General features: G+C 41.0%; 1 protein-coding gene across 1 annotated transcript; it reads left to right on the top strand.

The window, feature by feature from the left end:
* Positions 1–277: 277 nt before the first annotated feature.
* Positions 278–54,310, top strand: LOC134600985 (ubiquitin carboxyl-terminal hydrolase 38-like). Its single transcript, XM_063445393.1, has 6 exons — positions 278–604; positions 1,769–1,875; positions 2,826–2,926; positions 4,469–4,568; positions 4,865–5,732; positions 53,999–54,310. Exons 1-6 carry the CDS (start codon positions 278–280, stop codon positions 54,308–54,310), a joined length of 1,815 nt encoding a protein of 604 aa, XP_063301463.1.
* Positions 54,311–60,948: the final 6,638 nt, after the last annotated feature.

Raw genomic sequence — 60,948 nt, 5'->3', positions numbered from 1 at the left:
TTTATTTAAACTTTAAGAGCCCACAAGTAATTTTAACTTTGTTTATGCCCTTATCAACATATGAGATTGTGACATGGTTATGATGTCATCATTTCAACAATTGTTTCTCACCAGTGCATGAGGGAACACTCACTCACTACTGAATTGGCTGCATTGCTGTTCAGTGCGCTAGAGTTGTCCTTAGAGTTTTATTACTAATTTTATCAAAAAATCCACACACAGTGTTTCATACGCATTGTAAAATTGTGGTACTGTGAACAAACAGTTGGAAACAAATATGACAGACGAGGCAACAGTCCTTGACATTGAGGAAACAATACCTGAGACCAAAGATTCCAGTTCAAAAAGTAAAACTGGATGGTTTCAAAATCTGATATTATGGATACGTTTATTTTGGACAAAACTATGTGATTTCGTAAGGTGTCTAAGACTGCGGGTTTGCAATTGGTGCTCGTTCGCCTGTTTTGAGAAACCGAACATTACAGGGTTTTTCACAGGCAAAGGAAGAGCCGAAAATCTCACCTGTGAGCAAGACATCATCAACTTCCTCAACAATAACCGCAGCAAAGTAACCGGAGACAAGAGCAAGCCCAAGGAAATCGAGGTACATAGCTTTATTAGGAAGTATTAGGCTTGAGTAGACCCTTAATGCACTTGTAATATATGGTATACATTTCATATATCAGCCATAAAAGTTATATATTGTTACAAAAAAATGGAACAACATAATGACAATAAAATTTAGATTTAAATGTAACTGTTTACATGTTAAAAATAGGAAAATACATATAAACATGAATATATAGTAAGACATGATTAAGGATATCATAGAGATGGTTTAGAGGACTGACAGCTAATTATGACACCCCAGATGTTTCCGAACTACATTCCTATGGCTGGCTGAGCATCATGGGGAATATCGTTGAGAAACAGTGGTTCCAATCTTAGCCATCCTTGGTTTAGAGTAATAACAATAATACAACATCCAAGTCATATACCAATTAATTAATTACTGCTGTACAAGGACTAAGCAGAATCACATGCACTTATGATCCAGTCTTCAAATTAAAATTTAGCCCAGTGACCCATTCTACCATAGTATTGTAGTTTATAACAGAAATGTAGCAATTAAAAAATAGACTCATCCCAAAGTGAAAGGTGGGTTTATTAGGAAGGCAGAGACGATGTAAAAAAGCATTTATTCAGAACAATTGCATGCACCTAATTTGGGATTTAGGAACCACTGCTCTACTATACAGTTCTATATATGTAAGTCCTTGGGAAGTGGTGATCACAGGCAGATTATCTGCAGGATACCTACATAGGGCCTGACAGGTCATGGGAGATCAGGAGTTCAAAAAAATAAATTAACAAGGCATAGGGAAATGGGTGTATTAGGGCATATGGTAGAGAGGCTGGGAGTGAAAATAGACTGGGAAGAGAGAATAGGCCTATAGCAGTGGAGCTGCGTGGGGGATATCCGGCTATGGCAATGGAGTAGGGTAGATGGGACTGGGGTGTGGATTGGGACAATGGGAGTGAGGCTGTGGAGGGGCGAATAACACTGTTGCTGGGTATAGTGGAATGTGTCAATGGCACAACCATTAGCAATATTTACAAAACTCCAACATTTTCCATAGGGAGGTACAGTGACCAAGTCAAAAAGAATGATTTATTTTCACCTTCTTGTGAAAAAAGGGCATTCTGTAACTCCACATATTATGCGGTTTGTTGACTGTGAGTGTGTTTGTTTTTTCTCTTTCTTTAGAACCTGCCACAGTCAGTGACATTAAAAACCAAGAAAATTGGCCTAATCAACTTGGGAAACACATGTTTTATGAACAGTGTATTGCAAGCATTATTCATGGCAGCAGAGTAAGTTATGCTTTATTTCACACCAGGGCTGGACTGAGAAAATAATTCAGCCCAGGTATTTAAACGCAGAGCAGCCCAGTTGAAGGGGGCAGGGACAGAACGTGGGTGTTTCATGTCATCAATGATGACATGCACGCCACCTCAAAGGGAAGAGCACTTGCATGGGACCAATGTCCTGTGTTTATTTAACAAAGCACAGCTCTGCAATCTCTGGTGTCCCTATAATATGGATAACAAAGGACAAAAGTAGGGCATGACCAGTAAAGGGTGTTGTGCATGTGTAGGGGGGCTTTCTGTGGCACTGTATGTGGTTGGAGGCCGATTGTGGGATTGCGTGTGCATAGAGGTGACTGTTTGTGGTGTAGTGTGTATGTGTCGGTGTAAAGGAGTCTGTGGTGTACGATGTGTGGCTAGGCACTGTAGTGTGTATATGTTTCCACTGGATGTAAAGTGTGTGCATCTAGGGGCTGTAGAGATTGTGTGTGTGTGTGTCTGTCTGTCTGTCTTTCTGACTAGCAGTTGTTGAGAGAGAGAGAAAGCATTTGAGTATATTTGTAGTACTTCTAGAGCATGTGTGTATCAGGACTGTTGTGTGCATGTGGGTGTATCTAAGGACTGTAGAGCGTTACAGGAGCAGTGATGTGCCTTTTTATGTATAGGGGCTGTAGTTTGTGTGAACAGGGTAGTTTGTGTTTCAGTGTAGTGTTTATCCATAGACTGTAGTGTGTGAGTCCAGGTGCTATAGAGAGTGTTTGTGTGTCTAGATGGTGTGTGTGCATCTAGGGGCTGTCGTGTGCGTATGTATATATTATGTCTATATTAATATAAGCTGTAGTGTGTGTATGGGGCTACAGCGAGTAAGCATTGGGGCTGCTGTGTGCATTTATTTTGTATCTCGTATAAGTTAGAATGTCCAAGAATAAGATGTAAAACACATGTTTTTATTTCAGTTTTAGGAGGTATGTGTTATCTCTGAATCTGAGTGGGTGGCAATCACTGATGGAGAAATTGAAACATCTTTTCAAGAAGTTATCTCATACAAACAAGGTATGTTTTTAAAGGGACATTTCAAGCACCATAACCACTATAGTACTCTGGCCTCCCCCCTCTCCCCAATTTGTAAGTAGTCAAACCATTGTAGACCAGGTTGACTTCTTACCTAGGATCTGAACGGCGCCGCTCTACACCCACACTACTTCTGACAGACAGCTTTCCACTATTTGAGTTAAGCCTGGCGATACAGGGTTTAGCTCAGAAGGGCAAATGGAAGATCCTGTCTAGGAGTTTCTGACTCTCCAAGTTAAGTAGCGGAGACATGGCATATGCGGACCCCTGGTAAAAAGTGTTGCCTTGGTAAAACGCATTGACTACTAAAAAAAGGGGGTGGGGAAGGGGGAAAACCAGGGACAGGGCCTCTTCTGGCACCAGAAACCACTACAGCACACTGATTCTGAAAGTTCCAATTTGCTTAACATTAAAAAAAACTAACTATAGGGGCGGGGCCTGACACTCAGTGGTCGCGCCTACAGCGTGGAAACAGAGGACGTGGTTCGGAAAGGCATATACATGCCAAGAGTCTGGTCCTGCATCTGATTGCTGCCGTCCTGAACCTCAATCCAAACTGGGTCGTACCCCTGGTAACTGCACTCCACACGGGAGACGATGTCCGGTTAAACAGGCATCAACATCTGTACATGAGGGCACGGAAAGGCGGGTCTGTGGCACAGGATACCCTCGGGATCAAGACTCTAGGAGATCGGCTACTGAGCACAAAGGGGCCATGAGGGGTCGCTTACATAGGCTGCCTTACATTGATAATAGACACAGCAAGAATATTCCAATGGTGCCCAATTTAGGCATAGGCTGACAGTCCCTCCTGTACATAATCCATAGCCCTCACCTTGGGCCTTGAGCTAGGGCTCATTTATTCACCATCCCAGTTGTCCAATGTACCATTCACATTTATTTAGTCTATTTGCTTGGTTTTAATCTTATCCCCCAGCCAAATCAGCATCCTGGAGTATCTGGTCTATGTATTTCAACACCCAGTGGCAATGATAAATTGTTTGAGATGCAGATGTTTGTTTTCTATGTTTTTTTCCTCTTATCGCTCACATCTCTGCTCCATACGCCATCTAGTTTAATTTTAATCCTAAAAATGTGCCATGACAATGTTTCACACTGTTATTGCTTAGTTTGCTAATGCTGTTGTTGCTTCACCAGCTCATGTATTAGCTTTTACACAACAAAAAAAAAGAATATATATAAAAAAAACTAACTATACACTTTTATTATTTAAAATACAGCACACAACTTGTTTAAAACCTATTTTTACACAAATCCTAAGCAATACATATGAATGGGCATGCCCACCTATCAGTTGCAAAAATCTGAAATCTATAATACAGTGTGTGTCATTGAGTCACTTCATTTAAGTTGAATAAAAGATTTTTAAAAAAAAATAACAATAAAGTTAACCTAGCCTTAAAATGGGCATACAAAAACAATGTCTTATGTCAATATCACTGTGCCTTTCTCTTGCCAGTACAAGATTTTAAATTAATGTATTTTTCCATTTCTAACCAGCGAATAGCTTATGCACCTTGTGAATTTTTTATGGCTTCAAGACCACCTGGGTCCAGTCCTAATTCCCAGGAAGACTCTGCCGAGTATCTCAGATTCCTTCTAAACAGGTACATATACTTGGTCTATACTTAGTCTTTTTAACTAGTAATTGTTGACTAGTTGTTGTCGTCATTCATACCTTAAACATTGTGAAGAATAGAAAAATACACAATATTAAACGGTATTATTGAATTTATTTTAACTGATAATTTAGGAGGTATTTCTTTATAAAATAGCTCAAGTTCATTGCTAAAATCTACATGTTCGCTAATTAGTCTTTAAAAGATACACTCTGTGTGCATAAGACAAATGTTGAAGCTTTTAAATTTCAGTTGTTCTTGCCTTATATTTGTTTGTGCATTAGATTGCAAGAAGAGGAGAAATCAACACAGAATTCAACACCTCGGAGCACAGAACTGGGGAAGGAAGAAAAAACTGTGATAGAAAGCATGTTTGGGGGAAAGCTGAAAACAAACACTTGGTGTAAGACCTGCAAAAGCACCTCCCAGAAGAGAGAAGATTTCACTGATATTCCTCTGGCTTTCTCTTCATTTGTCAAACCAGCACCGGTAATGGCATGCTCTACCGAGGAAAAACATAACAATTCTGTTACAATCAATATGACCCCAGTTGCAGAATCACCCACTAGCAACATCTCATGTCAAAAAACTGGAGAGGAAAAGACACAGGAAACACCTACGGTAAAAGACCTGCTAACTAGTTTCCTGGCACCAGAGGTTCTCGATGGAGATAACAAGTATCAGTGTCAAACATGTGCTTCCCTCCAGACTGCAGAAAGGACTAAGATGATCGTGGAAGAGCCACAATATCTAATTTTAACTTTACTGCGATTTGCCTATGATACAATCTGCAATGTGAAGCGTAAGATATTGGATCCTGTGTCCATTCCACTCGTACTGGATTTGCCTGTAGAGAGATCAACATCTCGGGCTGCATCAGCAGATCAGACACTGGAGAATGAGAATAGAAGACCTGAGGTAGAAGACCTGTCACATAAACAACAACAAGTGCCCTATGTTTTAAATTCTGTTGTGGTCCATTCTGGGTTATCATCTGACAGTGGTCACTATTATTCTTATGCGCGGGACATATCTGATAATTCAGGGTGTTCACATTCTGAAAAACACTCTTCGGCCCTCGGCTCTGTGAATGGAAATGAAGAATGGTTTCTGTTTGATGACAGCAGTGTTTCCATGAAAACAACACACTTGGTATTAAACAGACAGCCTTCCCTGGCCACACCATATATACTGATTTATAAAAAATCCAACTGTGGGGAGACGCAAAGTGCTTAGCCTAGCTAAGCAAGAGGTGTCTAAGTCACCGAGGATATTCCACTTCAGAAGGAGCCCAGAAATATAATTAGAAGACATAATAAAGAATATGTAGACATGTAAAAGCAACTTTCATGTATTTTAATAAATAATATATGCTTAATTAAAATGTGTTAAAATAGTGTTCAAATTCCTACACCTTTATGTGCCTCCATTTATCCCCTTACCTACTTCGCCCATTTCATATTATATAACGTAACTATATGGAAATATTACCATTCATATTATTTAATCTCATAATGTCATTGTAATCATCTCCCTATCTCAAAGATATTTGTTTCACCTTTCAAATTATAATAAAAAGTAAAAGGGAGTTGAAAAGGAGCCTAACTGTAATGCCAAGAGTCCAAACAGCTAGTAAACACAACAGATTTTCGAGGGGTTAAACCATTTCATTATAATAGTTTAAATGGTGATATTGAGGCTGGATATATCCACTAACCAAGAAACAACTAGACAAGAATTGGTTCAAACTATAGTAGTATAGTAGTAGTAGTGATATAACCATGCAGAACAGCAGGGCTCAAAATGACAAATTACCAATAAGCATTGTCTAATAGCGAATGGAAATTCTATCCAATCTGATGTGAAACTGATCCTCACTGCTTGGGAGGACCCAAGGTGCAAGGTGACAACATGGATGATGTATGTGATTGACAGTTGTAAATTAAATCACTGCTGACATACCCGAGTAAAGGAATAGTAGTTGAATAATAAATCTCCAATAAAATATTAACACTAAATTCCTGTTTTATAAAAAAAAAAACATTGGGAAAGAAGCTACAGATTTTTGGGAAGACGATAGCTACTACTGACATTTGAAATGAATAGTAATGACACTGAGAAGATAGAGAGCTAGGGATTAAACATAAAGAGTTGTAAATCTAAAACAACATGCTGTTCATTAACATACTGAGATGATAAAAAAAACTTTTAAAGGGGTATGGACATTCTTTAAAATATCTAGTTGTTCACGGGACTAAAATGGTAACCCAATCCACTTGTACGTCATGACAAGCTACTTAGCCAGTATACACATTTTTTTTAATAAGAAATACTGGGGCCCCAACCTAACATCTCTCTCTCTCTCCCTCGGTCCTCCCTCAATTGTGAGCAAGACTTTCTCATCCAACATGGTGTCAGATGTCACAAATTCTCATCCAACATGGTATCAGATGTCACATTTCAAAATCTTGTGAAAAGATACCCAGAAGATTGGAGGCTGTTATTGTCCTAAAGAGAGAGCTAACTCCGTATTAATGTTCATGGTTTTGGAATTGGATATCCATGAAGCTTATATAGGTGTGATGCTCTTTTAGCCATACAGTGTAGCAATAGTGCTGTCAAGGTTTTTACCTGTTTCTTTAAGGAGGCACTGACATATGTAACGTTACGTTATTTAAACGTTGAACGTTAGTGCCTCTGTGCACAATTAATGTGTTTATACTTCAGTGTGGTACAATCTTTTTCCCTATTTAGGTTCCATCTATTTGAGACCAAAAGACTCTCCAGCGCTCCCCTGAATACCTTCCTCCTATTAATCAATTCCTTATTACTGAACCCGGACTGCCTAATAACTGCTCTCTCAGATCTCCCTTATTTTTTCTTATTGAAATCTTGTTGCTGAACCAGGACTGCCCAATAACTGCTCTCCCCGATCTCCCTTATTGTTACTGATAGAAATCTCGTTGCCGACCCTGGACTGTCAACCAACACTTCTCCCGGATCACCCATATTGATACATTTTGATTACTTATTTGGACTATTTCTTCTCTTTCTTTTGAATTACGAATCAAGTCCTCATTTATTTTCGTATATGTTAGATTACATATGGTGCTTTCCTTATCCTGTGAAGTAGAGAAAACGTCTTAAAGGGGTAAGTAGTCTTTATTTGAATATTGCTTGACAATTAAAAAGATTGTTTCATAACAGACTAATTGTGCCTTTTGTCAAACTGTTTAAATGGAGACTGCTACTTTAACACATGCTTTTCAGACATTGCAATCGAGAGTTGAATTGCTCACTCAATCTATACAAGAATTCCATATAAAACGAAATGATTTACAAGTCCAAGTCGATAACATACAAATGCATTCCATATCCTATCAAACTGAACCTACTGTTTATCACCTTACAAAATTAAATGGGGATAGATCTACCTACAGACAGGGCCAGATTAAGAGCCCAGTGGGCCTGGTGCTGACAATTATGATGGGCCTAATTACAGAATCTTATCGACCAAAAACACGAAAACAGTCATACCTCCCAATCGTCATGTATCTGGCGGAAGTGGTGCTGAAGGGAAACTCATAGGATGCAGCTATGAGAACAAAAAACACTCTATGCTAATCTCTCTCTAATTTATGCTTTCATCTTTCAAGTAAATCCATACCCCTAAAAATAGCATCCAGTGAAGCAGGCAGTCAATGGGTGGGGTAAAAGGGTGGGCCACTGACGCAAATTATGTAATCAGAACTACCGAAAGAGGAGAACATGCCTTAAAAGGGGGGCAAGTCTGCCTAAAGAATTGGAAGGCCAACCTGGCATGAATGCATGTCAGGCTGCCTGCTTATCACCCAAGCTGGCGAACTAAGGTCATATGCAGACAGCACCCTAAATGTGGCATAAATGCGTCTAATGATGAGTTCGCTGGTCCATTCCTCTCCTAACCTCCTTACGAGCAGGCAGAAGCTCCTGGTATATAGTCTGGGACAGAGGAAAGCTGTATGTAGTGAGTGTAGAAGAATGAGAATATGCCACAGTGTTAGAGAGACTGAAGCAGCAAGATCATTTGCATTGTGCACAAAGTCAGCTTTACCTTAACTAATTTCATTGTCAGTCAGTCCACACAAGTTTTGTTCCCATACATTCCTTTAAAGTTTCCATACTTAAGCAAGAGTATGTGAAGGATAGTTAGTGTTGCCACCTTTCTTGTAAAAAAAATACCGGCCTTACTAATTTGCATAATTAATTATGTATGCTTGTAAATCACAAGGAGTGACCTGAGAGATAATTCTGTAAAATCACCAAAAAAGACTTACATTTATTCTGCTGAATAAAAGATGGATTGTTCCCAGTGTCGCCCTGCCTCCCAGTGTCTTAGTGTCCCCTAGTCTCCCAGTATCCTCTAGTGTCTGTATCCCCTATGACAGTTTTTCAGTGCCCCATGTGTCCCAGTGTCCCCTCATGTCCCCGTGTCTCAGTGTCTTCTATGTATCACAGTGTCCTTATGTATCACAATGTATCAGTGCCCCATGTGTCTCAGTGCCCCATGTCTTCCAGTGTACCCTCATGTCCCTATGTTGCCCAGTGTCACTTGGACACTAGGGGAAACTTAAGTACCATGGGAACACTGTGAGACATTGGGACACTAGGGGACACTTGGAGACACTGAGACATAGGGACACTGGTAGACATGCGGACACTGAGACACTAGGGACACTGACTGGAAGATATGGAGACACAGAGACTTGGGTACATAGACACTAGGGACACATTGTCTCAGTGTCCCCAGGTCTCCCAGTGTCCCCAAGTGCCTAGGGTCACCCAGTGTCCACTAGTGTCTCCCAGTGTCCCCATGTCTCCCTGCAGCTTTTACCCCCATCCCTCACTTCCCTGAGTTGTAGGCTCTCTGCAGGCTGGGAGCTGCTGTCTGAACTCTCTGTGCTGTGTAGATGCTCCCCCGCGGATCAGTGAGTAGAGAAAGACAGGGATATGCTGTAACTCCCTGCCTCTCTCCACACACAGTGACCTCTACTGGCCAGCGCAGGTATTGCAGAGTAATCTCTGTTTATACATAGAAATATCCCGGCATTTGTATTGCCGGTGTTCTATCAAATTTCCCTACGTGTGAAAATCCCAGGTAAGAATAGAGTGTGAGAGAGGTTAAAATAACTTACCTAACCCTAATTTGAGCCCTCACTTAACCCTAAATGTCCCGTGTGCCTAAGCTTAGTGAATGCACTAACTATAATGAAAGTGTAAAAGTAAAGTGTAAAAGTGTAAAAGTAAGTGTAAAAGTAGTTTTACCTACCTTCCAGGACCTTGCTGTGGAGGCGTAGCAGGAGTGCTAGCATGCATGTGCAGCACAGGATCCAGCTGATTCCCCTCACTGGAAGTGACGAGGGTAGGGGATTTTCACAGGTAGGGAAATTTGATAGAACACCGGCAATACAAATGCCGGGATATTTCTATGTATAAACAGAGATTACTCTGCAATACCTGCGCTGGCCAGTAGAGGTCACTGTGTGTGGAGAGAGGCAGGGAGTTACAGCATATCCCTGTCTTTCTCTACTCACTGATCAAGTGACAAGGGTAGGGGATTTTCACGAGGTAGGGGGATTTGATACTGGCACTGGCCAGGCAGTCTCAAATACCATAAAATACCAGCCAGGTGGCAACCCTAAGAGTAATGTGTAAAAAAAAAAAAAAAAAAATTAAAATGATTTTATTTTTATTTTTTTAAATCAATGGGCCTATTCCATGGGCCTGGGCCTGGGCCTGGAGCTGCAGCTCCATCAGCCCCTATGTTAATCTGGCCCTGATTCGGCCCATCTAGTCTGCCCAATTTTCAAAATACTTTCATTAGTCCCTGGCCTTATGCTATAGTTAGGATAGCCTTATGCCTATCCCACGCATGCTTAAACTCCTTTACTGTGTTAACCTCTACCACTTCCGCTGGAAGGCTATTCCATGCATCCACTACCCTCTCAGTAAAGTAATACTTCCTGATATTATTTTTAAACCTTTGCCCCTCTAATTTAAGACTATGTCCTCTTGTTGTGGTAGTTTTTCTTCTTTTAAATATAGTCTCCTCCTTTACTGTGTTGATTCCCTTTATGTATTTAAATGTTTCTATCATATCCCCCCGTCTCGTCTTTCCTCCAAGCTATACATGTTAAGATCCTTTAACCTTACTCGTTTGCTCAGGTCTGTTTGTTATTCATCTTTTGCAAATTTGTTAATTTTTGGTCAAACATTCGTTGCCATGTAAAGAGCATTTTGTGTGAATTGAGGGATCTGCAGGGAAGAGAAGCAGTAATTGTTCTGAGACTGCCTGTCCGATATTATTGTAGTTATATTGCTATATCGCTCTGAAGATTGATGGTGTATTGACATATAGTAAATGCTGTTACTTTGCCTTCAAGGGCGACTACACTAGGTTCTAATTAGTAACCTGGTCTGGCTTAGAATCTCTAAAATCCCCTGTAGTGCCAATGATTAAAAATAGGTAGAAAGCTGGCTGCTGGAAACCGTTAAGGCTGCTTTTGTGCCCTAAAGTACTTCTGATATATCACAGTAAATTCTTGAGTTACTATCTCCTAAATGGCTGTTAATCTTCAATGAAGATAAGGTATAGTGGCTCGGAATCCTGATGCAAGAAACAGACTGATCCTGATCTGATACTAATGGTCATTCATGCACTCTCTCCCTTAATCCCCAAAAGCCCCTTAGATCCTGTATATCACACTTATAAATTGCAGGCGCACAGATAGATACTGATTAAATAAATGTATCGCACAGATACATACTTGTTAAATAAATGTATCAAGTGTATCCAGAACTCAGGATCCTGGTTGTAGGAACGGTTTGTTCCTTGTCTAATAATAAATTCTTAGATTTAGCTGTCTACCAGGATCACCGAGAGCCCCTGACGCGCGCGTTTCGCCCCCACAGCTCATCAGAGGGGAACCGATGTGCGGGAAATAACTGATATTTAAAAGAAAACGTGAATTTTGATTGTTGGAATTTGAAAATGGTAATTCTTGTCTCTGCCAATCGAAATTGGCAGTGAGGAATGACGTAAATGAAATATTTCAATTGATTCATTGAGCTAAAATACTCATGATTGCCGTGTCTTTATCCATGCACCTTTGCAAATAAGCAATTCCATATTTCAACAATTCTTTCCTTTTAAAATAATTTCTATATATCATTGCTAAATTCCCTTCTCTTTTACATCTATCGTTTAAATTAAACTTTTGCTAAAGAAAATATTTTGCTTATTCTAAGAAAATATTAGTAAATTACTTTCCCCCTACTATCTGCCCCCAGCCCACATATTATGAAGCTTACAGTCGCTCCTGTTGTATTATCATGAACACCTCGTACCACTCCAAAAGCATTTTATAACGTTCCTCTTGTGAACATAGGTTGTTCATAACTTTGTCTGAGATAGAAGGTTTTTGCGTAGCCTACCTTGCTACATGGTATGAAAAGAGACAAACAGGACGAGAAAAATCGTCTTGAAGTGTGTTTATCTCTGACGCCATATATTCTAACCCTAGAACCATATTTATTTTCTCTATTACCTTCCTCTGTGAGACACTTACTTTCATCAGTTGACAAACTGTTTATTACTTCTCAAAACATTGCTGCCGTGATTTAAGAGAAATTTTTTTTTCAGCCATTACCAGATAAAAGTATTGCTTTCTGAGATACAGAAGAAATGTTTTTGTAGATGTTAAAATAAGTCAGATAGTAAACGCCTTGAATGTATTTCTCGTTTGATATCCACTAGTGTTCAATCGACCCAATGAAGTCAATAAAAGGAGTGCCATCAAACTATGATAAGGACGCCTATTAATCAGCCGCCCATTTGGTTAAACCAGAGACTATGCACTTTGCTACATAAATAGCTATTTAATAATATCATTTATTTAGACAGGAACCTGTGTTACATACTGAGTGAATGGACAACCCTAAATGGACTACAAGGGCAATTAAGAGACATAAGCTTGCCGTAAACATACATCAAAAGACTACTACCCTAGAAATCTATCAGCCTTTCTGTTAGTGGATAATACATCTGCATCAATGGTTAATGAGTATAAATGTAAAATTGGCCAACTACAATCAGACAGTGAGGCTCAACCCAGGCCCATCTACCCATCAAAAATACATTTTATGGACAGATTCTAGAAGCATTATCTCCCAGGATCAGTAAAAATTCTTGTTTAAATACTTTTCAGCGACAGACACTCCAATCGATATATCTTTTCACTTTGTATGTTATAAACTCCACGATATAGCTACCAGATTTGCAATCTTTACCAAGATAACATTTGCATAATGTTATATCCAATGGAATTGAGGTCATCCACTAAGAAAACATCTGATATGTGTCCAATGTGACAATCCAAAGAAGGCTGGAAAGTTGTGTGATAAGTGCCATTTTTGGGATTTTGTTTGTACAGTAAATGTCAGATGCATGGAGATTTCATCCGTCGCCTTTTTTTTTTTAACTTCTAACTTTTTTTTTAAAGATTTATTATTATTTTTATTTTTTTTACTGTGTCACACTTTGGATGGATCCAGGGCTGAAAATGATCTTGAGTAAGATGCCTTCAGTACCAACTCAGGCCATGTATAGATTACCTTACTGGTTCTCAAACATGATCGGATCTGGACATCTTCAGATAATATGAATTGATCACCAAGTACTATAAATACTCTGTCACTTGGCTGGATTACAGCTTTAATGTCTCCTCCCATCCTAGTGGCACACCCTACCTTCCTCCATTTTCAACACTTGTTTTTTTTTAATTAATTAAATTCCTCTCTCTGTCCTTCATGAGAAGCATTTAAATGGAACAAGGATGACACGGTTTGACAATAGATGAGCAGTGAAAATGAAGCAAGGAGGCCCTCACCTGCCGCTGGTTATAAAGTAAGTTTTAATTTTTTAAGAAAATAAAATGGGGATGGCCTAGATCCGTAGTGCTGAAAAGGGCATAATAAATAAAAAAAAAAGTAAAAATAAATAAATAACAAAAACGGTTATAGCTTTAATTGCCTACTAACAGATTTTTGTTAATATTTGTTTTCTAGAGCAGAGCGAACAGTAAGTGCAGCCCCAAATATAATTGCACATTGTATTACCATGTTGGATAGACCAACATTCACGTACTGTAACCATCAATACTTACGTCTGGGGAGATAAAGGGAATTTTCCTAAATTTTGATCTTAACATGTATAGCTTGGAGGAAAGACGAGACAGGGGGATATGATAGAAACATTTAAATACATAAAGGGACAGTAAACACAGTAAAGGAGGAGACTATATTTAACCCCTTAAGTCCGGAGGGCGTACTATTACGTCCTTTTAAAAGCGGCTCTAAACGCCGCCGGACGTAATAGTACGCCCTCCGGTTTTTAGTAACTTACCCGGTCGCCGGCGGTCCCACGCCGGCGATCGCGGTTGGGGGGACTCCCAGGGAGCCCCCCCGCGGCACATCTTCCTCCTCCGGTGCCTCCCGGTCATGTGAGAGTGAGGACCTTGCGAGGACCTCACAATCACATGGCCGGGATAGCTGGTGTAACGGATCACCTGGCACCCCGACCGGGTACCTCCGTTAATGGATGCTCCTAGTGCTTCCTGAGGACTCCAAGCACTCTGGCAGACACCACAATCACCGAATCCGAGAAACCTTTAAATTCTCCCAAGCATATGAATGCTGTAGACCATTGAATAGGAACCATACGAATAGGCTTGTACTCCTAGCAGTCAACTGGAACAGCATGCAATAAATCCTTCCCCCCAATAATGAGACGACACATCACTTTGAGGGTAAAACAGGAACCCTGGACTGGCTCATCCAGCCTGGCTTTTATTACACTAATCCACATACAGGCCACACCCAGGGGGAGGCATAAAATAACCAATCACATACATGGTTCAGCCCACACATCCCCTCCCCTCAGATAACATTAAACTCAATTATCCGGTACACACTTTTCCCCCATTCCTGGATGTACCCCAAAAACCGGGGGTACACCTTTAAATCCAGCATCGCTGGATAGCCCTTATTCAGGGGGACAACATATTCAAAATTCAAGTAATTCGGATGAATGGTTCGTGAGATATGGGGTTCCAAAGATTTGACCGACCGCATGGGTAAAGTATCCGAAAACAGTTCCATGCATTTTGGCCCTGCGGTCGGTCACAAACAAGGGAATGAAAACAGACGAATTGCCTGTGTTATAGAGCCTGGAGAGGGTTTGAATGAATTCCCTTGTTTGTGGGGTTCTTTCTACCGAACGGCGGGTCATTCGGTAGTTTCCATACGAATTTCTGGAAGTATGGAGGTCTCAGCGGTGTTTGCCTAGTCAAGTGTCCGATTTTAGTTCCAGACACTCGACGGCAAAACACCGCTGTTCGGTAGTTTAAGATGGCCGCCGCCACGTGTTTGTTTCCCGAATGGCGGCCACCCAGAGGACAAAGACTACATTACACTGATTGCCAATTACCTGTTTGCAACATTGTTGCAAACGGTAATTGGAGGCACACTTATTCCTGGGTGGTCTGGTTGTTCGGTAGTTTCACTCAATATACTGAATGGAGTGATTCTACCGAACAATCAGTTGAATGCTGCATACATATCACCCAGGCTAAACTTAACACATGAATACATATACAATATTACAGGCAGCACACTAGAACATGCTTCACAGTCTTAAAGGGACAGTAGTCCCAAAAGTCCCAATGTGTCCATAGATGCTGTTAAAAGGGCCAGTAGCAGCAATATACAGTACAATATGCCCAAATATAAATCTTTAAGTGTACCAATTTTCCAGGGGCCATAGTCAGCAGGTAAGAGGCAGGCAGCCAGGCCCCTCCAATGTCCAGTGGCGAGGTGGGTTCCGCCACAGCTGGCTCAGGCATTGCCAGCAGGGGGACCAACTGTAATGACAGTTGGTCCCCCTGCTGGCTGAAAATAAAATAAAAATAATGTTAAAAGTGTAAAAAAAAAAATTTATACTTAGATCATATATATATATATTATATATATATGATCTAAGTATATATATATACACATATACATACACACACATACACCGTCTAGGTGTATTTTAATATTAATATATATATAATTATATATATATATTAATATCAAATTACACGTAGACTGATACTGATTAAATATATATATAATTATTGTTATATATATATTTATAAATAATATAAAAAAAATAAATTGTAAATACGTAAAAAAATAAAATAAAATAAATAATTAAAAATAAAATATAAAAAAATATATAGATGTGTTTTATTTCGTTCTAACTGTATTGTGATATTAATATATATATATTTATATCAAAATACACGTAGAACGAAATAATATATATATCTATATACATAAATATATACGTATATATCACTATATATATACCTATATATAAATAAAAATATTAAAAATATATATATATATATATACGTATATATACACATATGTATATATATACATATATTAATTCTACACATATATTTATGTAATAATTTTACATAATTAGGTATCCTAATTAATTACAATTAGCGGGACCTGCCTGACCACCCATGCCGAAAGTATAGGGAATTTAATTTGCTAGCACTATATTTAACCCTATAACTTTCCAAGACACCATAAAACCTGTACATGGGGGGTACTGTTTTACTCGGGAGACTTCGCTGAACACAAATATTAGTGTTTCAAAACAGTAAAATGTATTACAACCATGATATCGCCAGTAAAAGTGAAGTTTTTTGCATTTTTCACGCACAAACAGCACTTACAGGGACGATATTATTGCTGCAATACTTTTTACTGTTTTGAAACACAAATATTTGTGTTCAGCGAAGTCTCCTGAGTACAACAGTACCCCTCATGTACAGGTTTTATGGTGTTTTCAAAAATTACAGCGTCAAATATAAGGCTTGTGTTTAATTTTTTTCACATTAAAATTCGCCAGATTGCTTACGTTGCCTTTATGACCCTATGGTAGCCCAAGAATGAAAATTACCCCTATGATGGCATACCATTTGCAATAGTAGACAACCAAAGGTATTGCAAATGGGGTATGTCCAGTCTTTTTTAGTAGCCACTTAGTCACAAACACTGGCCAAAATTGGCGTTTTTTGCATTTTTCACACACAAACAAATACGAACGCTAACTTTGGCCAGTGTTTGTGACCAAATGGCTACTAAAAAAGACTGGACATCACTTATTTGCAATACCTTGGGTCGTCTACTATTGCAAATGGTATGCCATTATGGGTGTAAATTTATTTCCTGGGCTACTATACAGTCTCAACGGCAACGTAACCAATCTGGCGAATTTCAATTTCAAATGTAACACGCTATATTTGACCCTGTAACTTCCCAAAACACCATAAAACCTGTACATAGGGGGTACTGTTTTACACGTGAGACTTTGCTGAATACAAATATGTGTATTTTATTGCAGTAAAAGCAAACAGTATTATGACATTGACAGTTAAAATGTCATGTAGAACGAAAAAAATAAAAAAAAATCTTATTTTGTCTAATTTTTTTCATATTAAATTATGTTTCATAGCTAAATATTTGATATTAAATGAAAGCCCTGTTTCCCCTGAATAAAATGATATATAATAAGGGGGGGTGCATTTAATATGAAAGAGGTGAATTACGGTTGGACAGACATATAGCGCAAATGCCAGGTTTTTTTTACGTTTTGTTTCGTTCACAACTTGTACATTTGGCTGCGGTGTTAAGGGGTTAAAAGAAGAAAAACTACCACAATAAGAGGACATAGTCTTAAATTAGAGGGGCAAAGGTTTAAAAATAATATCAGGAATTATTACTCTACTGAGAGGGTAGTGGATGCATGGAATAGCCTTCTAGCTGAAGTGCTAAAGGTTAACACAGTGAAGGAGTTTGAGCATGTGTGAGATAGGCATAAGGCTATCCTAACTATAAGATAAGGCCAGGGACTACTGAAATGTGTTTAGAAAATTGGGCAGACTAGATGGGCCGAATGGTTCTTTTGTGCTGTCACTCTCTATGTTTCCATGTTTCAATGCGGTGTCAGACCTATAGCCAGACAATACCACAGCATCTTTTGCTATATACATACTGACAGACCTCTAAACTAAATCACCCCTAATCTTCAGCAGTACCCTGTATCAATACATACTCTTTAACGCTTACATCCTCTAACCATACATAAAATTTCAGGTTGTTTAATAATTCATACACATCACTAGGTTGTGTTTTTGTATCTACTATTTATTGTGTACTAGAGCATTGAGCTATTATATTTATGTTGTCAAATCGTAATAATGCAAAACGTGATATGGCGGAATATATTTCCTTTTAGCTTAGTCTGAACAATGTTTTTGTTCTCGATGCACAAACGGTTTGAATTAACATTATCACAGATAGAGCGTAAAACACAAATGGAATTGTATCTTTCATTTTAATATGACTTAGTTTAATAAAATCTAACAGACTGAAACAGCTGGTTTTCACAAAGTCTCCTGTATCATGTCTCCTGCAATAATGGAATGTTGAATGATCTGCCAAAGTATGTTTGAACAGGTGTCTGAAACATTGAAGGAGCTGATACATCTCACTACCTGCAGCTTTAAGCTGACAGCTGCTAATTATGATTTTATTCTCGCTGATAGAAAGATCAACGAGTGAAGAGAACTGTTTGTATCCATATTGAGTATTTGAACAAACAAATAGCAAATGATGAAGGATAGGGAATAGCATGCAGGAAATCAAATGAAAACAAAAAAACGCAATATACAATACATAAAGTGTATGTTTAAAATAATTCCTCCACTATTGAAATCCCTTAAAGGGAAACCACCAGCTTTCTGGAAAGTACACCCTAGAACAAAACATTGAAAATCACTTATAACTTGTGTTAACCTTTTTCTTGTGTGACGCTGTGTTTTAGTTTAAGTGCATATTAAAGATTTCAATATTTAGCAATTCGGGTCACATGTGCAGTCCCAGATGTACAGACATAAACACAGCTTCAAACTTACAGACACATACAGATAAACATTCCCAGATATACATACAGACACACACTAACAACACCTACAGTAATAACTTCCTTTATGGTGCTTCGCATGTGCAGCACTTTTAAATTCAGAGGATGAATCTCAACCAACTCTACTTTCTTAAGGACCGCTAACACAATAGCTAACTGTGTTCTTGAATATGACAATGGGATTAATTATAAAAAGTAAATATGAGGATAAGTTCTAAAAGGTTATTAATCAGCAGGGGCATTCTATTCGTTTCCATTGTGACTTTTAGAACCCTGCTTCAGAATTGCTCCAATAAATAACCTCCAATCACCCCCGCAAGTTTTGCCATCTCATAAACACACGGAGTACATATTTTCTTATAATTGACAATACAATTACCAGCAACAATGAGTCAGCTACAACACTATTAGCTAATAATATTTATTTTTTTATTATTTTTACGTTTAAATCTTTTTTACAGTCTAGCACTATTACTCAATTAATATACTTATAATGCGTGATAGCGTAAGTATGTTTTAACGCTTTTATATGTACTAGCTATTAAAAAACAAACAAACCTGTGATACGCTCTATAGTAACATTTGTTGTATATTGGTGGTCTGAAATCTTACCTACCATTATAGCGAGGTATGCCTCTAAAGGGACACACATAGTCAGACAGACAAAAAAAAACCTCACATTTCCAAACACAAAAACAGGGGTATATACATTTACAGACACATACATGCACACAGACACATACTACCACACACAGACACGCATAGATATGACATCACATCCTCTCAGAGCTGTGGTATGGGAGGGAGACATTAAGCCTCTCTAATATGGGTGTGGATGTAGGTTAACCATCCTATCTCTTCCACAATATATCGTAACATTTTATATTTGTTGTGTGTGCAAAAACCCATGTCTGGGTATGTCATTTTTTTTACTTGTTGTAAAGTTACTTGTTCAGATTAGGAACATATTCATTTCTATTCACAGCAACATTCATAGTTCTGTGAATGGAACACCACGATGCAATCTCTACAGTCGCTGACAATTCATGCACGCAGACACAGCTCATGGGGAAGTAAGGAGTTATGTTGAGAGCATACATTGCAAGTACAAAATGGTGGACGCATAATTCCACCTCAGAAGTCATTATTGCAATAGTGGATATACGCATAGAAAATGGTTGGTTCCATCTAATAGCAGGCATGTGAGCCTGATGTGCATGCATCTGTAGACATGATGGCCAGCCTGCTAATGCACTGAGAGGTGCAGGCTGCAGGGGATTGGAGTGACTGAATAACCCCGAGTACAATATATAAAGCAGTAATGGCTTCCAGAGTATAGATAGAACTTTGTCATTGATTAAACTCCTTGTTATTTTATGAAAAGCATAAGAGTTCTTGGAGAACATTTACTGCATTATATAAATAGGACTAACATTACATCCACTTAAAACCACCAATTTGAATGTGCTCACGCAAAATGTCCGTATGAGATCTCAGTCGATTATCATTATATCTCTGCATACCTTAGAAAAATAATATTTGTACACTACATCCACATATAAAAAAGTAAGTATAATTAAACAAAACAAATACTACAAGGACGTGCAGCCATCTGGAGAATCTACACATAGAATAATCCAGAAACGATGAGAATGTTTTCCACACAACATTCTGGGGATATAATTAGCCTAATGAGAGGATGTCAGAAAATCACTCACTCACCTCCTACCATAGCGTGGTCACAATTGTAGATCTTGGGTCAGGATATGTAGTGTTGGAGCTGACTCATTGTTGCTGTTAATTGTATTGTCAAGTATAAGAAATATGTACTCTGTGTGTTTATGAGATGGCAAAACTTGCAAGAGTCACTGGAGGTTATGTATTGGGGCAATTTTGAATCAAGGTTCTAAAAGTCAGCATAGAAACGAATAGAATGCCCCTGCTGATTAATAAACTTTATGAACTTATCCTCACATTTACTTTTTATAATTAACCCCATTGTGTAGTTCAAGAACATAATTAAGAACAATGAATCACGTACAGCTACATCTCTGTTCTCTCATTTTAAGGCTAACAATCCTACAACAGTAATCCGAAGAATTCAATTATCTCATGAGGTTTTTGAATTAAAACTAATTGGAACATTAACATTGCTATTGAAATATTGTAATATTTGTACATCTGAAATAACCTTTAATTTAGTTACCCCATTATCATTAAAAACATGGTTTACAGGGGCCACTTTTAATGAATTTACAAAAATGATCTATATTGTGTCAGTGCGGGTAGACAAAACTAAAAATGCTCTTCCCAGAGATCGGCAACTAAAGGTAGGCAGGCAGTGAAAGCAGGCTCTGAAACAAGGGCGGAAGGGGAGGAGGAGGCTCTGAAACAAGAGGGGAAGGGGAGGAGGAGGCTCAGATACAAGAGGAGGCTCTGAAACGAGAGGGGAGGGAGGAGGGGAGGCTCTCAAACAAGAAGACAAGAAGACTCTGAAACAAGAGGAAAGGGGATAGAGGAGGCTCTGAAACAAGAGGGGAGGGAAGAGGGGATGGAGCAGGTTCTGAAACAAGAAGAGAGGGGAGGGAGGAGGCTCTGAAACAAGAGGAAAGAGGAGAGCGAGGGGAGGAGGAGGGGAGTAAGGAGGCTCAGGCACAAGAGGGGAGGGGAGGGAGGAGGCTCTGAAACAAGAGGAAAGAGGATGGAGGAGGCTCTAAAATAAGAGGGAAGGGAGGAGGGGATGGAGGAGGCTCTGAAACAAGAGGAGAGGGGAGGGAGGAGGCTCTGAAACAAGAGGAAAGAGGAGAGCGAGGGGAGGAGAAGGCACGGAAACAAGAGGGGAGGCTTTGACACAGAAAGAGGAGGGAGGATTTGACACTGGTAGGGGAGGGATGGGAGGCTTTGACACAGGGAGTGGAGCGGGATTTGATACAGGTAGAAGAGGGGAGGGAGGAGACTATGGTACAAGAGAGGAGGGGAGGGAGGAGGCTCTGAAACAAGATGGAGGGAGGAGGAGGCTCAGACACAAGAGGGGAGGGAGGAGGCTCTGAAACAAGAGGGGAGGGAGGAGGGGAGGAAGGAGGCTCAGGCACAAGAAGGGAATGGGAGGAGGAGGCTCAGACACAAGAGGAGAGGGGGGAGGAGGCTCTGAAACAAGAGGGGAGGGAGGAGGGGAGGAAGGAGGCTCAGGCACAAGAGGGGAGGGGAGGGAGGAGGCTCTGAAAGAGAGGGGAGGGAGGAGGGGATGGAGGAGGCTCTGAAACAAGAGGAGAGGGGAGGGATGAGGCTCTGAAACAAGAGGAAAGAGTAGAGCAAGGGGAGGAGGAGGCTCTGAAACAAGAGTGGAGGGAGGCTTTGACACAGGGAGTGGAGGGAGGCTTTGACACAGAGGAGGAGGGAGGATTTGACACTGGTAGGGGAGGGATGGGAGGCTTTGACACAGGGAGTGGAGGGGGATTTGATACAGGTAGAAGAGGGGAGGGAGGAGGCTCTGGTACAAGCGAGGAGGGGAGGGAGGAGGCTCTGAAACAAGAGGGTAATGAAGAGGAATTCTTTGGCACAGATAGGGATGGGGAGGGAGGATTTGAGACGAAGTGGAGGGAGGATTTGACACAGGGAGAGGAGGGGAGGGAGGGCGGCTCTGACACAGGGAGGGTAGGGAGGGGAGGGAGGCTTTGACACAGGAAGGGGAGGGAGGTAAGACACAAGGTGGGATTGGGGGGAGGAAAGGCACATGAAATAGAATGGAACAGAGACTTCTGTATGGACAGTTCTCTGTGAAGTAAATGAAAGTCACTTCCTGTAAAAAAAAAAAAGGAGGGCTTACAAAGGCTAGAGTCATAGGAACTGCAGCTTTTTTAAGCTGTTATAGACTGCACCCTCAATGAATACATACATAAATATATACATGCATTTATTCATTGGTGGTATATCTACTAAACAGTGGGGGGAGGGGTTCTGTTTTTTTTCAGTGTGGAGTGGTCCCATATGATAAGGATTAGAGGATGTTCGACATCCTCATGCAAAAGTGATGACATTGAACATCACATAACCAAGTCCGATTCAATCATAGCACTGAGAGTTCCCTCTAGTGGCTGCCGATGCAGTGGTATGGGCAGGGCCGGCGCGTCCATAAGGGCGCAACGGCTCTGGGGGTGCAAGATTTCAGTAACCGGAGGAGGGAAGCTCTCCCTCCTGCCAGGCCACATTCTGGACCCCCAGTGCGGCTGTGATCTAATCAGATGCGGCGAGGGAGCTCTAACCTCTCTGCTCTGCTCCCTCGCGCGATGTTTGCTGATGCTGCGGGAGCCGGAATATGATGTCATATTCTGGCTCCTGGGTCGGTAGACAGCCCGCGAGGGAGCAGAGCAGAGAGGATAGTGTTCCTTTGTCATGTCTGATTAGAACACAGCCACCCGCCGCAGTGAAGCCCCACTAGACTAGACCCCAGAGACAGATCCACGCCAGCACTCCAGGTAGGGAGGCTGGGTGGACATTTAATATTAATAATTTTTGTGAGTGTGTGTGCGTATGTGTTTGTCTGTGAGTGTGTGTGTGTATGTATTTGTGAGTGTCTGTAAGTGTATGTGTGAGTGTGTGTGTGTATGTGTTTGTGGGTGTGTTTGTGGGTGTAAGTGTATGTGTGAATGTGTGTATGTTTGTCTGTGAGCGTGTGTTTCTGTAAGTGTATGTGTGAATGTGTATCTGTGAGTGAGTGTATGAATGTGTGTGCATGTGAGTGTATGAGTGTCTGTCAGTGTATGAGTGTGTTTGTCAGTGTGAGTGTGTGTCTGTCAGTGTGTGTTTGTGAGTGTCTGTCAAATCAGTGAGAGTATTTTTGTCATTGAGTGTGTGTCTGTCAGTGTGTGTGTGTGCAGGGACGTATTAGCCGCGAGGCAAACAAGGCATTTGCCTTGGGCAGCATTTTCCAGGGGGCGGCAAAAAAAGCCGCCCCCAAATGCTCAGGGCAAATGTCTTGTTAGCCTTGTGGCTAGCTGACAAGCCAGGCAGGCGGCCCTGGCGAGGGAGCACTTTCCCATGAGCGCTCTGCTCAGCTCCCTCACGCGCCGCAAAGTGATGCTGGGAGCCGGAATATGACGTTGAGGGGGCTGAGCAGAGCACTCAGGGGAAAGTGCACCCTTGCCAGCGTGGCCTGCCTGCCCGACCGACCGGAAGCCCCAGGGAAAGGAAGAACCCGCCCCCAGCATTCCCATAGGTACGGAGGCTGTGGGGGTTGAGTTTTTAAAAGAAAAAGTGAGTGTGTTCATGTGTGAGTGAGTGTGTCTGTCTATTAGTGAGTGAGCCTGCGAGTTAGAGGTGATAGTAGCGCCATTGACTTGGATGGAGACAGACACAGGAGTAGCAGCACTTGAGGGAGGAAAAACTAGAAGTTCTGTTTTGGACAGGTTGAGTTTAAGGAAGTGAGCAGCCATCCAGTTGGAAATAGCAGAGAGGCAGTCAGAAACACGAGTCAAGATGGGCGGGGAGAGATCAGGGGAGGACAGGTAGATTTGCATGTCATCTGCATATAAATGATATTGGAAGCCAAAGGAGCTGATGAGTTTACCAAGGGAGGCAGTATAGATAGAGAACAGTAGGGGGCCAAGGACAGAACCTTGGGGGATGCCGACAGAGAGGGGTTGGGGAGAAGAGGCAGTACCAGAGAAAGAAACACTGAAAGAGCGCTGGGAGAGGTAGGAGGAGCACCAGGAGAGAGCAGTATCCCGTAGGCCAAAGTTACGAAGAATGTGAAGAAGCTGTTGATGATCAACAGTGTCAAAGGTGGCAGAAAGATCAAGGAGGATTAGGAGTATTGGCCGTGAGATTTAGCAGCAATTAAATTGTTGGATACTTTGGTCACAGCAGTTTCGACAGAGTGACCAGCGCGGAATCCAGACTGAAGGGGGTCAAGCAGAGAGTTGGATTCGAGAAAGTCTGTCAATCTGGCGTACACAACTCTCTCTAGGATCTTGGAGGCAAATGGCAGTAGCGAGATAGGGCGGTAGTTGGATGGGGAGTTGGGATCAAGGTTGGGCTTTTTCAGAATCGGGGTTACGGTTGCATGTTTGAAGGGTGAGGGAAATGTGCCAGAGGAAAGAGAGAGATTGAAAATGTTAGCAAGAGGAAGAGCAAGAGAGGGAGACAAAGTGTGGATGAGATGCGAGGGAATAGGATCGAGGGAGCAGGTGGTGGGGCGGGAGGACAGGAGCAGAGCAGAAGCGGGGATTATACTGCTGTACACCCTCTACACTAGAGCTAGCTATAGCTCTATCAAATGTGAGTTTATTTCCATCTATTCCACTAACGAATATATTGGACTATTCATTTTGCACTATTGGTTCCTTGTATCTTGTTTTTGTCTTTTATATGAGTGGATTCATCCAGATAAAGACAGTGAGTATATTACTCCCGATCAAGCACTTTATTCAATATTTGATCTGAGTAAGACCCTTCCAATTGGACTCTTTTTACTGATATTTGAATATTTTGTTTTCTTTTTTGTGCTATTGTATTCCCTTGTATTTGCAATTTTTACAGCTCATTGTATTATATCTTATTGTAGGATTTTACTTCCTATTTAACCCTGTAACTTTCCAAGACACCATAAAACCTGTACACGGGGGGGAGGGGGTACTGTTTTACTCGGGAGACTTCGCTGAACACAAATATTAGTATTTCAAAACAGTACAATGTATCACAACGATTATATCCTCAGTAAAAGTGCAATTTTTTGCATTTTTCACACACAAACTGCACTTTCACTGACAGTATCATTGTTGATACATTTTGTGGTTTTGAAACACTAACATTTCTGTTCAGCGAAGTCTCCCGAGTATAACAGGGCCCCTATGTACAGGTTTTTGGTGTTTTCAAAAGTTACAGAGTCAAATATAAGGCTTGCATTTCAGTTTTTTCACATTGAAATTTGCCAGATTGGTTGTGTTGCCTTTGAGACCGTATGGTAGCCCAGGAATAAGAATTACGCCCATGATGTCGTACCATTTACAAAAGTAGACAACCCAAGGTATTGCAAATGGGGTATGTCCAGTCTTTTTTAGTAACCACTTAGTCACAAACAGTGGCCAAAATTAGTTTTTTTTGCAATTTTCACACACAATACAATATGAACGCTAAATTTGGCCAATGTTTGTGACTAAGTGGCTACTAAAAAAGACTGGCCATACCCCATTTGCAAATGTCTACTTTTGCAAATGGTATGCCATCATGTGGGTAATTCTCATTCCCATTTGGTCTGAAGGGCAACATATCCAGTCTGGCAAATTTCATTGTGTATAGCTTTCCAAAACACCATAATACCTGAACATTTGGGGTACTGTTTTACTTGTGAGACATTGCTGAATACAAATATGTGTATTTTATTGCAGTAACAGCTAAAGGTATTATGCTATGCATAGTTAAAATACCATGCAGAACTAAACAAATAACACAATTTCTTAATTTTCAAATTTTTTTTAAATTTCTCAATTTTTCTTATATTTTATTCATATTAAATTATGTTTCATAGATAAATATTTGATATGACATAAAAGCCCTGTTTCTCCTGAACAAAATGATATATAATAAGTGTGGGTTAATTTAATATGAAAGAGGTGAATTCTGGTTGGACAGACATATAGCGCAAATTCAAAGTTTTGTTTATGTTTTGTTTTGATCACAACTTGTACAACTGCCTCAGTCCTTAACCCCTTAAGACCGGAGGGCGTACTATTACGTCCTTTTAAAAGCGGCTCTAAACGCCGCCGGACGTAATAGTACGCCCTCCGGTTTTTAGTAACTTACCCGGTCGCTGGCGGTCCCACGCCGGCGATCGCGGTTCGGGGGACTCCCAGGGAGCCCCCTGCGGCACGTCCGCCCTCCAGGAGCCCTCCCGGCCATGTGAGAGTGAGGTCCTTGCGAGGACCTCACAATCACATGGCCGGTATAGCTGCCTGCTGCATTGCCAGCAGGGGGACCAACTGTAATGACAGTTGGTCCCCCTGCTGGCTGAAAATCAAATAATAAAATGTTAAAACAGTGTAAAAAAAAATTATTATATACTTAGATCATATATATATATTATATATATATGATCTAAGTATATATATACACATATACACACATACACATACACCGTCTAGGTGTATTTTAATATTAATATATATATAATTATATTTGTGTGAAGGGCTCATGATGGCAAAGAGAAATAAGACCTAATAAGTGTAGGATGGTATAAAAGTAGCAAGTCGGTTGTGGTGTGCCGAAACCGACGATGAGGTAGGCCTGAAAATAAAGAGGGCCTACCAAGAAGAAATGTAAGAAAAAGGAGTTGATAAAGAGGTGTGGGTGGGAGGGTGATGCAACGCTGACCTCGAAGGTATGGAGCCAGGTAAGGGGTGTCCCTTAAGTAGGGAAGGGGTGTGTCATACGCCCCTCCCACAAACACAGGCCAAAAGGCCTTACTACTTGTGTGAAGGGCTCATGATGGCAAAGAGAAATAAGACCTAATAAGTGTAGGATGGTATAAAAGTAGCAAGTCGGTTGTGGTGTGCCGAAACCGACGATGAGGTAGGCCTGAAAATAAAGAGGGCAAAAATAGAAGTTTCAACATTTTAATACAAACTACCAATATACAACTTAACAAGACATGTTCTGAAAAGCATTCCTTACTTCTTGTACAGGGTTAGGAATGTACCGTGTGTAAGCGGATGATTTCCAGCGCCCCAGTGTCTTGATAACATGAACCGGTATGTTAACACTGGAGGCTGTGGAGGCCGCTCCTATGCGGAAGGAGTGGCCTGAATAGTTAGCTGGCTTGAGTCCCAGCTGTGTTAGTAATGACCTAACGTGGGTCATGAAGTTGGTAGTAGTGAGAACTGAACCTCGTAGAACAAAAAGTGGTTGTGATGGTGGTGCCTTGAGACTCTCTGTATAAGAGTCCAGTATTTGGACGGGGCACCAACTGTTGTGAGTCGGATAGTATTTAACCTCTACGGATGGAGCGTGTTGACTGTTTTTTGAATGAGGTAGTGTCAGGATATAATAGTCCATGTGTTTGGTTAAGTGCGAATGAAGCAGTAGGTGAGTGGATTGTGTTGTATTGATGGCGGTAAACTCTCTAGGTCTCAGAAACCCATAAAAAGCCACATAAATAGCTGTTTTGATGACTAGTGTTGTGTTGAAGGAGAAGGGTTTTAGATCTAGTAGTTGTGATAATTTCTTAAGGATATGAAAATCTATAGGAAGCCTCTGTGCTGTATGCGGGGGTTCGGATCTTTGTATACCCCTAAGGATGTTCTTGATTTGGTATGATGACATGAAACTTGAGTTGTTGGGTTGTAAGGTCAGCATGTGATGTTGGATGCCTGTAAGATATAGTTTGATTGTGTTGTAAGAAAGTTTGAGTTTGAGGTGGCAAAAAGAGGCAAAACCTAAAAAAGATGTCATGATGAATGGTTGTAATATGTTGTGTTCCAACAGGAATCTTTTGAATAAACTGAAAGCTCTGTTGTAGGTTTTCCTGGTATTTGTAGATAGAGCTAGTTGGGACAAAGTTCTGCAATGTTGCATGATAACGTCTAGTCCATTGTTAGCTGATGGAACAGTGGAGTGGCCGTGGCTGTGAGCGCGGCTGATGGGAGAAGTTGATGAAAGGCCTGGAATTTAAAACGAGACAAATTATCAGCTGCCTCGTTACAAATACCTGGAATATGAACACAGTGCAAGAAAAAATTATGACATGCTGCCAACCAAGTGAGTTTCCTCAAAAATCTCATGATAGTAAGGGAGTTGGAGCGACCTTTGTTGATAATGGAACAGGTTGCTTGGTTGTCTGAGTAACACCTGACTGATGAACCTGTCCATAGATGTCCCCATGCCACGGCAGCCGCCACGATGGGATATATCTCGAAAAGAGCTGAGGTAGAGAAAAAACACTCCAGGTCCTGCACCTCTGAAGGCCAGCTACCCCAAAGCCATTCGTTCCCAAAAATTGCTGCAAAACCTGTGGTAGACGCCGCGTCTGTCCAAACAGTAGGAGAAGTGTCAGACAATTGAGGGAGGAACATGCTTTTCCCGTTCCAGGAGTTTAAAAAGTTTCTCCACATGAGAAGGTCTGCCGTGGCTTGGGTATCTAGGGTCAATCTGTGTGCATCATGTAGAAACCGTGGGAACATGCTGAGGAGACGTGATATGAAAGCACGGCCTTGAGGTATAATACGCATGGCAAAATTGAGTGACCCCAGTAAAGATTGTAATTCTTTGCGATTGCAAGTGCGTAGTTGTATATAGAGGTTGATGTTTGTCAGAATGTTTTCTACCTTGGTGCGTGGTAGGCTAGCTTGCATGTTGGCTGAGTCTAGCATGATGCCCAGGAAAGTGATGATGGTATCTGGGCCTTCGGTCTTGGTAGGGGAGACTGGGACCCCCAACTGGTTGAATAGGCTGACAGTCTCTTTCAGGCTAGTGGGAGGGGAAGAATTCTCCTCGACCATTAAGAAATCGTCCAGATAATGTATGACTGTAGGGCATCTGGATATATTGAGTAGTAACCAGCATAGGATTTCGGCAAATGTGTCAAATATGGCTGGACTACTTTTAGAACCAAAAGTTAGTCGTGAGAAAAAGTAGTAGTTCCCTTCCCACTTGATGCCATGTAGGTGCCACAGTGTGGGGTGGATTGGTAGTAGTTTGAATGCATTTGTTATGTCGGTCTTACTGAGCCATGCACCGACTCCTGCCTGTAAGATAGCCGTAATGGCGTGGTCTATAGTGGAATATTGCAGGGAGAATTCCTCCGATGGTATTAAGGAGTTGAGGCTGGGAGTGGTAGAGGTGTGTGGTGCCGACAAATCGATAATAAGTCTCTGCTTGTTGGAAGATTTTCCTGTGACAACCCCGATAGGGTTTGTCCTCCATGTAGTGAAAGGAGGGGATTGAAAAGGTCCCAATAAAAAACCTTCTGACACTTCTTTAGCTATGAGTGTGTCAACAGCTGTAGGGTTGTGTTGGGCGGATTGTAGATTTGGACATTCCAGGATTCCTGAAGGCATATGTATGATACCTGTGTGGAATCCTTCTGATAGACCAGAGATTATGAAATCTACTAAATGTGTAGATGGATGCTGTGACAGAAATGTCGCAAGTAGGGATATGTTGATAGACGTTAGGTACTGTTTGGGATACATTTTATTGGGACACATGATTTTTGCATGTGCCCTGAAACATTTTGAGCATATATGCAATAAACGACAACCGCTGTAATTACATGTACCAACATTAAAGTTATTACATATCTGGGATTTGCCCAGAAACTTGATAGGTCTACCCAGTTTGTCTTTAGCTATTTTCTCCGTAGGACCAGCGGAGCTAGGTCCTTGCACGTGGGTATGCTCGTTAGCAGTGGTGGGACAAAAATTTGCCGAATGAGACATGGAGGAGCAGTATGCACAAGCCGGTGTCCTTAGCCCTGCAAAGTGTCTGCAGAAAATCACTGTGTCTATCTTACTCCAGTTGGACCTTGTCCCGTACTGTGAGAAGGCGCCTGACACTTTTGCAGAAAAAGATCTATGGTAATCGTAGAATGCCGATCCACCATATTTATTGCCCAGGTCCACCAGCTTGTGCATATACATGTCAAATTCCTCACGCCTGTGTGGGTAAACGGCACATATGACATCCCGGTAGATGCCAAAAGCCAACACAAATTCCGGGATGGTGAGTTTCCTGTTTAGGCGTGCATCCCTGGACTTTACCACCACAGAAATATCCTCATACGCATAAGTTTTATGCTCCACCACATCCTGGGAGGCAATTAGTAGTGCAGCTAAGTTGACATCTTTACCTTCCAGGATGTCTTTCTTAAGGTGCTCAGGTATCATATGGGCAGGGTTAACCTCCTGCTCGTCAGAGGTGGTGGCTGGAGAAACTAGTGGCAACTCGACCAGTGGCGGAGGGGTCACAGTGACTGACCCAGCCAAGGTAAGGGCTGTGGTGACCGATTCCAGTTTCTCCAGCCTGGAGTTTACCTTGCCCATGGATGACATGAGGGATGTAAGCATGCCATGTATATCTGTCGGGTTAGACTGGCTAGTCCCTTCCCCTGCATCAGAGTTATCAGTTGAGGTGTGCAACAGTTTGTATAGTTCCGCTTTCCTGGCAGTAGCGGGGAAAGGAATGTGTCGCCTCCTGAGTTCGTTAGTTATGCGAGGGATTGTCCAGGACCTGAATGATGCAGGACTAGCCATGTCTTCTTCCGGTGGTGGGGAGTTTGGTCTAGCCGGAGTGCTCGGGATGGAGAAATCCTCTACCCCTTCTTGAGACATACTAGATGAGAAAATATACCGTTAGTGTTGAAACCCAGGGGATGTACTGGCGGGCTAATTATGCCGTGTGAGGCGAAAAAATTAATCTTGTCCTTTGGTGACAGGTGAGGCCCTGCTATTTGCCAAGTGGCTATGAGAGGCTCTATCTATGCGTTGGCGCGAGGGAATATTGAGGCCACCCATGTAGTGGCAGGAATTCGTAGGCCTCTCGGTGACAATAAAAGAAAAACAGGGGAAGGGAGTGACAGGTGACGCCCTCTCTAAACTTTGCGAGGCGGCTAACTAACGTGTGGCTCGAGGGGTGTATGCCTCCGAAACGTTTGAGGCGGGGTGTTGGCCTCGCGGACCTCTAAACTATAGGCGGTATGCCAAGAGGGGAGATACCTATTTGGGCCTATACCCCTAACTGCCAGTACTCTACGTCCTATTTAGGGAGAACGTATGTGACACGTGAGCAGGCTTACGTACCTGCTAGTATGTATACGTATATGGTGCGTAAGGTATAGAAAACCTGGATAAACCTAAAAGGGTAGAAATAGATATGATAGTATGAGAAATGGATCCTGTGATACTAACGTAGACTAGATATGCTGTGGTTGATTTTATTAACCGTATGTGTTGAAGGGGAACAATTAGAGTAAGGAAGTACCCCGCCTGATTTATTATGGAGAAAAACCGTAACGCAGGATTAGCTTGTAGTGTCTACATATAATGTGTATACCTGGTGACCAAATTTAAAATATATATATGGCCGTGCTACTGTAATAATCGTAGTGCAGGGAGTATGAGTTTAAACTATGAAAATTGACCATATGCAGAAAAGTAGACGTATGAGAGGTTAAACCAAAAGTGTGATTCAAACCTGAAAGTGTGAGATGTTGGGACCGTGTTCTGTATACACGATATATCGTTTGAGTATATGCAGAAAGGTCAGGAAATGTACGTGCCATGTAAACGGGTGTACATGGTAGTGACAACGTAATATACACAATTAATTTAGAGAAAACCTTATCACATATATATACATTATACCTATTCCTGATTAATTATCTGAGTTTCTAGTGTATGTAATTTGAGTACATAAAGAAAAGTCAGCATATGACACGTGCCATGTAATGAAAAGTGTACATGGTGTGTTTAAACAGGGAGGAGAGAAAAAAAAAAAAACGTTTGTTTAAAACAAATTCCTAAGTGTAAATGGAAGGTACACAAAAAGTAAAGTGTTCAAGCAAAACTATGTATATGTATACCAGGATAATATCATGAACTAATAATACATGAGCCCTAACCTAGGTATAATTAATGTGACAGCATAAATTATGAAATACATGCTAAAATCGTTATATGTATATAAAACAGACTGGTATTTAATAAACTATAATCTGTATGAAAATGAATAATCCTACTATCAGGTACTAAAACTTATAATATAGAAACAAACTGAAATAAAGGAGGGAAAATAAAGCATAGGAATGCTACATACTTAGTACTTGGTTTCCGGAAACCGGAGGGTTAATTTGCCTGAGACTTTGGCCGTAAAGCGTGTGGCCGTAAAGTGAGGCTGAAAATTATTGCGACGCCGTGGGAAGTGATCCGGGCGACGGACTTACGTTTGAGAAGTCCAGAGGACTCGATCAGCGAAGAAGACCGGGTTTTTTGTGCGTGGCTGGCCGTGGAGAGACCTGTAAGGAGTTCCTGGACACAGCTGACACCGAAGAAAAACGCGGGTTTCTGAAAGCAAGATGGCGCCGTCCGTGAACCGGAAGTGGATTCAGGATGCAACGCTGACCTCGAAGGTATGGAGCCAGGTAAGGGGTGTCCCTTAAGTAGGGAAGGGGTGTGTCATACGCCCCTCCCACAAACACAGGCCAAAAGGCCTTACTACATATATATTAATATCAAATTACACGTAGACTGATACTGATTAAATATATATCTAATTATTGTTATATATATATTTATAAATAATATAAAAAAAATTAATATGTAAATACGTAAAAAAATTAAATAAAAAAAATAATTAAAAATAAAATATTAAAAAATATATAGATGTGTTTTATTTCGTTCTAACTGTATTCTGATATTAATATATATATATTTATATCAAAATACACTTATAACGAAATAATATATATATCTATATACATAAATATATACGTATATATCACTATATATATACCTATATATAAATAAAAATATTAAAAAAAATATATATATATATATACGTATATATACACATATGTATATATATACATATATTAATTCTACACATATATTTATGTAATAATTTTACATAATTAGGTATCCTAATTAATTACAATTAGCGGGACCTGCCTGACCACCCATGCCGAAAGTATAGGGAATTTAATTTGCTAGCACTATATTTAACCCTATAACTTTCCAAGACACCATAAAACCTGTACATGGGGGGTACTGTTTTACTCGGGAGACTTCGCTGAACACAAATATTAGTGTTTCAAAACAGTAAAATGTATTACAACCATGATATCGCCAGTAAAAGTGACGTTTTTTGCATTTTTCACGCACAAACAGCACTTACAGGGACGATATTATTGCTGCAATACTTTTTACTGTTTTGAAACACAAATATTTGTGTTCAGCGAAGTCTCCTGAGTACAACAGTACCCCTCATGTACAGGTTTTATGGTGTTTTCAAAAATTACAGCGTCAAATATAAGGCTTGTGTTTAATTTTTTTCACATTAAAATTCGCCAGATTGCTTACGTTGCCTTTATGACCCTATGGCAGCCCAAGAATGAAAATTACCCCTATGATGGCATACCATTTGCAATAGTAGACAACCAAAGGTATTGCAAATGGGGTATGTCCAGTCTTTTTTAGTAGCCACTTAGTCACAAACACTGGCCAAAATTGGCGGTTTTTGCATTTTTCACACACAAACAAATACAAACGCTAACTTTGGCCAGTGTTTGTGACCAAATGGCTACTAAAAAAGACTGGACATCGCTTATTTGCAATACCTTGGGTCGTCTACTATTGCAAATGGTATGCCATTATGGGTGTAAATTTATTTCCTGGGCTACTATACAGTCTCAAAGGCAACGTAACCAATCTGGCGAATTTCAATTTCAAATGTAACACGCTATATTTGACCCTGTAACTCCCCAAAACACCATAAAACCTGTACAATGGGGGTACTGTTTTACACGTGAGACTTTGCTGAATACAAATATGTGTATTTTATTGCAGTAAAAGCAAACAGTATTATGACATTGACAGTTCAAATGTCATGAAGAACAAAAAAAATCAAAAAAAATCTTATTTTCTCCCATTTTTTTCATATTAAATTATGTTTCATAGCTAAATATTTGATATTAAATGAAAGCCCTGTTTCCCCTGAATAAAATGATATATAATAAGGGGGGGTGCATTTAATATGAAAGAGGTGAATTACGGTTGGACAGACATATAGCGCAAATGCCAGGTTTTGTTTACGTTTTGTTTCGTTCACAACTTGTACATTTGGCTGCGGTGTTAAGGGGTTAAGGGGTTAAACCAGGGCCTCAGTGTTTACCACTACCTTGTTTCATAATGAAGTTATGTCTTGCCTTGCCATAGACATAACTTTTATTCACTAGTTTTTTAACGGCTGGAAATGATTAAAACTCCATAAAACAGACTACAATTAGTAACATAAATCCAAAATTCAAGGTGTTGCGCCTGGGTATATTGTTCTCTTGTGTTCCAGGCAGCCAATTATCCGTCTACTGCTTCCATTCAGAGCATTCAGAGGTTTTATATTTGATATAAGAATAAAACATTCATTAAACTGCTTAACGCCAAGGCTGTGAGGATATATGTACATTTTATGATCTCAGTGGGAAATCAAACTAACTACAAAGTATGGATCGGGGTTTGACAGGAGATTTAGCTTAGCTTTTGCCAAAGTATTTCACAAAGTTTCAAAGAGATCTGGACATAAATCCTTAGTGAGAAAAGATGCCTGCGCATGGATTCAAACCTGGCTGAGAGTGATGAGAGCTATCACTTCTATTTCATTTGTTTTAACTGATCTTGGGGTGAGGCTTTAAAAATACATTTTATTTTATTTAAAAATGAGATAACACACACGACATCTAAAAAATTACTTCTCCACCGCTTGTAAGAGGATTTAATAGATGAAGTAAAGTAAACAACAAAAGGTCTTAAATATTAATTTATTTATTTTTAACAAAATGGTGTTTGTTAATAATAATAATAAAAATAATTTTATTCAGAACTGTCCTTAATGTGATCTGATTAAACAGTGAGTACAAGAACCCCACTGTTGCTTTTATTTAATTTACCAGGCTCACAAATCTTAATATATATATATTTTTTATTTTGTTTGAAAGTATCTGTTTGTTTTGCTGTGTTTATTAATTAAATGTGACTCTCTCATTTCTAACATATGTAAATGGTTCCAAATGCATGGATCAGAATATAAAACATAGATGAAAGATTCTTTATTTTTTCAACCTACAATGTAATTGAAAAATCTGTAAAAAGTTTCTTGCTGTTAAATTTGTGATATTAGCCCATTAAGCTTGACAACGTAGGATAACTAAATCTCAAGTTAGGCCTGGTTTAAGGGCATTATTTCTTACGACTTTTTAAAAGAGAAAATACTTGTGAATTTTAGATTGCTATCACATTTAAAACTGTTGAGCGATTACGTCCAAAAGTAAGAAAACGTCATCAATCCATTATCAGTTCTAGATTGAATTAATCCTATGGATGTAGCTTAAAAATATTATAGGTAGATTTCAGAAATGAAATAGGTGCCATGCTGTTTTTTTTTTTAAAAAGCTTGCCACAATTTTTGTTTCTGCGAATTATATTACACACATTGAATGCGTTTTTGTTTTTATCCTAAGAATCACTGATTCTGCAGTTTTTTTCTTTTCTGAACTGATCATGAAATTCGTTCTCCGAGAGAAAATATACCAGAACACTTGGTAAAATAAGTGTTTAACATAGATACCTTGTTACGTTTAGTGCTCATTAGATCAGATGCAAAAGTTGTAACTCTAACAAGGTAGAACATGTGTTTACTGTACAGTCAGCTAATCAATAGTTTTTATCAGTGCTCCTCAACCTTTTCTCACCAAAGGCAAACCAGAACTCCTCCCAGAATTCCACAGCACACCACAAACAAAAATATAGAAATAAAATAGGAGTAATAAAGTGTATACACAAAACATGCCACAGTCAGTTTGCCCATTAAAAAAATGCCATGATAAGTTTGCCCATTAAAAATGCTACAGTAGTTTTTTACCATTCATCAATGCCACAGTAGGTTTGCCATTTGTGTTTGTATGAGGTGTTGTGACAGGAAATCACTTGCTCCCATTACTGGGTCCTGACATTACAGAACATAGCACTCTGCAAAAGGGACGCATTCATTGTGCAGCGCTACAGAATTTGTTGGCGCTTTATACATTATAAAATAATAATAGTCACCCAACCAGGCCCATGATCAAATCAGCCTATCGGGTTTGCCCTAAGTGTATGGGCTACCTGATAGGCCCCCCAAAGCCAGCAGCCCCCAGTGGTAGTTCTGACACTGGGAGGCACACCTAGCACAGTGACGCAGCACACCAGTTGTGGTGCACTGGTTTTCGTAATACTGTATTCAAAAATCATTCCAACTGAGGAGAGGCCAGCCGACTTTACTGGCTGCAGGCTCCAGATCCTGTCCCACCCCTCCCTGACCCAAGACTGCTAAATATAAAGTGATGGAAAAATACTGGGGGGCGGAGCTTAACTGCCGAGCAGAGCAGACGTGCCTGGCTGGAGATCCCACGACTGGCAGCAGATTTTGGGGCAAAAACCCCTATTACTCGCAATACCCAGGCAGCTAACAGCGATAATTGCAATCGGGGGACACTGCACTCCATGCTGATACCCCACATAAGCTCCCTGGACCCTGAACAACCCAGTCCGAGGCTTGCGGCCTGCGCCGGAACAAATCGAAGTGAGACGGCCGCTCACCCTGTTCTGTCCCTGCAGCAGCAACACACAACCCGAGCCTCCCCCTCTGGACCGGCGGGGGTTATCCCGGTCCCCGCTGATCGGCTCCACGCAATCCACCTACCTAAAGCGACGACCTCCACTGGGACGCAAATTACGAGGTTCCTCTCACGGTGCGGACGGGTCTCCCAACTTTGAGCACCAGAGGCAACATGAAGCGCCTGCTGGAAGCACAGCACTCGATCACACGAGGCTGCGACTAGATGCGGTCTTCGCCCATTTCTGGGCACAACTGGAGGCCCGAAGCAAAGCAGCAACCCAAAGCAGAGTGAAGGGAAGAAGGAAGAGCGGAGAGGAGGTCCGTGCGCCACCCTCGGGCACAAACACCCAACAAGCGGCAACACACCCAGTATTGAGCCCACCTGGGCCAATAGCCGCCGGGGTTAATCCCCCTACGCATCACGCACGGAGGCGGAAGATTCGCCGCAAGCAGCAACCAACCAGGCGACACTACTGTATCCCGCCAGAGACGGACCTGGCCTCAATTGTGAGTACCCAGGTCCGTGGGACACTGATGCAGGCCCTCCCCACAGCCTGGGGCTGGAGGGTTGCCACACTTAACCCCCTCCAGGAACTGTCCTCCAGATATACCAGCGATCCTCACTTTTACCCTACACGTGCCTCAAGCTACTCACCAGCTAGTCCCAGTAGCCTCCTTTTGCGGGGCATCGGATGAGGGTGACTATTGTGGACTCTTGCCAGCCACCCAGGGGGACATATCCTTAGTGCACAACGCTAGATACCCCACCTAAATGCTTTTTACATGTGCTAGGCTGTTTTACACCCTTTTTTTGCTTTACTATATAAAGCATGTTTTGCTCCCTTGATAATACTCAGTACTGGTGGTTGCACTATATTTGTCCTATCCAGTGCGGTCAGCTAGCCTAACAAAGCCATCTCATTTTGTATCTCCTGCAATAGTATTGAAGCAACTGATAATTTAGCATGTATTACCGAAGCGACTGATAATTCAGCATGTATTACCGAAGCGACTGATAATTCAGCATGTATTACCGAAGCGACTGATAATTCAGCATGTATTACCGAAGCGACTGATAATTCAGCATGTATTACCGGAGCGACTGATAATTTAGCATGTATTACTGGAGCGACGCTATTTTTGGCGATACAGGCACTGTTGTAACTACCTGCATGCCAAAAATAAAGAATTAAAAAAAATCAATCCAACTGTGTATTGATAAAGTGCACCAGAGAACAAACATGCTATAATAAGGTGCAATCAGGTAGACCGAATTGCCTCTTTCAATTAAAACAAGAAGTGCAAACAGGTTCAGAAAGTGTCTCTGGCAATATTTTGCACAAGTTTTGCACGAGACACACTTTCTTAATTTGTTTAAAAAATAATTGCTTATTCAGCTTTATAGCGATACCACCAGCACCCTGTGATCAAGTGTCGAATGCATCTGACATTATGAAAGAAACCATTGTCACACAGTGAAAGCTATTTAAAGAATATCTCAGAGATGTAATGCTGCAATTTGCTTAATGCATGTATATCATCATTTTTGAGTCACAGATCAGCACACACACACTTGTTTTCTGAAACAATAGGTCATAATGATGAATGTGAGAGATGCAATGAATGTGAACTGATTAGAATTTGCAACGATTTATGACACTGTATTAATCAGTAGGCTTTCTTATAAATTAAAACATTTACGTTTTACATGGAATTCATAATAGAATGGGGAACTGGTTGATAGGCAGAAAACAGAGATTTGCCATTAAGATGTCCTCAAAAATAAAATGATCTAAGCTGATTCTATATAGTTCCTTGTATCGGAATCTGTTTATATTTATCACAGATTTTTTTGGCAGAGCTGCAGTTTTTATAAAACACATAAGGAAAAGTAGGGACTATCAAGTTGATGGGCTTATATAGCTTAAAGCTCACAACAGCTATTTTAGTTGGTAATCAGATCTACCCACAATCCACAGAAGGATAAACAGCAGGCATCTTGGGTAAAGGAGAACACAATGGCTGCGTACAGATATTGAGATCCGGCACAAGGAAGAAAAGATAAAACATTTAAAGTAGGTCAAGTTGCAAGGATGAGAGCATGATCATTAAACTGCAAGGCGTGTGGCAGAGCTCCTGTACTCCGAACAAGTACGTCCGCCCAGTCCGCATCCTAGCTGCTTGCTGGGACCCTGAAACGCTTCAGCCCCAGTCGCCGAAGCTTGACTGGGTCTTTCTGGAGTGCTTTTCTTCCAGGCAGGTATCGTCCTCCCCTCTACCTATTCCTCTGCAGCTTTCCTTCTAGGCAGATATGGAGCTCTGCCTGCAATGTGGTAGCTCATGCCTTTATGAAGACACTTGTGGCTCTCAGCCCTAGCTCTCTCTTTGATTTGCCTTTCGGGATAGAGGAATCGTAGCCAACAGGTCCAAAAATTCTGTTACTGGGATCTCTAAAATACTACACAAGACACAAAGTTCCAAAAGGAACTAACATACTCCGCTTTAATTTTACTCGGGCTAGCCCATATGCTCATTTCATTTAGATTACTGTGACAACTTCAATAAAATAAAAATAACCAAATCATATCAGACAACATACAGGAACTTATAATAACTACATCTTTATAAAGAGCTGGGGAAGACAATAATTAACACAACATATCTTTCCTATCTGCAGAATTAGCAATAGGCAAACGTATCTAAATATGCAAATTAACAAGTTTTGCTGTTTGGATAGTGCATGTAGCCCCACAGCCAAATCCACTGTGTTGGTAGCAAGCAGGAGCAGGATAGGAGAGCACACAAAACATTTAACCACAACTTATTACATTATACACACCCTGCACCTATAATGGGCACAGGGTGACTAAAACAAGAATAATTCAGAAAACTATGTAAAGTTTAATTTTGCTCCCAGTGATGGTGATTACCGTAACCGGGGGTATATGGAAATGAAAACCAAAAAAAGAAAAAAAATTACAATAGGACTGCTTTAAGGACACATGATTGAATTAAGGTTCTGTCTGTTCCAATTTATGTTTAATTGTATTATCACCCTAAGGACAAATGCACCAAATGTACCAGCTTTGCAGAGGGGATGAAATAATATAAGGGTAATAAAATCAAGGAAGGATGTTATTCTCTGCAATTATAATTTTATTGTTGTATAAAAAAATGTCTGTTCGATTGTCTCCTTTTACAGACAGAGCTCAACAATCGGTACAGTCATAGCAATTTAAAAGACACAAAATAATTAGATGTTCATAAATGAATACTGAAAATCAAATCAAAGGTATTAGTCAAAATTCATATATTCATTTATATCATGTTTCTTTTTAACATATTATCGTTGTTCTTCTAAACTCTGAAGAACTCTGCATTTTGAGGTTTTAAAGGGATACTGTTAAGCCTTACCTGGCCCTCCGATCCTCAGAAGCAATCTAATTAAAGAAGTCGGGTGTTAGAATTCTCAATTTTCTGTGTTTGTCCCTGCGTGGCCTTGCTTACCTCCCGTGGAGCCGAAAGGAATTTCAAAGTAGGGGGGCTGTGCTGTAGTGATTCTGATGCTTAGATGGTTAACTTAGCTTGTCTAAGTCTGGCTGAGCACCATGAATGTTTATGCAGCTCCAACAGTAAACAGTTACAATGAGAAGATATGTTTTACTCTAGGAATGCAAACATACACACAGGTAAGTACTGTGGATCACAAGCAACACTTATTTATTTTATTTTAGTTGCAGTTTCACATATTACCACAGGCGGGCTCCTGTGATTACATGCACTTTTTCTCCAACCATTCCAACCATTCCAGGCTTTAAGCAAAGGCTTTTAAAGTTTAACAAGTCTATTTCGACTTGTCCCATAAGTCCCTTCTCATCACATGGCTACTACCCTCCCACCCCTGTAAATCCGCAAATCAGAGGCTGCTGGCCTTTCAGTAATCTGCCGTGATATTATTCAATGGGAACATTTATTTACATTGCTTCCGTCCCACTAAACAGAAATCTGCATCTAGAAATAGTTTTTTTATGTAAATGTAAATTACTGCGTAGGGGAATATACAATCACATCAGATGCAGACAGCGAAATTGTCAATGATTCCAGTGAGAAAATTGCCAAAGTCGCTACAGTATTTTGCTTAGATGTCAAAGTTCTATCAGTACTAATTATATAGTGCTATATGTAAATGTTAGCAGTGCTGTGTAATTATATGCATGAAATAAACGTACTTACACTCTGGGAGTAAACACGATCTGCTTGTAATTCTAGACAATAAATAATTAGAGCTCATTTACTAAATAGTTAACGATGGTAAGTTGGAAAATTAGTTCTGAAAGATATGCTCTCAAAAACTGCTTTTGAACTTACCTTTGGGCTACAGTTTGCAACTTGCTAAGAACTCATTAAATATTACCTTTCCTTAACCCCTTCAGGACGGAGTCAATAGTGCACGTTCTGATCAAAACAAAACGTAAACAAAAACTGGAATTTGCGCTATATGTCTGTTTACCCGTAGTTCCCCTCTTTCAAATTATATGCACCCACACTTATTATATATCATTTTGTTCAGGAGAAACAGGGCTTTAATCTATCATTAACTATTCATATATGGAACATAATTTATTATGAATAAAATTAAAAAAAATGTGAGAAAATTAGATTTTTTTTAAAATGTGCATTTCCGTCTGACATTTTAACTGTGATTGTCATAACACTGTTAGGTTTTACTGCAAAAAAAATGCACAGATTTGTAATCAGCAATGTCTCACGAGTACAACAGTACCCCCCATTAACAGGTTTTATGTTGTTTTGGAAAGTTACAGGGTCAAATATAGAACATTCCATTTTCAAATTGAAATTTTCCAGATTAGTAATGTTACCTTTGAGACGGTGTGGTAGCCAGGAATGAGCATTACCCCCACAATGGCATAGCATTTGAAAAAGTAGACAAGCCAAGGTATTGAAAGTGGGGTATGTTTAGTCTTTTTTAGTAGCCACTTAGTCACAAACACTGGCCAAAGTTAGCGTTCATATTTGTTTTTGTGTGAAAAAAGCAAAAAACGAATATTTGGCCAGTGTTTGTGACTAAGTGGCTACTAAGAAAGACTGGACATACCCCACTTGCAATACCTCGGGTTGTCTACTTTTGCAAATGATATGCCATCATGCGGGTAATTCTCATTCCTGGGCTACCATACGCTCTCAAAGGCAACATAACCAATCTGGCAAATTTCAATGTGAAAAAAATGAAATGCAAGCCTTATATGTGACTCTCTAGCTTTCCAAAACACCATAAAACCTGTACATGGGGGGTACTGTTATTCTCGGGAGACTTCACTAAACACAAATATTAGTGTTTTAAAACAGTAAAACATATTACAACAATAATATAGACCATAAAAGTGCCGTTCGCTTGTAAAAAATGCGAAAAACTTCACTTTTACTTAAAATATCATCGTTGTAATACAATTTACCAGTTTGAAACACTAATATTTGAGTTCAGCGAAGTCTCCCGAGTAAAACAGTACCCCCTATGTACAGGTTTTATGGTGTCTTGGAGAGTTACAGGGTCAAATATAGTGCTTGCGAATTAAATTCTCTGCACTCTCTCCCTGTGTTGTCAGGCATGTCAATCAAATTTTAATTAATCAAATCACATAATTACGTTAAAAGATTATTTAAATATACACGTAGAATTTTAATATATATGCATTTATAGGTATTTAAATTCTACGCGTATACTAATGTAATCTTTTATGTAATTATATGTATTTATCTATATATATATATTTGCGGTTTTTTGTATTTTATATATAGATAGATATATATAGAATGTCATTCTAAGTGTATTTTGTTACCGATATATATATATTAATAACAAAATACAGTTAGAATGAAATTACATATGCATATATAATTTATATTAAATTTTGTTTCAATATTTTATTTATTTATTTTATTATTTTATTTATTTATTATTTTAATTATACGTATTTATATATAATATATATATGTACATCTATTATATATATATAATATATATACATATATAATATATATATATATATGTAACATCATTCTAAGTGTATTTTAATATTAATATATGTACTTATATTAATATTAAAATACACTTTGTATGACGTTACATATATATAATATGTATATATATTATATATATATAATATATATACATATTATATATATATATATAAATATATTTATTTTATTTTTACACATGTCTAATTTATTTTTTTTACACCTCCTACCAGCAGGGGGACTGTCTGATATTTCAGACAGTCCCCCTGCTGGCAGATCCACAGCCAGCTATAGGAGGCCATGTGATCGCTCTTTGAGAGTGATCACATGGCCCCCGGGGGCCTCATTTGCCGGAAGGGGACTGCCTGGGCTCTCAGGCAGCCCCCCAGAAGAGGATCGCGGCGGAGGTAAGTACACCTCTCTTCTTGGGGGCTTAAGCCGTTACGGCGTACCATGCCGTCGCAACGGCTTTAAAGCCCATTTAATGCGTGACGGCATGGTACGCCATAACGGCGTTAAGGGGTTAAACAGGTGAGATTATTTACTAAATGTAGCACAAGGGATTTTACAATTGAAGTAAAAACAGATGAACTACTTAAGTTCTCCATATATTTTCCAAATCAACTTTTTTTTTCCAGCCGAGATATTTTGGAGTAAAATGTGAATTTCTCTTGACAGTTCTCCACAATGTATGGCTTAATAAACAATGCTGCAAAAATCCTCTTGGTTTGGAGAAAGGAGAACATTAAACTTGCTGGTGGGTGGTCACGTCCATGTGGCGTTTGGACCAATTTCATCCATGCAATCGTTTCGAGAAGAATGATTCGGACAAAAAAAAAAACAGTGCTAAAATGAGCCAATCAGCGTACTAGAAAATGTATACATCACAAACATTATGTATATATTTTACAGTACACTGACAGGTGCAATTTCCACCATTCGGCTCAAAGATCAAGTGAGAAAAAGTGACCAAAAAATTTAAAAAACTTAGAAACTGTAAAAAAGAAATTAAAAAAAAGTAAATATTTGTGTATAAGATTTTATAAATATACAGTTGCAAGAAAAAGTATGTGAACCCTTTGGAATGATATGGATTTCTGCACAAATTGGTCATAAAATGTGATCTGATCATCATCTAAGTCACAACAATAGACAATCACAGTCTGCTTAAACTAATAACACACAAAGAATGAAATGTTGCCATGTTTTTATTGAACACACCATGTAAACATTCACAGTGCAGGTGGAAAAAGTATGTGAACCCTTGCATTTAATAACTGGTTGAACCTCCTTTGGCAGCAATAACTTCAACCAAACGTTTCCTGTAGTTGCAGATCAGATGTGCACAACGGTCAGGAGTAATTCTTGACCATTCTTCTTTACAGAACTGTTTCAGTTCAGCAATATTATTGGGATGTCTGGTGTGAATCGCTTTCTTGCTGTGGCATGACCTCAAGAAAGCGATTCACACCAGACATCCCAAGAATATTGCTGAATTGAAACAGTTCTGTAAAGAAGAATGGTCAAGAATTACTCCTGACCGTTGTGCACATCTGATCTGCAACTACAGGAAACGTTTGGTTGAAGTTATTGCTGCCAAAGGAGGTTCAACCAGTTATTAAATGCAAGGGTTCACATACTTTTTCCACCTGCACTGTGAATGTTTACATGGTGTGTTCAATAAAAACATGGCAACATTTCATTCTTTGTGTGTTATTAGTTTAAGCAGACTGTGATTGTCTATTGTTGTGATTTTGATGATGATCAGATCACATTTTATGACCAATTTATGCAGAAAAGGGTTCACATACTTTTTCTTGCAACTGTATTATGTAGAAATATAGGATTTATTTTACTGCTCTTACTTTTTCCCCCTAACCATCAATCATCTTTTTAATTGCTTTTTTTGTCACCGCGTGCAGAACTCCGAATCATCAATCAAACACAACTGTTTGTTCATTGTCTGTTTCGTGATACGTTCTGATTGCGCTTCGAAGTTACAGAATTTGGACGAGCCACATATCAGCCAATATATAGACGAATCTAAATTCATTTGAAACGGAATGCACAAGTCTAGAGAGCATTAGAACGGTCTCTACTGCTGCCAAGTTTCACCTATGGCACATTGGTAAAAACTTAAAATCTTCAGATTCCCCACTGTCAACTAAAGGCAGATCGCTAAAGTAAACAAGTCCCAAGGGCTTGTTGACCCCGAAATATAGAAGATATGTGTCTGGGTTGGAGACTTGGACCCTGATAAGGATCAGAAACAAATTATATTTCCGTCAATAAATGTGAATGTATGACTCATGTAATTGAAGGTTTGTCACGCTGGGCTTTGTGACATTGTTGTCTAACATACGCAGTGTTCTCCAATCATTGTTTATGTCATATAAAAATATTCATTATGGTTCTTTATTTGAAATTTATATTGATGCTTACCACCCTCTAAGGAGCAAAGTCACTCGTGCTGTCACGGTAATTAGATTTAAAGAGATGGTTCGCCTTCAGCAAACTCAGTTTATGCGAAAGGCCACTTTTAGAGAATAGTAAAGGGATGGAATGCTTGCATTGTAATTTGTATTCCGTCTAAAAATATGTATTTTATAAAAAGTAGAGGGTCCTGCTGCCATTGAGTTGTTCTCATTGGTGTATCTTGCAGTCACTGACCAGATTGGATTTGGACTAATTCGCTTATATAAGTCTGCTGCTTGGATTTGAAATTGTTTTGTTTTATTATGCAGATTATCTCTGCAGTTCTCGTTAGTGACTTTCTCTAAAAACGTGGGGGGTAACGTAGCAGAAAGACCCACAATAAATGGATATTAGATTGTAGCACATATAGTTTATAAATGCATTTATTAAAGAATTACTTACTGGTTAAACTATAACCCAGGATGAAAATTGCTTCTAATGATCAATACCTCATGTTTATCTAAAAGACCACATTTATGTATTTTGCTAAATTTCCCGCATGATCCCGATTTACTTAGAATGTACTTGTGAATCCCCCTAATAGTTAATTCTATGTGCATGTATGTTGACATTACCATAATCTATACAAACATACCAAACCTATAACTGTGTTACGGGGCAAAGCTGTAAGACGAATGCTATTACATAGATAATGACATAATGATATTAACGCATTTTAAATAAACCTTTTAAGCAACCTCGCAGCTGCCGTTGATCCCAAAGAATGCAAAAACATCAACAGAGTTGATTTACAATGGTAAACGGTAAAAAGGAAATGAAATGAATACTCCTTCAGTCCAACAGTTAATAATATTTCTCTGTGGAGCAACAAATTCTTAGTAATTTTCATCTCAGCTATCGCTATCTCTAATATTTGTCATGCCGAAAAATCACCCAACTCATTTTTATATGCATAGTTTTTATTGATAGACTGTCAGAAAACAGTCAAAGTACAACAAAGATATGACATAGGAGATAAGAAGACCTAGAGAAAGCATGTCATATCTCACATCACCAAGCTTTGAAAAAAAAAAACAGCTTATTTTAAACACAAATATTTAATCTGAAGGTACAGCCACACCGGGCTGTGAATTATATATATATGTTTTTGTTCCAAGCATCCTTTATTTATAAATGTTCTTTCCTCAATAGATGGCATTATGTCATATTCTGCAGTCCTGTTAATGAATAGGTCGGGACCTATTTGTATAGAAAGAACATTTGTATCTCCTCTAAGCGTGCAATTTACTGAACTGCAGTACAAATATTTTAAAACATCAGAGACAAATATGAAAATAAACAAACACATATTACCGATACTTCCTTTGATCCCAGGACTTAGCGTTTAAGAGAGCTGTGATGACAGCACCCCTCCCCACTCCTCAAAGTACCACTAGTGTAGGAGGATACAACATGATGAGGCTCCATTTCAAAAGGATACTCCATCATTGCATGAGTAATACATTAAAATATTTGCAGGAAAAATAAATCAAACTTTTAAACTCAATGTTAAATATTTTGTATTTGCTGAAATTTGCTAGACTTTGCATTTTCTGAAGAGAGATCTGCTTGGACCAGGAAGTGACTCAGCCAATCATGATGCTCCAATCACTTTTTGTGGCAGTGTTAAGCATGTCCGTTAAATCTTTGAACATTACGGGTACAGCAAAGATTTCTTGCAGTTGTTCAGTTGTCAGCTTTTAACTTTAAAAAGCTGTGAACTGAACAACAACTCCCCGAAACCCCTGCTCTCCAGCGTTTAAGGATCGTACTGGTATATTCATAGGCAACAGGGAACCTAGAACTTGTCTGGAGAGAGCAAGGTATTGTGTGGGCCTTGATGAGCTACAGTGAGTGATCTTTCAGTTTGCTACCTGCACTGGATCCCATGATCATAGAGCAAAAAAAGTAATCACAGAGTAGTGCCTTTGATACTAGGGAGTCAGTAAATAAAGTATGTGTGGAAGACCTCACTACTTGAAGAACAGTCTTTGTTTATCGGACATCTTGCTGGGTGCATCTATTGGTGCAATGGAAGCCTGGACAATGTGTTACAAGTTTCCAGTTGTACAGACTATCCTTCAGCAAGAATGTATGAATGAGGACACTTTGGCAGAACAGTCTTTGTTTATCAGACATCTTGCTGGATGCATCTATTGGTGCAATGGAAGCCTGGACAATTGGTTACAAGTTTCCAGTTGTACAGACTATCCTTCAGCAAGAATGTATGGTAGGACAGGCTTTGGTACCAGTGTTTTCAGGGACACCTCTATCCTAACATTCCTTGGCCAGCGTTGAACCCGAGTAGCCTCCATTGCCATTTCCTAGTCCTCTGTTTGGACCACAACTGCTGGTGGCACAAAGGAAAGATGCTTAGCAAATTTGCACATATTGGTCTGAGAAGTGGGTATGATTTAATGAGTCCAACACATTCAACTGAACTTTTCGCCCAATGTGTGAGACCTCTGCTATCTTTGGATGGATGTATAGATAGATAGATGATGCAATTAAGTTTAAATTAAAATTTAAAAAAATGAAAATAGATCCTTGCAGCTGTATTAAAAATTAAATATGTATTGACATTAGATTAACTGTCATTCAACTTATTTAGTTATTTGTTCAATTCGGCTGTTGAGTGCTTTGTTGCACAACTCCAAATTGTATGGATAATTACTTTTGTCTTGTTTTTGCCTCTTCAGTGGTTTTGTATAACAATATATTAATTGTTTTTTACAGTTCAACAGATATAGGCCAAATCCCATCTGTTTATTTCCATGCTGATATATTTATTCAGATAAAGGTCAGGTCTCATTCAGACTTACAATCACAAAAAAATAATCTAATTAGAGTAAGAAGCGTTCCACAAAGAGGATCCAACAGACATTGTTAATGGACACTATATGGAAAAGTTCCATATCCTCAGCAGACCAAGGATAATAACACAGTCTCTTAACCCCTTAAGGACCAAACTTCTGGAATAAAAGGGAATCATGACATGTCACACATGTCATGTGTCCTTAAGGGGTTAAAGGAACACTATATGCACCCAGACCACTTATTTTATTGAAGTGTTCTGGGAGCAATGCCCATGTCCCCTTAGCCCTGCAATGTTAATTATTGCAGTTTCAGAGTTAGGGCTACTTCTAGTGGCTGTCAGTGTGCTTGTTGGGTGACTTTTGGTCACCTTACAGATGCTGGGTGTCCTCACGCTCTGCAAGGGGTCATCCAGTGTCTGTTGAATCCCCGTAGGAAAGTACTAATACTATAGAATCCCTTTAAACCACAGCATGCCAAATGTATAAAAAAGTGAAATTTTTATTGCTACCAACATAAATGCTATATTGCAATGGAACATGCTTACAAAATCATAAAACTTAATATCAAGAGTATAATGCACAACGTACGTGCAAACGTTTTAAATAGTAATCCTCAATACATTTTATTTTCTTAATGTAAAAATGAAATGGAGACTGGCACCAAAGATGCCTTTCTCAACGTGTTTCAAGTGTAACAGTACAATTGATCTAAAAAGGCTTAACATGACAATACAGGCATCCAAACCACTTCATCTCATTTCAGTCACCTGGGTGCACTGTTCCAGTCCCCTTAACCCTGCAATGTAAATCGTTGCAGTTTTAGAGACACTGCAATGTTTATATTGCAGGGTTAAGACTGCCTCCAGAGACTGTCACTTTGCATGAGGATGTCCATCATCTATAAAATTCTTATAGGAAAACATTGATTCAATGCTTTCTTATGGGGAAGGCCTAACGTAAGCGCGTTGCTCACTGCGCATGCGCATTCCTAATGTTGCAGGAGGCGGAGACAAAGCCAGTGCCGAGGCCCCTGGAATCAGATAAGTTTTTAACCCTTAGAATGCCCCAGCTCTGTATTCCCAACACTAGAGTGTTCTTTTAAAACAGCTGAACAGCAACCCAGAGCACAAAACTAGTTCCTGGTAGACAGTTACAATGTCACCACTAAGACCTTAAATCCTAGAGAAAGCCACAGAGTCCAAATAATGTTAAATTCACATCCCACTGGAAATATCGTAAATAAACAGAAACAACATAAAGACTCTTAAAGAACCCATTCCAGCTTGGTGAGAAGAGCAAAACAGGGTGTCAATAAACAGATCAAGACCTCAAAAAAAGTAGAGAACATTTAGCTGTCGTTCTAATCTCAAAGGATTTTCATGGGAGTGTGCTGTAACCCCCAGGAATTTTACAGAAATGGTAAAACAAATAAAAATTTGCAAAACCAAATATTTTCTTCTCACATTGCACATTTTTGTACACAGTATAGATGATGCCAGACGCGATGTCGGAGAAATCAGCTAAAATGCTGCACTTGTAAAAAATTCTATACATCTGTGAAAAAATAGTAAAAAATATGGCAAGTTTCCAGTTCTGATGCATTTATCTCACAGATGGTTTCGGTAATAAGTTCAAAATCATTTTTTAAAAAATCATCTATTTTTAATGGGAATTTTATACGTATATAGAGAAATCAACATGATTTACATTTATCCTATATTTTATTAACAAACACTTAATTACAGCTTCCAATTATGTGAATTCTAGAATTTGACTTCAACATACGTAAAGATTATTTTAGCAATTTAGGGCGACATTAGATTCCATTCACATAAATGCGTCCACACACAAAAGGTTATTGTTGCTAATATAACACAGACCCAGCAATTTTAATTAATCTTGAAATAATAGTAAATGGAATTATTCAAAAGGTACCTGATTGCACCATTGTGAAGAACTACTCACAATTCATGTATTCAATTCCCCAGTCATGAGTAACTATATCACTATATTGGAATTATTTTTTAATGACTAGCTACTAATTATGCCATGCATGTTTTCTACTAATTAGAACAGTGATTTGATATCTAGGGTTAGTTACTGAAGTGAAGATTCAAAGTGAATTTCAAATTTAAGGCCAGAGACAGAAGGTATAGGTGACTTAGAGGATGTTTTCAGATCGGCTATTTTGACTTTAAATTTGAAATGTACTTTGAATTTACCTTGAATTTTCTATTGGTGAATAACTCTGATAGTGTTCAGTGCTCAAACAAATTGTTAAGGGGCAAAATTAGTTATTGGAGCGGATGGTAACACATCTTGTGAGTTTGGAGTTGATTTCCTACAAACATACTGTTCAGAGGGAACCCCCTTCAGTTTGACCCCTACAAGTGAAATTGGTTACACTTTCAGGAGAGTTATATATTTACTTTACAGATAATAAAACACTTCACTAGTTATAAAAAAAGGAAAGGTTTCTGACAGTACACAAGGAAATCGGTTACATTAAATGAAGGTAGATGAGGACATATTGGGTTTCAAAACTTTGGGGGTTTTACAGAAAGCCACCCAGATGTTTCCTCCAAGATGGCAGCCATGGAGACCACTCGTGGATATTCCACTGTCCTGGTGACAGGGAAGTATTAAGGTATTCCTGACGTTAATCTCAGAGGAGCTACGACTCCTGTTTATCTCGTTAATTTCACTGAGCATTTTCACGTCACTGACTACAGAAGGGGTCTATTGTCTTTCCAACATCTCTGGGCTCAAAAAGATGATCCCAAGATGTTACTATTTACACTTATTAGTTTTGTTCCCAGTCCATTTTCAGTTTAATGATTTGCATCCTTATCTCAGTCTGCTATGCTGATATAGTTTGTCTGCTTGGTCCCCTAGGATCTGTTGTGTGGGTGCCATGTTTACTCTTCCTTAGGATTTTAGCACATTATACCTAGTTTAATAAAGTGTTTTCCTTCTAATAATGGTTAACTTTGCTTAAACTTTCTAAAGAAATGGAAGTTTTAAATATATCTGTGTGAATCATTGTATCATTGTGTGTCCATGCATATATGTTCTGCAACTAAGTATGTATGTGACTGTGTGTTTTATTATCTATTAATGTATGCAATTGTACGCATAGATGTACAGTCTATGTATGTATCTCTATGTTATTGTATGTCTATGTATGTGTGATTGTGTGTCTATGTATGTATCTCTATGTTATTGTGCGTCTATGTATGTATCTCTATGTTATTGTATGTCTATGTATGTGTAGTTGTTTGTCTATGTATGTATATGAATGTGTGTTAATGTTTACCCATGTAGGTGTGAGGCTATGCATGTATGTGTATGTATGTGTTTCTATATATGTGTGATGTATGCTAGGTGAATTACTACTTGCATGTGTGAGGGCAATAAAGTATATGGGGTGGGATCACACCCATGGCTGTGCCTAGTGTAGCCAAAAATCTAAATACATCACTGAGTATGCCCTTACCAATGCTTAAAGCAGAAGGTTGGTCAAATAATGTGCATATATTTTAAAAAAACATATCTAAACCTGATTAACTCCAGCATAGTTTTGACAAGTTCCTGTTTAATCCTTACATGAATTGCCGTATCCTGATAGTGATTCAGATATATCTCTAAGTACAATACTGAAGATACATCTTTCTCCAAGAAGGTACTAAGCGCACAGGTGAGAAAACCGAATCACCGATCCTTTACCTGAAAAACGGACAATATTATAACATACAATAAAGACATTATTGGATTTCAAAAGAAGTAAAAGGGACATTTGAAATTCGCTTCAGAGGTCTACTATGCTAGAATAAGATTTTATAAAATTTAAAATATCCCACTTAGAAATAGAGATTTGTTTTGATAAAACAAAATCACAACTTCTGGCTATTGGAAAAAGCAATTACCTCTGAATGAATAGGCAGTTCCTCTTTAATGTTTATGAACCAATTCTAGATGGCTTACTGTTGTGAAAATATGTCCCTTTGTCAGCTTATTTTAATTCTGTGACAAACATCTAAAGCCCATCTTCTGATATGAATGTAGGTGTAAAAGATCAAACTGTTCCATGTGGATTATTCATATCAAGAAAACTGTGCTCATTTTCCACAAGGGTGTTAACACTTGAAAAGTAATATTTACATTCCTAGATTGTATGTACTGTAGATGTCTATGTATGTTTGCCCCAAATTCATGTAATCATGAAACAGATGAATGTTAGTTCAGTTTAAAAAAAAAAAAAAGAATGTTAAACAAATTTAGTAGACTTTTATTCGTAATCTCCCATCTCAATCATATACACATGAATATATGACCTCATATCTTTCTTTCTTTTTTTTTTTTTTAAATCCCCCTGCTGTCTTTAAACTATCTACAAATGTACAGTGACTGCTCGTCATAGCAAAGAAAAAAATGTGTATAGAATGTATAGAATGCATGCATTTTGTATTTTAAGGAACACTAAATTATTAGGATTACAAACCTGTATTCATATTGCTTTAGTGTCCCTAGTTAGATAGCGTCTCCCCCACTCCCCCCCCCACCGGACTCGATGTATGCAAAAGCCAAATAATAAAATAAACATCGCCTTTTTCCAGCGCTGAGGCAACATCAGCACTGCTTACCTCTCGTCCTTCTGTGACCTCATGAAGAAGGCATGGCCGCCTCTGGCGTGTTCCAATCCATAGCTCCTGGGGACCTGATGTGCATGCTCGGTGAATGCTGCACGTGCATCGTAGCTTCCATTAGTGAAGCATTGAATCAATGCTGTCTTGTGGGTGCACCCATGTCACGTGACTGCATCAGTAAGACAGCCACTAGAGGTGGATTAAACCATGCAATGTTTCTAAAAAAGTGCAAAGACCACTGTGAACAAGCCATTTCATGGAGTTTAAGTGGCATGGGTGACTTTAGTGAACGTACAACGGTGCTTTACAGTCAACGTAAACTAGTAAAACAAAGCTAATACATTGAACATTCTCTAAGACGTGCCCTTCTTGTTCCCTCAACATTTTATCTTTTTATAGACGTTATAACAAGTTATTACTGAGAACATCAGCAATGTGCGGAGACAGAATAATTTGAGGTTTTCAGCAAGCTTCAAGTTAAAAAGCAGCTACAAAACAGTACACACTATATTTAGAATCATCATTGAAAAATAGTGAGGTCTCCCTATAGGACCCATCATTTAGCAATAAAAGTTTATGGAAAGTCAAAGGTTTGGGTCAGCCACAGTTTACATACATAAAGTAAATTTTATTTCTATCACAGGCTGCATAAACCAGACAGTGAATAACAAATGGTACAAATTCAATCTCTCAACCCCTTAAGGACGACGGGCTATGCAGGAGACGTTTCTAAACTCCGACGGGCAGCATTGTAAGTCCAGCCATCTTTCGCCGTCCGTTTGTCCGCTGTCATTACTCTGCTGCAGATCGTGCTGGGGGGAGGTCTTTCTGCTGCACGTGATTGCAGTGACACTGTGATCTCTGTTAAAATGTTTAAGCCTGTTATTTAAAACAATAAGATCTGAGGCGAAAGAGGCAGAGAGTTTTTGAACGTTTTTTAAAGAGCCATTTTTTAACCCTCTCATTTCTGATCACAGTATTAACCTGTGGTACTATTTCTTTTCTTTTTAGTGTTTAATTTTACGTGACATTAATCCCCCTGGAACGGCAGGCTACTATATGGAGGAAGAGGCGTACGCCACTCTGTCAGACTCTGATAGTGACTCTATAGCAGACAGTGACACTATCGCAGCCTCTGATATTGAGCCCCTGAGTAACCCCTCAAGTGATTATGCCCCACCACCATCTATGAGAGGGCGCTTAAGAAGCCCAGTGCCAGAGGAAAACTGGGTACCCCCAAACCTGACAATCCGAGAAATACCTCTATTCACTGCTACACCTTTCATCATAGTAACAGTGTATGACTGTGAGTCAATTTACTAGTTTGACCTCTTGATGTCTGACAACATATTTTAGCTCTTAGTCAGTACCTTTCTGCAAATCCAGGGTCACATTATAATAGAAATAAAATGTGGTGACCCACCGACCCACGGAAGCTGTAGAGAGTAAAAGACTAGTAATGGATATTGTCAAAAGCACAATATCAGGTCCTACCCAAGCACCACATTCCGGCTACCCCTCTTTTCCCAGAGGTTATGAAGCGGGATCACTACCTGCAACTGCAGGGATTAATTTATCTTAACGATAACTCACTGTGTCTCCCTTGAAACAAGACATTGTTTGACAGACTCTACAAACTCCGACCCCTTATCCAACTCCTGTCTGACAAATCTTCCAAAAATCATGTCCCCAAAGAAAACATTTGCATTGACAAATCCCTGATAAAATTTAAGGTAGACTTATTTTCAAGCAATAAATTCCATCGACGCGGTCACAATATGACATCAAAATTTGATAAATTATGTGAATCTATTACTGGTTTTACATGGGCGTTTCACATTTATCAAGGGAAGGATAGCCATCTTCACCCATCAGGATGCCCTGATTCTGTGGGTACAAATGGCAATATTGTAGAGGATCGGATTCTTCCCATGTTAGATAAGGGTTATAAGCTATGGGTTGATATTTATTAAAGATAAAAAGCAAACAGAAGGCTCAGCACTGTACAGCCAAATAGAAAATAAAAGGCATCAGCAAACCTAAAAAGGACCCAACAGATATAGAATAATGCAGCAAAACTGAAGCCCATGGAACAGCGCAGTCAGGGGAGTGGGCCTTGACAGAGCCAGGAGTAGGCAGGGGAGTAACCAGTTAAAGGGGCGTGGTCATTTGTAAATGGGGGTTGGATGATAGGAGTATATTAAGCAGCCATTTTATGAGTAAGGGACATTTTAACTAAACTGACACTTACCTGGTAATTGTTTTTGGCAGGTCTGTGTTGGTTTTTCTTTTGTCTTTCAGATCATGGCATCGATGGAAGAAATCCTGGAGGGAGTGAGAGCTGCTGTCCGGGATAGAGGACTGGCCTGGCTTCACGAGCAACTGGGGGCTCAGGGTCCCCCCCCCTACAACCCCTGCGGCGGCTGCACGGCGTTCCATGAGGAGGGCGAGACCGCCCCAGCGGCTGAGCCCAGGCGCGGGCATCAGCTAGGCCGAGGCCTACCACGCGGTGCGCGCCCCGCCGGGAGGCGGCAGGCGGGACGGTTGCGGCTGGAGCCAGGACCCAGAGCGGATCGGATGGAGGGAAAAGTGAGCAGATGCGGCCCGGTGAGTCAGGGAATGGCGCTGGGGCCGGACAGCGGGCGGGGGGCAGAGCGGAGGCCTCTAGAGATCAGGCGGTCCCCCTGATGGCAGGGGGAGCCCCTGTACAAGGGGACACAGTGGGGGCGGCCTATAGTGGGGCCAGGTGCAGCACGGGGGACACAGACGGCGGGTCCGCCCAGCCAGGTACCTTGGGGCAGGCAGGGCCCACGGCTTTGGTGGACCGGAGACGCCAGGACAGGCAGGTGGAATCCCCAGTTCACAAGGCGGCCCAAAAGGGGCCAGGTACAGCGTGTCGGGATAGCTCCCAGGAATCAGCCCAAGGCATGGAGACGGGACGGGCTGGGAGAGAGCGGGAGGGCCACAGGGGCGGCTCCCAGGGACGGCGGGGTCTCTCGCACAGCCCTAGGCCGCATCGCAGCAGGGAGCAGCGCGGCGTCAGTGCCAGGCATCACAGGAGGCAGGCGGACGGGTGGAGGGGCAGAGAGAGGAGCAGGTCAACAAGCAGGCATAGCAGGAGGAGATCAGTTTCAGGGGAACGGAGGAGGAGGCAGCGGCGCAGTGCGTCTGGGTCATCAGGCAGGAGCTCGCCAGGTCAGCGGCGCAGCGCTTACGGCCGGGAGGGCCAGGCAGGGAGTCGGGACAAGGTGCGGAACTACAGGCAGGAGCGTAAGGAGGTTGGGCGGGTATGTGATCATGTGGACACACTACCCAGGTGTCGTTCTCCTTGCAGGTCTCGCAGCACTACACCCGCGGTCCTGAGGCAGGGCCAGGCTGACAGGAGTCGGCGCCAATTGGATGCTCCGGAGCCAAGCATGGCGGACGGAAGGGAAACGAACCCACGGCCTTCTGCGGCTTCGGGCTCAGGCGGTGAGTCAACTGTTGCACCACACGCAGGAACACTGTTGAATTGCTTAAAATCTTTCTTAGACTCATGGGCGGGTGGGGAAATGGCTTCACCTCAGTTTGGGAGAGTGTGGACGTGTGAGAAGGGCCAAGGGTCATCGGGTAGGGCCGAGGGTCCAGCGCAGGATAGCGAGGTGGGTTTATCTGCGTCTGAAGCTACTAAGGAGTCAGGGGAGAAGGTTGGTATAGGGGGCGAAATTACCGACGCTGCGCGGCAAAACGTGCACGTGTCTTTCTCGGGCCCATTAGGTTGTCATCTAAAATTGGACATAAAGGAAAAGATTTGGAAGGGTGAGTTTGTGGAGGTTTTTTCCCTACTCCCGTTGGAGGAGTTCTTAGACATGAAGGAGGAGGACAAGAAGGACGCGAAGAAGGAAGAGGAGGAGAAAAAGCGTAGGTATCGGAAGATTCCCAAAACATTTGGGAACTGGCTAAGGGCTTTTTGTATCCTGGCCAGCGTAATAGGGGAAAAGTCACCGGATAAATGCTCCCAACTGTTTTGCTACCTAGACGGGATTGGGGAAGCGTACCGGACTTACGGTGGGGTCGCCTGGTGGCGGTACGACGAACAATTTCGCCAGAGGTTAGCAGCGAATCCCAGCATGCGGTGGGATCAAATGGACCTCCCCCTTTGGATGCGGCTCATGATGGCGCAGAAGGCTGCGCCCTTTCACGGGACGGCCGGTGCGGCCCCTGGGGGACCTGCATCGGCCGGGCAAAAGAAAGGCTTCTGTTGGCTCTTTAACGAGGGCCAATGCAAGTGGGGAACGTCGTGCAGGTTTAAGCATGAGTGCTCCGGTTGTGGGGGGGCCCATGGAGCCAGTCGGTGTTTTAAGCGAGGTAAGTCTGCACCAGGAGTGGGAGCCAATGGAGCGTCGGCCCCCTCCGCTGCCGCGGGGGGCAACCCCGGTGAAAATAGGCGAGATGCTACCGTGGCTAAAACAGTACGGTAACCATCAGGACGCCGAATTCTTATGGCGAGGCTTTACGGAGGGTTTTTCAATACCGTTTCAGAGTAGGGATGTGGGGAGGTTATGCAGTAACCTCAAGTCGGTGGGGGAGCAACCGGGAGTTGTGCGGGACAAGTTGCTGAGGGAGGTGCAACTGGGTAGGATGGCAGGGCCGTTCGAGGTTCCGCAGTTGCCTGACTTGAGGGTGTCCCCGCTGGGGGTAGTCCCCAAGAAGGAGGCGGGTAAGTTTAGGTTGATCCATCATTTATCATTCCCGAAAGGGGCGTCAGTAAATGATGACATCGATGAGGCCCTGTGCTCCGTATCGTATGCATCATTCGACCATGTTGTCGAGTTGGTTCGGAGAGCAGGGCGAGGGGCTTTGATGGCGAAAGTGGATGTGGAAGCAGCATTCCGGCTCCTTCCTATCCACCCAGACTGTCACCATTTGTTAGGGTGCTTTTTCGAGGGTAAGTTTTTCGTGGACCTATGCCTACCCATGGGATGCTCCATTTCATGTGCGTATTTCGAAAAGTTTAGCACGTTCTTGGAGTGGGTAGTGCGTAAGGAAACGGGCGGGGGTACAGTGGTCCATTACCTGGACGACTTCCTGTGTGTGGGCCCGGCTGGGTCCGACAGATGTGCCCAGATACTGCGGGTTTTTCAGAGGGTAGCGCAACAGTTTGGGATTCCTCTGGCTGAGGACAAGACAGTGGGCCCGACCGAGTGCCTGAGTTTTCTAGGGCTGGAAATCGACTCGGTCGTGGGGGAATGTAGGCTGCCGGAGGAGAAGTTGAGGGTGCTCCGCCAGCAAGTGAACGCGATAAAGGGCGCTAGGAAAGTTACGCTCCGGGGACTGCAGTCCTTGCTCGGCAGCCTTAACTTCGCTTGTAAGGTGATCCCTATGGGTAGGGTTTTTTGTAGATTGCTGGCTAGGGCTACCTGTGGTGTTCGGCTTCCGCATCAGGGTGTCTGTAGGCATGAGAGAGGACTTGGACATATGGGACCGTTTCCTCACTAAATTTAACGGGCGGGTGTTTTTCAGGGATGCGATGAAGGCATCTGGCGACGCCGGGCTGTTTACGGACGCCTCGGGGAGCGTTGGCTTTGGGGCTTACCTTGGGGGCAAGTGGTGTGCCGAGGTTTGGCCTAAGGCTTGGTCCGAGAGCCCCTTGATTAGGAACCTTGCCTTTTTGGAGCTTTTTCCGGTAGTGGTAGCGGTATCGCTCTGGGGCAGGGAGCTCAAGGACAAGAAAGTTATCTTCCACTCTGATAATTTGGCAGTGGTACAGGTAATTAATAGTCTATCGGCATCGTCCCTTCCTGTGGTAAGGTTGTTGCGGCAGCTAGTGCTCTTGTGTATGTCTTGGAACATTGTCTTCAGGGCGCGGCACGTGCCGGGTCTGCTGAATGTGGTCGCTGACGCTCTGTCTCGTTCGCAGTGGAAGCGGTTTCGGGAAGCAGCGCCGGACGCGCAAGCGAAAGGGCAGGCGTGCCCAGAGGAGATGTGGCGGCTCAGGACGTTGTGCTTGGGCGATACATAAGGAGCTCGCTGGCACCGGGGACTTGGGCCGCTTATACAAAGGTTTGGAGTGAATGGGAGGAGATGATGTCGCAGGCGGGAGCGGGCGATTCCGCAGCCGGTAGGTTGGATACGCTGTTGTGGTTTCTTTGCAGGTTGGTGGCAGGTGAGTCTTCCCCTTCTAGGGTGGAGCGCTACATGTCTGCTCTGGCTTTCCTGTTCAAGTTTAACTGGTGGGAAGACTTACATAGAAACATAGAAACATAGAATGTGACGGCAGATAAGAACCATTCGGCCCATCTAGTCTGCCCAGTTTTCTAAATACTTTCATTAGTCCCTGGCCTTATCTTATAGTTAGGATAGCCTTATGCCTATCCCACGCATGCTTAAACTCCTTTACTGTGTTAACCTCTACCACTTCAGCTGGAAGGCTATTCCATGCATCCACTACCCTCTCAGTAAAGTAATACTTCCTGATATTATTTTTAAACCTTTGTCCCTCTAATTTAAGACTATGTCCTCTTGTTGTGGTAGTTTTTCTTCTTTTAAATATAGTCCCCTCCTTTACTGTGTTGATTCCCTTTATGTATTTAAATGTTTCTATCATATCCCCCCTGTCTCGTCTTTCCTCCATGCTATACATGTTAAGATCCTTTAACCTTTCCTGGTAAGTTATATCCTGCAATCCATGAACCAGTTTAGTAGCCCTTCTTTGAACTCTCTCTAAGGTATCAATATCCTTCTGAAGATAGGGTCTCCAGTACTGTGTACTTGACAAAACATTTTTTGGTGAAGCAAACGTTGAAGGGATTCAAGAAAGGCAGGAGGTCGGTGGATGCGAGGAGGCCTGTGTCCTTTGCCACCCTTCAAGGGTTGGTGGGGTTGTTGAACGAAGTGTGCATTTCGGCATTTGAGGTAACTTTGTTTTCTGTGGCTTTCGTATGGGCTTTCTTTGGGGCTTTTCGAATTGGGGAATTGGTGAGCGCCAATAGGTCGGGGGCAACGGGTCTCCGGTTTGAGGATGTGGTGGTCGAACAGGACAAGGTCGTGATTTGGCTCCGGCACTCGAAGACGGACGTCTTCGGAAAGGGTAAGAAAATTGTCCTGTCCTTGCTACCAGGGTCTACGGTGTGCCCGGTGGTGTGTGGGGACATGTTTTTGCAGATTCGCCCGAAGGTTGGTGGTTGCTTCTTGATTCACGAGGATGGGAGAGCGCTGTCGCGCTTTCAGTTCTTGCGGGTCTTCCGCATGGGTTTAACGAGATTGGGCTTGCAGCCCGGACAATTTGGTACGCACTCCTTCCGTATCGGGGCTGCGACTGAGGCGGCGCGTCTCGGGCTAGGGGAGGAGCGGATAAAGCAGATTGGGAGATGGGAATCCATCAGGTTCCGCGCATAGGTAAGGCCGGAAGGGTTGGTGTGAATGGAATGTTGTGGATGTGGGAAACGGGTGCTCTGCCGGATAACTGAATTTGTTTCTTTTCAGGCTTGGTCACTTGGCTGGTGGGTCACTCGTTTGTCTACTGGGCGGAGAAGAGGGCCACAGTTCGGAGACAAGGCACACAACTGGGTTTTCTTCTGGACACAGTGGACCTTCGGTGGTTTGGTTTTCGGGGTTTCAGCTGGCAGAGCATAAGTGGGGAGATTTTCGGGATGTTATCAAGGGGGTTTGCCCCGGATATACTTTTAATTCACGGTGGGGGCAATGACTTGGGTTTGGTCCCCCAAAAGGTGTTGGTCAGGAGAATGAAGAGGGACCTGGATAGGGTACGGGAACTGGTCCCTGGAGTTGTAATAGTGTGGTCTGAGATGGTGCCGCGGTTGAACTGGAGGCATGCCAGGGACCCAGCGGCTGTGGCACGTTGCCGAGGTAAAGTGAATAAGGCCATGTCTGTCTTTATTAGGAGGATAGGGGGGGTCCCAGTGAGGCACTTAGAATTGGAGGGCGGGTTGCCCGGTTATTTTAGGCGGGATGGTGTGCAC

Source organism: Pelobates fuscus, chromosome 1 (genome assembly GCF_036172605.1).
Source record: "Pelobates fuscus isolate aPelFus1 chromosome 1, aPelFus1.pri, whole genome shotgun sequence".
Taxonomy (NCBI): Eukaryota; Metazoa; Chordata; class Amphibia; order Anura; family Pelobatidae; genus Pelobates; species Pelobates fuscus.
Note: the sequence above shows the minus strand (reverse complement) of the source record. Positions and strands in the feature narration are given on the sequence as shown.

Coding starts and splice junctions, on each gene's coding strand:
- LOC134600985 (XM_063445393.1), top strand. CDS start 278: ATGACAGACGAGGCAACAGTCCTTGACATTGAGGAAACAATACCTGAG. Junction 605..1,768: donor GCAAGCCCAAGGAAATCGAG/GTACATAGCTTT, acceptor CTCTTTCTTTAG/AACCTGCCACAGTCAGTGAC. Junction 5,733..53,998: donor CCATGAAAACAACACACTTG/GTATTAAACAGA, acceptor TTTTCTTTTTAG/TGTTTAATTTTACGTGACAT.